This window comes from Momordica charantia (assembly GCF_013281855.1).
Source record: "Momordica charantia cultivar OHB3-1 chromosome 1 unlocalized genomic scaffold, Mcharantia_2.0 BLBB01000001.1, whole genome shotgun sequence".
Classification (NCBI taxonomy): Eukaryota; Viridiplantae; Streptophyta; class Magnoliopsida; order Cucurbitales; family Cucurbitaceae; genus Momordica; species Momordica charantia.
In genome coordinates, this window is record NW_028275157.1 from 5,931,271 (window position 1) to 6,003,359 (window position 72,089).

At 37.7% G+C, this 72,089-nt stretch overlaps 1 protein-coding gene, 1 long non-coding RNA gene and 2 other non-coding genes across 4 annotated transcripts in view; 1 reads left to right on the forward strand and 3 right to left on the reverse strand.

The window, feature by feature from the left end:
• The window catches only part of LOC111025218 (uncharacterized), a 3,203-nt gene extending 2,733 nt beyond the window's left edge, over positions 1-470 (forward strand). The window contains 1 exon segment of the mRNA XM_022303062.2: positions 1-470. This exon segment is cut by the window's left edge and continues 99 nt beyond it. Within this exon segment, the coding sequence (XP_022158754.2) occupies positions 1-105 (105 nt within the window). The 3' untranslated portion in view covers positions 106-470.
• A 10,831-nt stretch (positions 471-11,301) lies between these two features.
• Positions 11,302-11,408, reverse strand: LOC148213167 (small nucleolar RNA R71). The gene has a single exon (XR_015793026.1). It is a non-coding gene; the product is annotated as a small nucleolar RNA R71 (small nucleolar RNA).
• Positions 11,409-41,214: 29,806 nt separating this feature from the next.
• Positions 41,215-43,308, reverse strand: LOC148213168 (uncharacterized). The gene is made up of 3 exons (XR_015791975.1): positions 42,729-43,308; positions 42,603-42,647; positions 41,215-41,502 (listed from the first exon to the last, which is right to left on the reverse strand). It is a non-coding gene; the product is annotated as an uncharacterized LOC148213168 (long non-coding RNA).
• Positions 43,309-51,137: 7,829 nt separating this feature from the next.
• Positions 51,138-51,244, reverse strand: LOC148213169 (small nucleolar RNA R71). The gene has a single exon (XR_015793014.1). It is a non-coding gene; the product is annotated as a small nucleolar RNA R71 (small nucleolar RNA).
• Positions 51,245-72,089: the final 20,845 nt, after the last annotated feature.

The window sequence follows — 72,089 nt, forward strand, 5'->3', positions numbered from 1 at the left end:
AATGGCTTCAACAAGCCAATTCCGAACAGCCCGTTGCGTAATCTCGACGATCCTCCGATCTCGACAGCCGAAAGCATCAGAAATGCCCAAATTCCCATCCAATAAAAGCTAGCCCCTGTATATAAACACACTCATCGGGAGCTCACTATGGCCATTGCAGACTGAGGAGCCTCTTCTTCTGCAGAAACCAAAACAAAAAGAAAAATGGTAAATATTACAGAGTCTTGTTGAATATAGAAACTTTTGGAAATTGGGTTCACGAACTACGCGTGTGTGTGGGGACAAGTTTTAGTTGCGTTAATTGTTCAAGTTTGAGTACAACATGTGGGGGTGGGAGATCGAACTCACAACTTCTTGGTTGGAGACATATACCAATTACACCGCTGAGCCATGTTCGCTTTGACATTGTCAGTTCAAGTTGAAAGGCTTTGAAATTTTTTTTGTCATTATTTAGGATTTCTTTTTACTTTCATGAGGAATTGACCAATGGTAAAAGAGTTCGAGTGTGTTTCGGAATACTTCTTAACTATGATAAAAGCACACTCGAATAGTTAAAAATACTTTCGATCTCAAATGTCGATGTTTGACTGTAATTTAAAAGTACTCCTCGGGAGAGTCAAAAGTAAAGTACTTTAAGAAGAAACTTATAGCTATTTCTAGAGTATTTTTTTTTTTTTGGCTAAACGATCAATCATTCTTAACCTTTAGTTATACTCTTTTTTAATTACTTTATGCACGCACCACTGGCTAACTTCTCTCGTTACACATTTTCTCTTGGTAACTCTTCTGGCTGCCGTCTACGTATGTTTTCTCTACAATTCTCTCCATTCGCTTACATTCTCTACAACTAATCTTCACATGTAACTCCTTAATCTTTCCTCTTACTAATCTCTCTTTTACGGACATGAGATCTTCTATTATCAAATAGTTTATTTATTTCTCCAAAAAAAAAAAAAAGAAAAAGGAGATTGTAAGCCAGCACATTACGAGTCTTCTTAAATAATAGAGTTAAAAAATAAATAAAATCAGTTGAGTTACACTTTATTCATTGAAATCTTTAATTGTATGCTAATTAAATTGATTTAGAAAACTAAATTCGTGGGATGATAATTGGAAACAAATTACTCTTTTTCAGTTATGTCCCTTGATTGCTATTGGAGGGAAAGTAATTAACTTTCACACACATATGTTAGTTGCCATGAACACGATTAGTCCAACTGTGATCAGAATCCCCATGTGGGTTATATCTTTTAAAAATAGGTTTTTTTTTCCTTCTTCTTCTTGTTGACATTTAAAAGATTTATATATTCTTTAAAAATTTAAGTTCAAATTTTCTTTTGAATCTCCAACTTTTATAATTATTTAATTTTACTCTCTAAACTTTTTAAATATTTTGTTTTAGTCTTTAAATAATTATTCTTTAAAAAAATATAGGGATCAGATCAAAATGAACCTTTCGAGTTAAAGCGAAGTAATAAAATAGGTAATAAACCCGATTTATTGGTTTGTACTCTTTATCTTGTTGTACTTTCCTAACTAGTGATTAACTCCAAGTCAAAAAAAATATATTTTTTCTATTTTTATAAAACATCCTTGAAATCTTATCATATATATTTTTCTTTTTAACAAAAAGTTAAATGCTATGTTAATTTCTATGATGCATTAATATAAAATCTTACCTGTTGTACCAACAAAAAAATGTGTAGCCATCAAAATGAGCAAAAGTTAAAAGTACACAACCAAAACAAACCAAAACCGTAAGTAAATGAAATAAAAAATAGTATCTAAATGTCTATAATTTAATTCTGCAAATAAGAACCAAATTCATCTTTTTTTTTTAAGTAGAGAGACTAAAATAAACAAAAATTAAAAGTAGAGATACCAAAATGAAACAATATTATGAAAAATACAGTAACAAAAATAGTATTTAAAACAAAACGAAAAAATGAATATGTTTGTTTCATTGTGTTGCCTTTTGGAGGAGCGAAGAGGCAGACATCAAAACGGCAGCGTCCAGCTAAGATGAATCATCAAGAAGCATGAAAAGGCCATAGAAGCAAATTCGTATAGAATATGCATTTAGATGTGGACATAATTAATTTATAAGAAATAAAAATAAAACAATTTGCCATCTGTTTCTTATGAACAGCTTTAATTTGCAGAAAGAGATAAGAGTTGGAAGCCAACGATCAACTTTTTAGAGTGCCTCTGCCAAAGATTCTTGTCTTTTAGGACATTGGCTTTTCCATTTTGGTACAGATTCTGTTTGGTCTTCCAATTCCTTGCTCGAATATTAAACAATTAACCTATGATACAGACATTTATCGTTAAAATACCATTTTTCTTTGACTTATTCTATTTTAGCCCCTCGACTTTGATAACTGTTGCTATTTTTCTTTGCTCATTTTAGGAAACGTTATTAATCAAGTTTCTTCTTCCTATTTTTGGTTTTTCTTTTTTCAAACACATGGATAAAAGTGTTTTTTTTATCATTTTTAAATTATAAAATGCTTAATAAATATAAAAATAAATATAACATAAAATGTTTTAATATTTAATTATTTGAAAAATAATTTCATAGTTAGGCTTGTTTCTTATTCTTTCGTTTTTTATTAGAAAAAGAGAAAACAGAGAGAAAAAAAAGAAACAAGAAAAACTTACTCATTATTTCATAAGATTTCATATTTTGTTATTTAAATAATGTGAAGTTGCTTGTTGTTATAGAAAATTGACCGATTAAAATATTGGTAAATATATTAACTATTGACATCTCCATAAAAATTAGGATTTGAAAATTCGTATATCTTAATTTTTTCTAATATTCAGTCTGTAACGACTTAATTAAGAAAGATTATACAATAAATATTTATCATCTATTTATGTATGATATAATATTAAAACCAACAGGGGAAAAAACTTTAAAATTTATGGATTAAAATTTATGTTTCCAAAGTTCAAGAACTAACATAGAAGAACTCTAAAAGTTATGGAACAAGATTTAATTCAAGATTTATTATTGTCCTAATTAATAAAATGATTATTAAAAGAAATAAAAATTCAATCTTCTGTGTAAATGTAATGTTTATAGAGATAGTCCACACAATTTCTTAAATCTTTTGTGCTTGAAAAAAATACAATTTTGGTATTGACACTAATCTTCTATTTTTAAATTGAAAAAAAAACAATTTCATACCCAAAGAGAAAGATAATAATAAAGTTTGGGAACAAGAAGGAAATTTCATAATTAATCTCAAGCACTTTAATTGGTTCTATGGGTGTGATTATTAATTTTAGTAAAGTCATTGGAAGGTCCAATTAGCTTGACATTTTTCCTTGTTTATTTCTCCCATATAATTTAAGTGTCAAATTAATTAATGGCATGCGCAAAAAATAACTATTTTGGTTATACTTCTAATAGAAGTTGGAGTTCAATTCTCTATTTTCATATATTTTATACTTAAAAAAACTCAAAAACTAACTATTTTGGTTATCATTCATAGTTTATGGTCAGTTGTTTAAACAAATGAATTATGTAACTTCGAAATTGATGTGAACATTTGCGGCCGCATAAATTAGCTAAGATAGATATCAATTGGGTTGCTAATATTTGGTGTTCGATATATGTCAATTACTGCTGAACTATACTCGTTTTGACAAATATTATGATAGTTAAATGGACCAAAATGTTTATTTTTAAAAAGTACATGCATATAATAAAATAGACATTTTGAGGAGTTTTAAATTTATACTCTTCTTTTTGTTTTTTTTTTTCTCGACTTCAACAAGGTATTGATGGGTGAACTTCCAAAACTTTAGTAGAAAATAGATTCCGTAAACAGTTGAGCAATGCTGATGTTGACATCTTTTTTCCATTTAGGTATTGTAATTATCTAATTTTATTCAATAATAATGTGCTTTCAATGTTGAAGAGGGTAACAATAATCTGTCAATCTAGGCTGTTCTATAAATCGTCTAAATCAAATTTGGTCGGCTCAATGTTTCTAAATTAATTTTTTAGGCTTTTTTTTTTGGCAGTGTTCTAAAATAATGGATCATTCTTTTTAACTAGATCCAAAGATTTTTGATAAGATAAATTATTTTTATTTAATTCATTAACATTATCAATACTACTGATTATAATAATGCTTAGAGGAAAATAATATTATATGTTTTCTCTTAAAAATTACATTGTTCTGAACTAATACACCTACTCTCTCTCAATACAATTTGCCAATTACATTAGAAAAACAAAGCATATGAAAAAATATATATAATTTTTATTTTTAGAGATATTAAAGATAGATACAAATATAAATGCCATCTGACAATGATAAGAATTTTATTAATTCTATGCTAACTAGAATGAAAGAAGGAAACAAACAAATGCATAGAGTTGAAGACAAAAGTAGATGAAGACAAGGAACAATGTTCTCATCCCAAATTCAAAGTGAGTTTTTTACACAAGAAATGTGCAAACAACAAAAACCCTATCATCCAAACCTCACCAACTAGTTTGTGTAAAGCAAGATTTTCAGTTTTTATATATAACATTTTTTTGCTTATATATATTTAGTTCATATTTTCTTGTTGTTCTTTCTTTTTCTTGGACAATATTATAATCCTAATAAGGGACGGGAAATTCTGACCTATGTCCATTGGGGGACGTTACTAATGTCTTAGTTTGTTGAGTTATGCGTTCAATTTGACAGATTTAGTTCCTATTTTGATCAACTTATTTTTACACTTATACTTTTGGTCGTGAAGTTGTATTTTAGACAATCTTAATAATATTATATATTTATCTAACTAGTGCAATAATTATCCATCATGTCCATACACAGACCATCCAAAATAAAGGGTCATGGATTCATACAATACATCACAACATAAATGTGAAGCATCAGAGTTTTAGTCTCATACATAATGAAGAATAAAAAATTACCCTCCTCGTAGGCCTTTCGTGAGAGGATTTACTAAGTTCCTCCCTGGCCTCAAATACTCCAAGGCAAGATATGTTCGAGGCTCCGCTTAATAGCAAAAGAATAGAGTATAAATGCACACCCATCACAAGTAGTAACTTGAAAGAGTATTTCGAGTATCGATCCTCAAGAACAAAAGGTATCTTTTCAAAATGATGGTGATAAGTAAAGTCTAACTGATTTGAGGATAAAACAAGTTGAATGTTGTTGGCTTTGATTTAAACACTAAGTATGAAAGATCCAACCTTTCTACTTCAAATTAACTAAAAACAAGATGGAGGACAACACCTACATGGCAGGCGTCCCTCCTTAGATAATATACGATTTTGCTTCTCAATCTACTAATGTATAAAAGATTTACGAAGTACTAAGTCTCAAGTTAATACGTCCGTTAGGAAGAAGCCTTAGTTTGTTAAAAACCAATCGCAATCAATGGTCAAGGTCCTATGAGTGGAACCTTTATGTCTAAAGCCCTCCTCTCTTCGGTTAAAGAACTAAATTGTAAGAATATGTTCAACCTTTTCGGCATAGAATAAATTTGCAACTCATTAATTGGCCAAATTAATTCATTAACTCTTGTAAACAACTTAGTTGGTAAAAAGACTATGGATGTCCTTGACCTTTTGCTGCCCCTTTTTAAAAATTAGCTAACACTTAATTATAATGTAAAAAATATAAATGGAATGAAGTTATAAACATAAGACATGTTTATAGAATGAAAGAATGAGAGACAAGCTGTAATTTAGGAAAATTATTGTAATTTTAGGAAAATTATAGTCCAAACGAACTTTACCCTTCTCTTTGAAGCTAAGGTGAGTAAAAACTTGTTCAATTCCACAATTACGCGTGATTACAAAGAACTCAAAAAGAGATGAAGAGAAAATAATAATATGCTGGAATTTATAAATAATGTTGTGGTTTACCAGTAATAATTTTGATCGAAAATCATCCTCCCTATAAGGAAAAGGTCTATTTAAAATTTTCCTTGTCCTATTTAGTTTGAGATTTTTTATTTTCCCATTCCCTTTCAGTTTTTGTCATACCATATATTATAAATAGAGATAGATGAGTCATTTGATTGGGGTGCACAAATAGAGAGTTTGAAAGGCTTGTAGAGTGATTCGTGAGCTTTTTTCTGTGTGAGGGAAAACTGAGAGAAATCATTGTAAGGGGGTCTGTAAACTCTTGGGAGATTCTTCCTGACATTTTAGTAGAACCTGCAACAGTAGCAGAGAACTGGACGTAGCCCACACTGGGTGAACCAATAAAAATCCGACGTTTAATTTTCTTCTCCCTAATCTTTATTTATCATTCTTGTTACTTAGAAGTTTTAGATTATTTTATTTAGTCCTTTTAAGTGTAGGCTGCATTTGTCACAACATGATAGGTGAGGTAGAAAGCAATTCGTCAAAACGAGCTAAATGGTGCATTTCATTAAAGGGCATTTTTGGCAGATGGTAGAAGCACTTGGCTCCTGGTTTAATGAATATGCACAAAAATGTAAGGTTTGCTATTTTCAACTCCAATTGCCACCAAAAGTCGATATACAGATATTTATATCATGGTGTATCTCGCAACTAAATTTTTTAATTTCAAGTTGGATGAAGGTACATCTGTGGTTGCCCATATAAATGAATTTGATACGTTGGTTAACAAACTAGTTGTTGTCGATTTAACATTTACGGATGAATTAAATGCTATCTTGTTGTTGAGATCATTACCTGACAGTTAGGAGCCTATGAAAGCAGCTATTTTAATTTCTTTGTGGAAAAGAGAAATTAAAATTTGCAGATATCAGAGATGCAGCTCTTGGAGAGGAGATTCGCAGAAAGGATTCTGGTGTTGCGTCTACTTCTGGTACAACATTGAATATGAACAGAGGAAGAAATTATAACAGAGACTACGGAAAACGTGGAAAGTCAAGAAACAACAGAAGCAGGTCTAGAAATAGCATACTAGAATGTTGGAATTGTGGTAAGACAGGACATTTGAGAAGGAACTACAAAGCCCCAAAGAAAGCTAAGGGGAAAGAAGCTGGTACAAATGTTGTTGCTGAAGCAATACATGATGCTCTAGTTCTTGCAGTTGAAGGCGCTCATAACACATGGGCGGTGGATTCAGATGCGTCTTTTCACACTACAAGACAATGTGACATTCTTGAGAATTATGTTGCAAGAAATCATGGAAAGGTGTATCTTGCTGATTGAGAGCCTTTGGACATCATTGGGATTGGTGACGTTAATTTAAAAATGGCAAATAGTTCAGTCTGGAAGATTCGCAAGGTACGTCATGTTCCGAATATGATGAAGAACCTGATTTCCGTGGGGCAGCTGGATAATAAAGGATGTGAAATATCTTTCAGTCAAGGAAACTGGAAAGTTACAAAGGGTTCCATGGTGATCGCTCAAGGAAGAAAGTTAGGAACTTTGTATTTCAACGACAACCACAGAGATATGATAGCTATTGTAGATCATTCGAGTCATACCCAATTATGGCACAGTAGGCTGGGACGTATAAGTGAAAAAGGTATGAAAATTCTTCACTCTACAGGGAAGCTAGAAGGACTTAAGGCAATGGAACACAAGTTATGCGAAGGATGCAGATTTGGGAAACAAAGTCGTGTCAGTTTCTCAAAGACAGGTTCAACGCCAAAGTCTACAAAATTGGAGTTGGTTCACACCGATGTGTGGGGGCCTTCTAAAGTTTCTTCCATTAGAGGTTCCAGATACTATGTAACTTTCATAGACGACTCAAGCAGGAAGGTATGGACTTATTTTATTAAACATAAGTCTGATGTGTTTTCTGTTTTCAAAACATGGAAGGCTATGGTAGAGAATGAGACAGACCTGAAAATCAAAAGCTTGAGTTTAGATAATGGTGGTGAGGATGTTAGTAGGGAATTTAAGAAATATTGTGAAAACAGTGGAATTGTGATGGTAAAAGCTCTTCAAGGGACACCACAGCAAAATGGTGTGACAGAGAAAAATGAACAGGATGCTGAATGAGCGTGCTAGGAGCATGAGAATACATGCAGAATTGCCTAAGATATTTTGGGCAGAGGTAATCAATTGTGCAACCTATCTGATCAATAGGAGCCCGACCACATCATTAGACTTCAAACTGCCTGAAAAAATCTGGACTGGTAAACAGGTAAACCTTTCCCATCTAAAGGTTTTTGGCTGTGTATCTTACCTTCACATTTATGTTGCATACAGGAGTAAATTGGATTCCAAATCCAAGAAATGTTTCTTTATTGGGTATGGTGGAGCTGAGATAAGTTACAGATTTTGGGATGACCAAAACAAGAAGATTATCATAAGCAAGAATGTGATCTTCAATGAGAAAGTCTTATACAAAGACAAAAATAAAGTTGATTCAGGAAAGACAGAGTTAGATGGAAGCATAGAGAAGACTCAGTATATAAGTCCTCCTGAGGTTGAGACTAAAACAATAGAGATTGAAGATCAAAATATAATTACTCCTGAAAAAATAGCTGTGGGATCTGATGAACAGGTTGTGGAATCTGATGAACCAGTTGTGAAAACTGATCAGGTTCAGAGAAGACCACCACCAACAGTTAGAAGATCTAGCAGAACAATGAGACCACCACAGTGGTATTCCCTTACATTGAATTACATTTTACTGACTAACAGAGGTGAACCTGGATGTTATGAAGAGACGGTTCAGTTGGAAGACTCTGTTAAGTGGCAATTAGCTATGAAAGATGAAATGAATTCTCTAATAATCAATTAGACATGGCAACTTGCTAAGTTACCAAGAGGTAAGAAAGCTTTGCAGAATAAATGGGTATATAGAATTAAACAGAAGACCGACGGCAGCAAAAGGTACAAGGTAAGGCTTGTAGTCAAAGGCTTTGAACAAAAGGAAGGTCTTGACTTTAATGAGATTTTCTCTCCCGTAGTTAAACTAACTACCATTAGGACTATTTTATCGATAGTGGTGATTACGCTTGTTTACATGCGTAAAAAGAAGGTTTTAGATACTGTTTTTACTATGTTTTAACTTTGTTTCGGACTTTTTCTCGGTCGTTTGAGTTCCAATTCATGCAAAATTCATATATGATGGTTTGTGGTTGGCATATATTGTATTTATGACATTTTAGGACCATTTGGGAGTGCAAATTAATCAAAAGAAGCAAAAAGTCGGAAAAACCTACATGGGAGGAGTCAGGCGCCTGGGAAGGCTGCAGAAAATAGTTTTTCTTCCAACTTTGCCCTTAATGAAACGCGTCTTCCAATGCGTTTTAGTGGTTCCAACCGATGCATACGTGTAGAAGAAGTGTTCCACTATCAGTTTGAGCACGATTTAGTCAGTCAAAGGAGTTGGAAATGGGTGATTCACCATCGTTTTAGGACCTACCTAACCAATTTTGCACAGCTATAAATTCCAGAGCTTCTCCACCAAATTCATCAAGCCTTGCTTCCTTCTCTTGATCACTTTTAGTGTTTCTTTGTTACTTTCTAAGTACTTTTTAGTTGCTTTCATTAGTTGCTTTTGGTTTTTAAATCCCGAGCACTTTACATTCCTTTATTGAGCTTTGTTTTGTTTCCGTTTAAGTTATTTTCTACCTATTCAAATTTATAAAAATCCAGCACTTTGCTTATCTTCCCTTTGCCTTTACTTTATTTTTAGTTAAGAGAATTGTGTTTTTGGAAGAAAGAGCACGTGACACTCCCCCTTGCTTGAAAGAGAAGGGCGAAGCTCTCAATCCCGAGCAAAACTCTCATTTAGTTAACTTTTGTTTTTCACACATGCATTTCAATTTCAACCATTTTACTTGCTGTATTTTCTTCAATATGTCTTTCTAAATTCCCGTCTCTAGCCCGGTTATGGATAGTTAGCCTTTTATTTCTAACAAGGGTTGCTAAGAAGTAGTGTTTTTGCTTTCCATTCATTGCTCAACACGTTTTCCTAAAAAGTTAGGATTTAGAGAAGGCCACTGTAAGTCTTAACAAGTCAATACTGAAAAGGTTGCTTATTTGCATTGTTGAGTGGTTAAACCGAGGAGAGGAGCGCCTTAGACATAAGGGTTCCGCTTAAGTAGCCTAGACATAGGACCTTAACCCGAGGTTGCGACTATTTCCATCCTAAAACTAAGATATCTCTCGTAATAGACATATTAGGGAATGTCTTAGGACTTTGAACTTGCTTAGACATAAGTCAAGTGAAAAGCGTAGTCGTTGGTTCCTAAAGTAAAATGCATATCGTCCTTAGCATATCCTTCATTCTTTGTTGGCTAACTTGAAGTAATTCGGGCTAGGTTTTACCATTATAAGTCCAAATCCCAAATCCAAAACCATTATTTGTGACCACTTCCCATTTTACAAGAATCACTCATATCAACATTCACTATTCTTTAAAACTTTAGAGTTTGGAAATTATTTAGAAGTCCTTGAGGATCGATACTTGGATACTCCATCCATTTTATATTACTCTGACTGGTGTGCGCTTGCATCTATAGAATTGTTACCACGCTTAGTGCGTGCGTTCAGCATAAACCACCAGTCAAGTTTTTGGCGCCGTTGCTGGGGACTTTAGTTTTAAAATTATTTTCAAATTCTTTTAGTTTTTATTTTTGTGAATTGTTGTTGGGTGTAATATCCATCCACCGTTTTTGTTCTATATTTTTGGTCGTTTATCTCACAAGGGTAAGTTAAAGTGCATGAGCACAAGATCTTTTCTTCTACCCCTTGACCCTGAGATTGAGCGGACCCTTCGAAAAACTCGAAAAAAGCAAAGACTTCGAAAACAACTAGAAAAGCAAAAAGAGAGAGAAGGTGAAATCAGTCCTGAAAGTGAGGTAGAGAGTACGAGCACATCAATGGCAGATATTCCACCTCGTGATCCAGTTGATCCACCTGCTGTTAACGGTAATATGAGGGATCATGCAAGAAATGATGAATTCAACCATATCCAGATGGCGGACAACAGAGACGTGGCAATGCGAGAATATGCCGCCACGGCTTTTCAGAATTTTGATTCAGGGATAGTCAACCCTATTCCAGCCCACGCAAACTTTGAGCTTAAACCAATGATGTTCCAAATGTTGCAGACAATTGGACATTTTGGAGGGCAGGAACATGAGGATCCACATGATCATCTCAAATCATTCATTCAAATTGCAAATGCATTTCGATTACCTTGTATAACAGACGATGCTCTTAGACTAACACTTTTTCCATTTTCTTTGAAGGACCAAGCTAGAGCATGGCTCAATGCATTTCCACCGGGATCCATCACCACATGGGGGTCGTTAGTGGAAAAGTTCTTAACAAAATTCTTCTCACCTACTCGCCACGCTGATATCAGAGAGAAGATCATCTCCTTTAGACAGTATGATCGTGAACCTGTTCACGAGGCGTGGGAGAGATTTAAAGAACTAATCAGGAAATGTCCGAACCATGGCTTGCCGGCATGCATCCAGATAGAACATTTCTTTAGAGGTTTAGATCATCCTACTAAGATGATGCTAAACAATGCTGCCAACAGAGCCTTTACAAAGAAGACATTCAACGAGATAGTCGACATCCTAAATGACTTAGCTTCACACAACGAACTATGGTGTTCGCAAAGATCTAGGGCAGCACCAAAGAAGCAAGATCCAGTGGAGTTTTGGCTCTGGACATTGCGACCTTGATGCAAAAAGAGATGGTTACAATGAACCAGCGGCTGAAAGAGATGGCGTTGGGAATAAAAAATCCATTAGCCACGCCGACACAACCTGTGCAGTCGGATTATTGCACTCCTGCCCCTATTTGCCAAGTCAACGATCTCATTTGTTCATTTTGCAGTGAAAACCATATTTATGATAATTGTCCACATAACCCTGCTTCCGTTTTTTATGTAGGACATGGGAACAATAGGAACTTTAACCCATATTCGAACACCTACAACCCAGGTTGGAGGCACCACCCTAATTTCTCATGGGGAGGTCAAGGAGGTTCGAGCGGTTTTAATCAAAGGCAGAGCAAACAGAACAAGCAGCCCTATGTTCCACCTACACAACAATACATCCCGCCACCGCAACAGCAGTACAATCAGAGAACATAGATTCCACCAGTTCAAAATAACAACTCAAATCTTGAGAATATGATGAAGGAGTACATGGCCCAAACCGACGCAGTGATACAATCCCAAGCGGCATCAATGAGGAATTTCGAGACCCAATTGGGACAACTCGCCAATGAATTGAAGAATAGACCACAAGGTTCTTTTCCAGGCCATACTGAATTACCAAAACGAGAAGGGAAAGAACAGTGCAAAGCTGTCACGCTTAGGAGTGGACTGGCATATGATGGACCAACAATGCCAACAACAGATGTACAGATTCCGTCCACTGAACCAATTGTAAAGATACCAGAGAATCCAACAACACCAGAAAAAGAAAATATTAGAAAAGGTAATGAGGACACCCCGAGTGTTCCTCCACAGGTACAACCTTCTTTTACCCCTACTCCCCCGTTTCCACAAAGATTAGTTAAGAAAAATAATGATTCCCAGTTTAGAAAATTTTTAGATATTTTAAAACAATTGCATATAAATATACCATTAGTAGATGCTCTAGAACAGATGCCAAATTATGCTAAGTTTTTTAAAGATATAGTTTCTAGGAAGAAAAAGATAGGAGAGCATGAACTGGTAGCCATGACAAAATGTAGTTGTGAAGCTGTAGGCAGCCCGCTACCCATGAAATGTAACGATCCTGGCAGTTTTACCATTCCATGTTCCATAGGAGGAAAAAACTTAGGCAGAGCATTATGTGATCTAGGCGCTAGCATTAATCTTATGCCATTATCAGTTTTCAAATCTTTAGGCATAGGAAAAGCTAGACCTACTACGGTGACCCTCCAACTAGCAGATAGATCTATCATAAGACCTGAGGGAAAGATAGAAGATGTTCTAGTCCAGGTGGACAAATTCATTTTCCCTGCGGACTTTATCATTCTAGATTGCGAGGCGGACTTAGATGTTCCCATTATTTTGGGAAGACCATTTCTGGTATACAGTTTTTAATGTGAGGAAGGGAGAAATTACAATGAGGGTAAATAATGAAGAAGTTAAATTTAACGTTCTAGACGCCATGAAATTACCAGGAGACTTTGAAGAGTGCTCTGCTATAACTAGCTTGAATCCTGTTATGCTTGATGAGTTTTATGACTTGTTAGTTACAGAGATTGAAGAAGAGCTTGAAAAGATAGCAGAAGGACTGAAAGATGTGACTAATCCTGTTGAAAAAATACAAAAAGAAGAATGCAAGTCGTTACTTCCGTCCATAGTGGAACCACCTACTTTGGAGCAGAAGCCATTGCCGTCGCATTTGAAATATGCGTATCTAGGGGATAACGACACTTTACCAGTTATTATAGCTTCCAATTTATCACCTACTAATGAATGTTCTTTATTGCAGATTTTAGAGAAGCACAAAAAGGCCATTGGATGGACGATAGCAGATATTCGAGGGATAAGCCCGGCCTTTTGCATGCACAAAATTCTATTGGAAGAAGATGCTAAGAACTCTATTGAGAGTCAAAGGTGGTTGAACCCGAAGATGAAAGAGGTTGTAAGGAAAGAAATTCTTAAATGGCTTGACGCCGGTGTTATATACCCAATATCCGACAGCAGCTGGGTAAGCCCAGTACAGTGTGTACCAAAGAAAGGGGGGTATAACCGTGGTGGCCAACGAGGAGAATGAGCTCATCTCAACCCGAACTATGAGTGGGTGGAGAGTTTGCATTGACTATCGCAAACTCAACAAGGTAACGAAGAAAGACCATTTTCCTCTACCGTTTATTGACCAGATGCTCGACTGTCTGGCAGGTAAGGATTTCTATTGTTTCTTAGATGGATATTCGGGTTATAATCAAATTACTATTGCTCCAGAAGACCAGGAGAAGACAACATTTACGTGTCCGTATGGTACGTTCGCTTTCAGGCGAATGCCCTTTGGATTATGCAATGCACCCGCGACTTTTCAAAGGTGTATGATGGCCATCTTCTCTGACATGGTAGAAAATATTCTAGAAGTTTTTATGGATGACTTTTCTGTTTTTGGAAATTCTTTTGACGCATGTTTAGTTAATTTGGAGAGAGTATTGGAGAGATGTGAACAAACAAACCTAGTCCTAAATTGGGAGAAGTGTCATTTCATGGTACAAGAGGGTATTGTTTTGGGTCACAAAATTTCCAAGCAAGGAATAGAGGTAGACCACGCTAAGATAGACATCATTTCAAAGCTACCTCCTCCCACGAATGTTAAAGGGATTAAAAGTTTTTTAGGGCATGGGGGATTTTACCGCTGCTTTATAAAAGACTTTGCTAAAATTTCTAAACTCTTGTGTCAATTGTTAGAACATGATAGACCATTTGTTTTTGATGATGACTGTTTAAAATCATTTGAAATGTTGAAAGTTGCTTTAAGTTCAGCCCCTATAATTATCGAACCTAATTGGGATTTACCTTTCGAGCTCATGTGTGATGCTAGTGATTATGCAATAGGAGCTATGTTAGGACAACGTAAAAACAAGATCTTGCATCTTGTGTATTATGCTAGTAAGCTCTGACCGGTGCACAACTCAATTACACTACTACTGAAAAGGAACTGTTAGCAGTTGTGTTCGCCTTTGATAAGTTTAGGTCTTACTTAATAGGCACAAAAGTCATTGTTTTTACTGACCATTCTGCTTTAAAATATTTATTTGCTAAAAAAGATGCTAAACCACGTTTGATACGATGGATTTTGTTACTTCAAGAGTTTGATATTGAAGTTAGGGACAGGAAGGGTACTGAAAACCAAGTTGCTGATCACCTGTCTAGATTGGAATCCCCGCTCTGTGATGATGGAACTGTTATACGTGAACAATTTATTGACGAGCAACTCTTGCGAGTTGATTCAGTTCCGTGGTATGCCGATATAGCAAATTATTTGGTAAATCGAATAGTTCCTTATGAGTTCAACAAGCAACAGGTAAAGAAATTTCTAAATGAAGTTCGATTTTATCGTTGGGATGAGCCGTTTTTATATAAGCTAGAACCTGACAATATCTTATACAGGTGTGTAGCAGAAGAAGAGCACGAGGCGATATTAGACGCTTGTCATATGTCTTCATATGGAGGACATTTTGCAGGACACAAAACCGCAGCCAAAGTTTTGCAAAGTGGGTTCTTTTGGCCCACTCTGTTCAAAGATGCCCATAAGTTTGCCCAGGTTTGTGATAAATGCCAACGGACAGGTAATATATCTAAACGCCACGAAATGCCTCAAACCCCGATCCTTGAGATTGAAATATTTGATGTGTGGGGTATAGATTTTATGGGTCCATTTCCATCTTCTAATGGTAAGCTTTATATATTGTTAGCAGTAGATTATGTTTCGAAATGGATAGAAGCCATTGCAACTGCTACCAATGATTCTAAAGTTGTCATTTGTTTTCTGCAAAAACACATTTTTACGCGTTATGGAACCCCGCGTTGTCTGATAAGCGTTGGGGGGGCTCATTTTGTGAATAGGTCTATGCAAAAGTTGCTGGCTAAATACAATGTGCGTCATAGGGTTGCAACAACATATCATCCTCAGTCGAATGGGTTAGCCGAAATATCTAATAGGGAGATAAAAAACATTTTAGAAAAAACTGTAAATCTTAACCGTAAGGATTGGTCTTTGAAGCTTGATGATTCACTTTGGGCATATAGGACAGCATTTAAGACTCCCCTCGGTATGTCCCCCTATAGGCTAGTCTTTGGAAAAGCATGTCATTTGCCTTTTGAGCTAGAGTATAAAGCATTTTGGGCTACTAAGAAATTAAATTTTGATTTGTCGGCTGCAGGTAAAGCGAGGACGTTACAATTGTTGGAATTAGAAGAACACAGGCAATTTTCATATGAGAATGCTAAACTAGTTAAGGAAAAAACTAAACAGTGGCATGATAGGCATCTTCGACCGAACAATCTTCAAGAAGGTGACCTGGTTCTGTTATTCAATTCTAGGTTGAAACTTTTTCCTGGGAAACTTAAGTCTAGATGGTCTGGTCCCTTTAAAATTTTTAAAGTCTACCCATATGGGGCAGTGGATCTAGTTGATTCTAAGGGAAGTGTTTTTAAAGTAAATGGGCAGAGACTCAAGCCATATTTTGGAGAACCAGTGGATAGAGGAAAAACCTCTATTCAACTTTCAGGTCAATAAATGTTTGCGAAAAATGTTTTTCCTTCTTATCCGTTTTGAAAGAAGGTAGTGGCACCTGGGCCAGTTGATACAATCGAACTGGACTTGTCTGAGGGCGAGGAGGTCGAGACGCAATGGAACGCAGCAAATTTAGCCACTCGAACTTCATTAATGAAATCCCGTAAGATTATGACAGAATTGGGATTCGATCTCACTCTAGGAGATGTGCCTGATGATTGGAGGGAGACCGCTAGAGATAAAGAATGGAGACCACTCATTCAGCCCATACAATGTGAGGCTTTGGAGTTAGTCAGAGAGTTCTACGCTGCTGTCCATCCCCAGTCACATATAGCCACAGTGCGTGGGAAGGAAATCAGGTTTGATGCCACTCAGATCAACTACACCTTCAACATTAAGAATATCAGAGATGCTGTGGGAAATAAGATGTTAGTGACTCCGACTCTAGAACAGCTTGATGAGGCTCTAGAATGTGTTGGGAAGCCCTCTGCCACTTGGGATTTGACTACTCATGGCAAGGTACGACTTAAACCCGAGGATGTTTCCCTAGCTGCTGCAGGATGGTTATACATAGTCAAAAACAGAATTCTGCCAACGGAGCATGATGAGCATGTCACTCAGGATAGGGCACTGCTGGTTTATGCCATGCTAAAGGGCATAGATGTGAATTATGGAGAATTGATCAATACCAGTATCCATGAGTGTGCCCACCGGACACGTGGTAAGCTTTATCACCCACGCTTGGTCACTTCTTTATGCTTGCGCAAGGTGTACAGCTCCCTGAGGATCAAATTAAGAGAGATGCCCCAATTGTGGAAGAGAATAATATTCGGAGAATTATCGCACATGCGTTACAAAGAAGGGAAGGTACTGGGACGTCTCCTACATCGGAGATCCGTCGTCTTCGAGAGGAGAACCAACAGCTGCGAGATCAGGTTCGAGAAGTCGTGCAGCATATCTACAACTTGAGGGCTTCATTGGATTTTGCGGTTTTACCTTCATGGCCTCCAGCGCTAGCTGCTATCCTTGGTCATCCATCTTCCAGTACCGACACTGATCCTAGTCCACAACCTCTAACTTCATGAAAGGGAGGTTCCTTCTTTGCTATTTTTTGTGTTTTATTCTTTTGGTTAATGACGTCGTTTACATATTATAGCCTTACTATGCATGTTTTTTGTATTGATTATGTTTCGAGCTCAGTTGAAGCATGTATAAATTAGTATCGTTTATCTTCTGATCACTTAAAGTATGCCTTCACTTAACCTTAGTTTAGCTTTTCACATGCCTACTTTGAAGCATCTGTGCTGTGCATGTGATTTCATGTCGATGATGATTATAAGAGATTGTTGAGTTTTCTGTTCTATGCCTGACTAAGCTTTGAGCTATTTCCTTCGTTTATGTGATAAACTCATTTTCTTTTATGTCTTTTTGATCTTTACAGACTTTAAACTTTTTCTTTGCCCCTATATAGGAAGTCATTGTCCTTTTTACTGTTAAGCCTTTTTCATCAGATGCAAAAGTCTTTTCCCAGTGAGGACACTGTATCTCTTAAGTTTGGGGGGGACAGTCGTTGTGTCAGTCATTGTTTCAGAAGGATAAAGTGTTATTTATATTTGAAAAATCATGCTATTTTCTTATGAAAAAGAGTCAGTTGGAAAGAAAGAAAGTGTTGAAAAGCACTTTGCTTAAAAAAAAAAAAAGACAAAAGTTGCAAAAGAGTAAAAAGAGTCTTGTTAAGAGAAAATAAGAGTGGGGAAAAGACTTGCGTTAGAAAGAAAAGAGTGGTAAAAACAATGAGAGTTAAAGAAAATGTATTTATGATTTCTGAGTCCTACTGTAGACACCCATTTAGTTTTAGGTGTTGACTTTGAAAATAGCAGTAAGGATGGTGATAAGTGACTTCGTGTTTCTCATTGTCGTCGTCTTATGACCTAGCTGTTAGTTTCAAAGTCTTTCTACGAGTAGCTGTGGTTGAAACCGATGTTAGTGTGTGGAAACCTCAGGGGCTAGTAGCCGGTCTTTCAGATGTAAAAGTCTCAATGTAAAAAGGGAGTGTGCAGATTCTTTAGGGGTATTTGAAAACGTTTTCTGTTTTTGAAAGGAAAAATGATTTTGAAAGACAAAGCTTTTATCATTTCAAACTTGGTTTATAGTGACTAAGCTTACAAAGGCAATAGAATGGTAGGCTTTGACATCTTTTCCCTGAGACAATTTATGATTGAACATCTCGATTGCTTTTGCTTTACCTTGTCCATGTGTTAGGAAGCTGATTAAAGTTGCTAAGTTTTGCTTGAGGACAAGCAAAAATTTAAGTTTGGGGGTGTGATTACGCTTGTTTACATGCGTAAAAAGAAGGTTTTAGATACTGTTTTTACTATGTTTTAACTTTGTTCCAGACTTTTTCTCGGTCGTTTGAGTTCCAATTCATGCAAAATTCATATATGATGGTTTGTGGTTGGCTTATATTGTATTTATGACATCTTAGGACCATTTGGGAGTGCAAATTAATCAAAAGAAGCAAAAAGTCGGAAAAACCTATATGGGAGGCGCCAGACGCCTGGGAAGGCTGCAGAAAACAGTTTTTCTTCCAACTTTGCCCTTAATGAAACGCGTCTTCCAATGCGTTTTGGTGGTTCCAACCGATGCATACGTGTAGAAGAAGTGTTCCACTATCAGTTTGAGCACGATTTAGTCAGTCAAAGGAGTTGGAAATGGGTGATTCACCATCGTTTTAGGACCTACCTAACCAATTCTGCACAGCTATAAATTCCAGCAGCTTCTCCACCAAATTCATCAAGCCTTGCTTCCTTCTCTTGATCACTTTTAGTGTTTCTTTGTTGCTTTCTAAGTACTTTTTAGTTGCTTTTGGTTTTTAAATCCCGAGCACTTTACATTCCTTTATTGAGCTTTGTTTTGTTTCCGTTTATACTTAGTTATTTTCTACCTATTCAAATTTATAAAAATCCAGCACTTTGCTGATCTTCCCTTTGCCTTTACTTTATTTTTAGTTAAGAGAATTGTGTTTTTGGAAGAAAGAGCACGTGACACTCCCCCTTGCTTGAAAGAGAAGGGCGAAGCTCTCAATCCCGAGCAAAACTCTCATTTAGTTAACTTTTGTTTTTCACACATGCATTTCAATTTCAACCATTTTACTTGCTGTATTTTCTTCAATATGTCTTTCTAAATTTCCGTCTCTAGCCCGGTTATGGATAGTTAGCCTTTTATTTCTAATAAGGGTTGCTAAGAAGTAGTGTTTTTGCTTTCCATTCATTGCTCAACATGTTTTCCTAAAAAGTTAGGATTTAGAGAAGGCCACTGTAAGTCTTAACAAGTCAATACTGAAAAGGTTGCTTATTTGCATTGTTGAGTGGTTAAACCGAGGAGAGGAGCGCCTTAGACATAAGGGTTCCGCTTAAGTAGCCTAGACATAGGACCTTAACCCGAGGTTGCGACTATTTCCATCCTAAAATTAAGACATCTCTCGTAATAGACATATTAGGGAATGTCTTAGGACTTTGAACTTGCTTAGACATAAGTCAAGTGAAAAGCGTAGTCGTTGGTTCCTAAAGTAAAATGCATATCGTCCTTAGCATATCCTTCATTCTTTGTTGGCTAACTTGAAGTAATTCGGGCTAGGGTTTACCATTATAAGTCCAAATCCCAAATCCAAAACCATTATTTGTGACCACTTCCCATTTTACAAGAATCACTCATATCAACATTCACTATTCTTTAAAACTTTAGAGTTTGGAAATTATTTAGAAGTCCTTGAGGATCGATACTTGGATACTCCATCCATTTTATATTACTCTGACAGGTGTGCGCTTGCATCTATAGAATTGTTACCACGCTTAGTGCATGCGTTCAGTATAAACCACGAGTCAAGTGGCAGAAGAAGATTTGTTTTTCGAACAAATGGATGAAAAAAAACTTTTCTTCATGGTGATTTGGAGGAAAAAATTTATATGGTGTAGCCACAGGGATTTACAGTCTAGGGGCAAGAGAAAATGGTATGCAAACTTCAGAGAAGCTTGTATGGTCTCAAACAGGCACCCAGACAATGGTATAAGAAGTTTGACAGTTTTATGTGCAATAGTGGATTTCAGAGGTGTCAGGCAGATTATTGCTGTTGTATAAGAACTCAGGGAAACTCATTCATCATTTTATTGCTATATGTTGATGTCATGTTGATAGTAGGACCAAAAAAAGAAGAAATTCTGAAGATAAAGGCTGACTTATCTAAAGAGTTCGACATGAAAGATTTGGGTGCTGCCAAACAAATCCTAGGGATGAGGATAAAGAGAAAAGATGGTATTTTGACACTGTCACAGAAAGAGTATGTTAATAAAGTATTGAAATAGTTTAACATGAGAAATGAAAAACCTGTGAGTACTCCTTTAGCTAGTCATTTTAAATTAACTAAAGAGCATTCACCGACTACTGAGTAAGAAAAAGATTATATGGCTAGAGTGTCATATGCTTCAGCTATAGGAAGTTTGCTGTATGTCATGGTTTGTACAAGACCTGATATTGCACATGCAGTATGAGTTGTCAGCAGGTATATGAGTAACGCAGGAAAGCAACATTGGGAGGCTGTGAAGTGGATATTCAGATACTTGAGGAAGACGACTGATTATTCTCTGCACTTCAAAAGATCAGATTTTAAACTGCAGTGATATGTAGATGCAAATATGGCAGGGGATACAGATGGCAGAAAGAGTACTACCAGATATATTTTTATGTTGGGTAATACTGCGATTAGCTGGATCTCCAAACTGTAGAAGATATTAGCACTTTCTACTATAGAAGCTGAGTACGTTGCAGTTACTGAAGCAAGCAAAGAAACGATATGGCTTCAGCCTTTATTGGAAGAACTTGGCTTGAGATTGGGAAAAGAGACTTTGCATTCTGACAGTCAGAGCACTATTCATTTAGCAAAGAATCTAGTGTTTCATTCGAGAATGAAACACATATAGATAAGATACCATTTTATCAGATCAGCTTTGGAAGATGAAATGTAGTTGCTTGAAAAGATTCCAAGTTGTCAGAATCCAGTGGATATGTTTACCAAGATCGTCCCTGTTGATAAATTGAAGTTGTGTGCAACTTCAGTTGGACTCATCTACGATTAGAGACGAGTCGCTACCATTGCAGAGGAGACATATTGCTTGCTTTATCTTCAAGTGGGAGATTGTTGGGATTATGGAGCCAAACCAAGTAGAAATTTTTTTTCCTATAAGGAAAAATGTCTATTTAAATTTTTCCTTGTCATATTTAGGTTGGGCTTTTTTATTTTCCCATTCTCTTTTAGTTTTTGTCAATGCCATCTATTATAAATAGAGATAGATGAATCATTTGATTGGAGTGCACAAATAGGGAGTCGTGAGAAATTCTCCAAGAAGAGAGAGTTTGAGAGCTAAATACTTGTGTATCCGTTCGAGGGTTTGAAAGGCTTGTAGAGTGATTCGTGAGCGTTTTTATATGTGAGGGAAAGCTGAGAGAAATCATTTTAAGGGGCCTGTAAACTCTTGGGAGATTCTTCCTGACATTTTAGTAGAACCTACAACGGCAGTAGAGAATTTGACGTAGTCCACACTGGGTGAACCAGTAAAAATCCGGCGTTTAATTTTCTTCTCCCTAATCTTTATTTATCATTCTTGTTACTTAGATGTTTTAGATTATTTTATCTAATCGTTTTAAGTGTAGGCTGCATTTGTTACAACATGATAGGTGAGGTAGAAAGCAATTCGTCAAAACGAGCTAAATGGTGCATTTCATTAAAGGGCATTTTTGGCAGATGGTAGAAGCACCTGGCTCCTGGTTTAATGAATATGCACAAAAATGTAAGGTTTGCTATTTTCAACTCCAATTGCCACCAAAAGTCGATATACAGATATTTATATCATGATGTAATAATTAAATATGAATTGGATAATAAACTAAGCTTTTGTACTCAATTTCTAAGAAAAACAAAGTTGAAAAGTATATAATGCAACCTCTTTTTATCCATATAAACAAGGCAAAAGATAACTCCACATTTCAGCGATTGCTCCACAGCTCAATGTCTCAAACGTATATGTTTTCTCTTTCCATTGTATATACTATCTTTGGCAATTTCTATAGTAGTTTGTGACTCTCAATGTAGGGATACTGGTACATATTCCCCCACCATGGCACGTCTCCAAGAATACTTCTTAGTCATTCAGCTTCTTGCCCTACTAGCTTAACCGCTATGAACTCAAATTCCATGGTGGAACATGCTATACAGGTCTGCTTTTCTGATTTCAATGAAATAACTTACTCACCTAAACGAAACTCATATCCACTAGTGGAGCTCAATTCATCGTTATTTGTTATCCAATTTGCGTCACAATAACGTTCTTCTAACACAATATGAATTTTGTTAAAATGCAAATAGTAATTCATTGTATCATAACTTAATAAACGACGAAGGGCAGTCTAATGGTCTTTACTAACACTGTAAGTATACCTACTCAATCAACTCATATTATATACTATATCATGTCTAGGTCTAGTATAGTTCATCAAAGAGAGTAACTATAGTTTCTCAATATGGCTATTGAGTGGACAATGACTTTATATTAGTTACATTAATTTCTCAATTTGCATGCACAAAATATTGTAGAAAGAAAGTCGCAAAAATTCTACAGAACAACAAAAAAGACTAAATATCATTATAAAAGAAACGGTAAAGTTAGACATCATAAAGTGGCTAGATACATGGAGAATCTACTCAATTTCTAATAGCTCATGGTTGAACTTTAGGTTGTGTGTGCAAAGAAAGAGAGTAAGTATAGTTGCAAGTCGGAATAATGAATTCATTCCAAATAGAACTATAACTAGTTGGCATGTATGTATCAGCAATAGGAAACTATAAAAGGCAACTAGGAAGGACTATTTTTCTTTTACCTTTCATTGATCAAAATTTTGACAGACTTGAGCCTCTATCTTTATGGAACGTTTACCTTCAGAAGAATGTCATTTGGGCACTACAATGTCCTAACAATATTTCAAAGATGCATGATGGTCATTTTATTACATATGATGGAGAAAATGCCTAGAGCTACTTGTGGATCATTTTTAATTCATTGGTTAAACTTTTAATTTGTGTTTGCTAATTTTGAGCATGTATTTGGGAGATGTGAAACAACTAACCTGTCATAGAAAGAGAAATACAGAACGGATGAAGCGACAGAAGGGGAATCGTCGAAGACCGTTTGCCCGGGCCAACCTGGACCGACCTGAGGTCAGCGCCGAGCAAGCCTCGACACCGAGGTGTTCTCGGCCAAAAGGCCGAGAACCCTAACTCGACTCCCCTCGATCCTCGTGCAATCCAATCCGAAACCCCGCCTGATCTTGACCCTTGATTTGATGTTAGATCCACGATGAAGCACAGGGGCCCAGAAGTCCAGATCTCCTAAAGATACTAGGGTTCGACTCATGTAAACCCTAAGGAGATTAGGATTCAACTTCTATAAATAGGGAAGTAATCCAAACCCTAGACGTATGCTAAAACCCCCTACTCTCCGCCTATTCTCCTCACTCGACTTCTCCGATACTAACTTAAGCATTGGAGCCCGTGTGGGCAAAGCCACACTGGTCCAAGTGCTTTTTTGTTTTGCAGGTCTCGTCGATCCTTTCATACTTGGAAGATTGGTGCAAATTTAGCGAGATCTCAGGAGACCAAATTTTTGCATCAATATAACCTTATCTGAAACTGAGAAAATTTTGATTTCATGGTACAGGAAGGAATTGTTCTAGGTCACAGTAGAGCTAAAGCAAATATGATTGACAAAGTTCCTCCACCTACACTAGTCAAGGGATTCAAAAGTTTCATACGACATGTAGGGTTCTATTAAAAAAATTATAAAAGGTTCCTATAAAATCTCAAAACCCTATGCAATTTATTCAAGCAAAACAAATCCTTCTTGTTTGATAAGGAGTTGTAAAAAAGCATTCCAAGTTTGAAAGATGCACTCATCCCTGCCGAGTAATTGTAGCTTCAAAATGGAAAGTGATCTTCATCTCCTTTGATGTACTTCAGTAAACTATGCACTTGAATGGTAGTTAATATCTGAACTTTCCATGGGAAATAATCGATACCTATGAGTTTAACCACTAAGATATTATTACCCATATTCATTAATTAAGTTGCCTTGATTAGGAAGAGTTGTTTTTCCATTATTCACTAGTGTTGAACTCGAGGAATCCATCACTGTAAAGCTTTGTCTTTGATACCGTAATACTGTTAGGATTGATAGAGCCAAAACGACATCGGAACAAGCTAGAAATGAGTCGGGATCAAGTCAGGACGTGTTGGGATTGAAGCGCGGATGAAAATAGGGAAGTAGAGAGCTGCATGCCATACGGGTCGAGAAGGCATCACCGCTATAAGGCGTGCGCGTTTGCGCATTTGCGCTTTGGGCCACTGACATTCTAAAAATTATTGGTTTTTTGGTCCTTAATCTTGGTTATTTAATTTAATTAATTAATGTTTTGATGATAACAAATACACTTATTATTAATTATTTTTTGTAGGTAAGAATTATTGTTACAAAGCATAAATTTATTATGAGTTTCACTAATATTATATAATTTATTGATAATACATGTTTTATCTAACAAAGTGTTTTTATATTTTAAAGCTGTGTAGAGCTCCATACAACGACTCCAACACATCTTGAATCACCCAAATCGAAACTCAATCATAGAAGTTATAGTCGAAACAAGTTTGAACGAAAAAAATACCCGAGAGGATGATGTGGCGGCTGAGTCATCCCAGTGGATCAATAAGAAGTCGATAGGTGAAAAAATGTATTATTAAAAAAAAGGAAAAGAAAAAAGAAAAGAAAAGAGAAAAGAAAAATGAAAAAAATGAAAAAAAAAGAACTACAAAAGTTACCGTTGGATAACTTGATTAAAAAAAATTATTGTTGGAGGAAAAAATTGAGCACTACGCATGTCTGCTTCTAGAGCGGGGGACCCTTTTTGAGGTGGATAATTAAGTGTATTTAGGTTCCTAGCTCCCCACTCGGTCTCGTCCCCAAAATGGTAGGAATGTTGAGTCGGCGACTCGGGCCACTCTCACCCATACAGATCAAAGAACGAGCCCTCACGGGCAGGAGTCCATAACTCACTCAGGATTGAGAATGAGTTGCCTGGTCATCCTAAGCAATAGCAATCTATTAGTTAACGGTGTTACATCTAAAGATTGCCTATTTCGCGGTCCGGTCTTATACAAACTCATTGTACAGGATACCCCCACTCGCATGTCTCCACACAAACGACCTGGATCGAGTCGTCTGTAACCTTTACAGAGTGGGCCGTATCCATAGTGTTGCCAGGATAAGGTACCCAGCCTTATCCATATACTATAGACCCTTTAGGTTGTTCACGGGACATTATCCATTCATATATCAGGGGTATATCAAATATATACCCCTTATATCAACTATATACCCAGTATATATACTGTCCCGATTACATCACAAATAACCTTGGATGTTTAGTTTATTTGATTTTCGATAATGCAAAGCTATGATTCAACAACAAATTTATTGAATAAAACTTTATTAAAAAGACATTTGTTTTTACAAAATACAAACTACGAGTTTAGGGCAACACACCCAACAACTTCCCCATTAACTTCCACCCAACCATTTCACCAAACTTTTAAACTCATATTTTACTTATGTTTTGAATTTGAAACAATCCAAAATCCTCACACCATCCAAACTCCTCAAAGATCACGTTTTTTAAAATCATCTAAAGAAACATTGCCACGTGTTTGATCATTGTCCCCACACTATCCAAAATCGTTGTCCCACATTTTCACATTTCGAGAGTTAGAGGTACGTTACACTGTAAATTAAAATTTCTGAAATGATCTGAAATATTTTCCATTCATACATTTTCACTTGGCTTCTTGAAAAAAGAAAAAAAATTCAGTCGGTATCCCGGACCAAGTATTGATCTGAGATTGAAGTTTCGAGATTCGGAATTGAACATTCAATCCCGAACAAATCCAGGTTCAATCCCGGTTGATTTTGGTTTGTGAATGAACCGAGATACATCTCGGACCAATCCCGAACCACTGTGGTCCAGGATATGTCTCGGACAAAGACTGGTCCAAACGGTCCGGGATGGCATGTGTTTTGTTATTTTTTTATTACTTTTTTTGGACGATATTCTTATCTCACTTAATTTTATCTTTTTGCAGGATGCCTCGTGTTTTCATAACATTTCGTGGAGAATGGAACGATAGTGAAAAAGATTACGTTGGTGGTCGCACGAGACGATTAACAGTGGATAGTACAACCACGTACATATAATTTCTAGGTCACATGTATAGATTGAGTAATATAAACCCCCTTTAGTTCGATATTATAATTAGATGTGCATATCATTTTAAAACTAAAGTTTGTGTAATGGAGATAACTGATGACGATGACCTGAATTTTTTTTTTAACTGGTGAGGATGTATCTGAATTGCCTATATACATATCTACTACGCCAAAGCAGGTACATGGGAATGAAACGTACATGCCTTCTTTCCCATATCATGTAGGCCAAAACGTGTCCTTCACTTGTATGCCCACAGCTTGTATTCCCCCATTCCAGAGACCCACAAATCCGATACCTTCATTTCCTTCCTCATCATCAAAACCCCTATTCTTCTCAACAACCACACCCTTACTACGGGCATTTAGGTCATGATATAGCGGGTTTAACACCATTGGAATCAGATGTTGTTCCATGTAACCTAGGAGATGACAGGGTATGTGATTGGAATGTGCCGGGATAATGGAATGATGATGAAGATGAAAGTGATGAATCATATGACCCATTGAGAGAGTAAGAAGGAGACTATGAAGCAAAATTTGTGAATAATGACTATGACGATGCACATGATGAAGAGTCTGAGCCCGATATGGAACAGATACAAGCTGAGATTCGTAGGGATGAAGCAGCGGTCCGACAAATGGGGTGTGATGGTCTTACTGGACAGCCTAATGATGTGAAGTTGCAACTCATAGTACAGTCTTCTGAAACAAATGATGTTATGGATGGCGAAGTATTTGATACGAAGAAGGAGTTGAGTTTGAGAATGCATTTAGTTGCAATGCGGCTGAATTTTCAGTTTAAAGTAAAAAAGTCGACACCGGAACTATATATAGTGCGCGGCGTTGATACTAGTTGCACCTGAAGACTTCGAGCTACAAAGCTGAGGGACTGCAATCTGTTCAAGATAAAAAAAATACTATACCATCCATATATGCAATGGTGGAGTTTTGAAACAGGATCATAGGCAAGCCAAGATTTGGGTGGTCGGACATCTTATCCAAGCGAAGTTTACAGACGTCTCCAGCACGTATAGACAGAAGGATATAATATAAGACATGAGGAAGGAGTATGGTGTGAATTTAAGTTATGACAAAGCTTGGCGATCCAGTGAAAAAACACTTCGACTTATTAGAGGGGATCCAGCATCGTCATGCGGCCTACTACCAGCTTATGGTGAAGCATTAAAAATCATGAACCCAGGTACTATTTTCGAATTGGAACTCAAAGATGGAAAATATTTCAAATATGTCTTTATGGCTTTGGGTCAATTGATTAGAGGGTTTCTGGCTTGTATTCGACCAGTGTTGGTTGTCGACGGGGCCAACCTAAAAGGGAAGTTCAGAGGGGTATTGTTAACAGCTTCTGGTGCGGATGCGAATAACCAGATTTACCCAGTTGCATTTGCTATTATCGACGGTGAGACCGTAGCATCATGAGTATGGTTTATGACTCAATTAAAAGGTGCGCTCGGCAAAGTGAACAATTTGGTTTTCGTTTTCGATAGGCATCAAACCATTTGTAAGGCAATTGACAAGGTATTTCCAATTGCATTTCATTGCTTTTGTATACAACATATTAAGACAACCTTGATAGCAAAATTTAAAGTCGATGCGAAGGCACTCGAGGAACTATTTCTAAAAGCTGTGAAAGCATATCAACAGTCTTATTTCAACTCAATATGAGCTCAACTTGGTGCGTAACCTGGTGTGAGGGAGTATCTGGATGACATTGGGAAGGAGCGTTGGGCTCGTTGTTTCCAAACAGAGGTACACACAGATGACGAGTAATAATGCAAAGCCCGTAAATGCCCTCTTTAGACACGTGCGTAGGTTGCCAGTAACTACTTTATTGGACCACATCAGAGGTCTGTTACAGACTTGGTTCTACGATCTACAGATGCTTGCCTCTTTCCGATCAACCACATTGTCCGACTATGCATAAAATAAGTTTGCTGTATACTTGGACAGTGCTAGAAGACACGTTGTAGTGAACATCGACCAGTTTCATGTCCAGGTACGCGATGGCAACCTTGACGGGATTGTTGATTTCAACTTTAAGACATGTAGTTGGCGGGAGTTTGATTATTTTAAAATTTCATGCTCTCATGCTATTGCCGGGGCGATTATGTGAAACATAAACCCATACACTCTGTGTGACGAGGCATACACGACGAACTCCTTGATAATGGCTTATGGAGAACCAATATTTCCAATCGGTCACGTCTCAACATGGAACAGTTCGCCAGATTTTGTCGACACACCGGTGGAAGCACCATATATGGTTCCTAGAGTTGGCAGAAGGCGGACAGTTAGGATTCCTTCCACATGCGAGGTGCACCAAACACGTAAGTGCGATCGATGTGGTACGTCAGGACACAATCGCAAAACATGCAATGAACCCCTTAACACAGTGTGAATGTATGATGTATTGGTAACTTGTTTTTTCAAAAATTTGTAAGGTAACTTGTACCTCAAGCAACCAATCATGCATGCATGCATTGGAAACCCTATGTGTTATATTATTATTATTATTATTAATGCGGAGATTGTATTTTAATGTGTTTCATGTATTATGCTACAATAATGAATCATGACATAGAAACAGTATCGAAAATGCATATACTATTCAAAAAATTGGACGACGCGCCCACATCTGTACAGCGTACTAACGCCTAAAATATACAATATTATATTGGGTCAAAGTGTCCATATTTGACCTGGTGGCATCGTACTCGAAAAACCGGACACAGAAAATCCCACAATCAGTCGCGCTACTCTGCTGTGGTACGCGAACTCGACGCACCCTCCACAGCACCACTGGCAAGTTGGGTCGAACTGAAAATATCCCGCCATGATGCAGCACCGTAGGTAGGATTGTATACATGGGCTTCAGCTCCTTCTCAAGTTCATCAAGTGGAGTGACCGTTTGGAGTGAATCCCATACGGTTATGTTGCCCTCTACAAGGTCGATGCCGAGCATCGCCCAGTGGTTCCCACCTACGTTCGTGGAGGTGTACACGATGTCTACATCACTCCAGGACACGTTGTGGTCTGATTGCCTACCGTAGACATATCGAAAGATGGTATTCTCCTTGCTCCAAGGGTAGTTGATCCTAGTGGACAATACACCCGACTTCATGGCCGCATATGAACTGTCTCTTCGATTCAACAGAGTCTAATATAGCAGTTGAAAAAGTATTTCATTAGTTAAATAATTGATCAAAATAGCATTTATTAGTTCGAACCAAAAGAAGTAAAAAGTAATTACCGAAAGAAGTACGTAGCCTATCGCAAACTTCTTGTGACATAGATGGAGACACTTCTCCAACTTTTTCGCCGTAAACAGGACGAGACCATCAAGTACCTGTTACATTTAACCAATCCACATTGATGTAATCAAACGATTGACGAATATAGTACTACGAATATAGTAACATGTACTTACTCCGTCCTTCAATTCAACACTAGGGTCCAATAGATTGTGATACCATTCCTTCTTTTGGAAACCAGTTGCAGTGGACCGCAATCTCCCGTCCGTCTTCGGGTCATCCATCCATCTCTGGAAATTATCGTCCAACTACGGCGGAATGGGACATACTTGGTCGTAGCTATCCACGGTGATCCCATGCTGACCGGTTGGTGTGCATATATCCTTCAGCTTCCACGAGTAATGACTCTTGCGTAGCCCACGCCCAGTTGGGGCCTGCTGAAGGTCATATTCGTCTTGGTCAAGGTAACGTTCAACCTAAAACACAATACACACATGAGTTCGCGTAATGACAGTTGCCAATATGTATATGTATGACATTAAGTTTACCTTAATGATTGCGTCCGGTGCCTAGTCCTTATAGGGACGCCTAACGCGTCGGCCGACGGGTCGCATATCTGATGCAACATCCGGCTCTTGCATACCAACAGTGACATCCTAATATACAACCAATATTAATCATATTACAATATGGAAGCACAAACGTATACTAGTGTTATAGAAATAGGACTTACCTAAACAAACCGATAGGACGATCAGGGTAAGCATCTGATGCATTATCCCCATCTGTTATCGTACCTTGGTCTTCGTCTATAATCATCGGATCCTCATCCATATTCTTCGGATTCTCGTTTATATTCTTCGGACCATGCTCCATAGTTCGATCCTCGTCAGTCTTAGGGGCCTCTTCAGGCCTCCGGTCCTCGTCCATACTCTTTGGACCACCATCTGGCTTTGGGGCCTCATCAGGCCTTTGTTCCGATGGATCATCATCATCAGGCCCACTCCCATGTCCAAAATATTTGGTCGGATCAGGGAATTTACCCTGCACGAAAAGTACGGACCAATAAGCGTTATATAAGACCAAACTAATCATAATTAATAACTAAGCATAATTAATGTTATATACATATAAAATGCGTACCTTTGACAGTTTCTTTAGGTATCTCTAGATACCTTTCAGGGCGACCCTAAAGCCAGTTAGTATGGCCTCGATAGCACCAACTCGGTCATCGAGCCTCTTCAACTGTCTACTGATCTTATTTTTGAATTTTTTCCGTCTCAACCTTTTCTGTAGCGCTTAACTGTCATTTCCACTGGGCCCAGCATCGTCTAATGTAGGATCGTATAATGCATCATCGTCCAATGCCTCTGCCTCTTCTATTGGATCCTCTACGATATTCTTCCCTTTGTCCTTCACCCTTCTTTCCTGAGTACCCCTTTCCACATCTGCAGCGGGTCAGGTACAGCCGGCGGGACAGGTACAGTAGGCGGATCAGGTATAGCGCGGGCTTCCGGTGGACGCATGATACGGACCATGTGTTGTGCCTCAGTATTGGTCGAAACCAAGTATTCCTTAACCTTGGACTGGAAAAAACTTATGATTAGACCTAAATGAAAAAATAAATTTGAATCGTACGGCCACAAGATAATTACTTACCATCGTGCTATCAAACACGTCTCTCTCCAGAGTAATAAACCTGCGAGAATAAGTGCACGACCACCTAAGAAGTCGAGGAATGGCGTCGTCGCTCAGCCTCATAGCTATGCGCAGACTCAACGTCGAGATCGTCTCGTACGCCCATACCTGGAATCCAGTGAAGTCAAATAAATAACGCATTTAAATAATATATTAAATTTTATAGTTGACTTAAAGCTCGCTGACCTGAAAAGCGTACGAAAACCCATAGAGACTATAAGTCTCTTGGTGTGTGGGGTCCTTTCTCGCCTTCTGTTGGTACCCCGATAGTTTATCCTTCAGGGCGTTCTTCAGGCTCCAAATTGTTCTTTCGAAAATCAGCAAACTCCAGTCGTGATTGCAGAACAACTCCCACTTATCCACAACACCTAAAAGGGTCGTATCTATAAACTGCTTCCTCTCTTTCCCCATCATGGCAAACTCGATGAAGTAAACTATGCCAACCTTGACAGCATCCTCGTCGTCGTAAAAAACTGCCTCCATAAAAATCTTCTCCAACTCCCTACACTTAACCCTGACACTATCCTTAAAGTAACGTACTCTAAGTCGTCGGCCAGGAATATCGTTTTCTACCCTAAACATCCTATGATTGAGGTCAGTGATTAGGTCAAGAATTCGAGATTGATTTTTTCCCCAAATTTCTCAGTCCTGTAAGCACAACATGAAAATGACCCTAGATCTACATGGCTGCTTCGGATACCGCCGATAATGATATTAGAACAACAAATAATTAAAAATTTTGTTATACTTGACCCGACCACTAACCTTGCGATCGATGACTTCGTAGTGCGAAACAATGGAAGAGAAAGTCTTGGAAGTGATTGTCTAATGGTGTGGATGACTCGTCCAACGTCCAAGATAGCGTTCAATCCGGGATGGGGTTTAGGGTTTTAGGACCAAGGACACATCCGAGATGGGGTGGAAATTTTCGTTGGGACCAGGAAAGGTCCGAGATGGGGTGGAAATTATGGTTAAAAGAGATGAATTTTGCTTCCCCTTTTTTACTTGGAGGGAGTTGATTTTTTAAACATGAGGGTACTATGGTAACTTTGTTTGGAGAGAGGTTAAAATTAAGGGAAGTTGGGGTTAGATACAAGGTTTTTTAAAAAGGGGTTCATTTATCCAATTTGAACTATTGGTGGGGTTAAAAACCCCAATGTCGAAAGAGAAATAACATTTAGGGTTTCCTTTTTTTTATTTTCTTTGTTTTCTTTATTTCTCTTCTGTTTTCCAAACAAAACAACCCAAATTAATATAACAAATTATGGTTTATGGTTCTAAAAATAAAGAGAATTTTCCTAAATGGTTTCCAAAAATAAAACCAATTTTTAAAAGGTTTGGGAAATTTATTTAAGAGATTAACTTAAATTTAAAATGAAAAATGAAATTCAAATGGGAGAAAAATCAAATTTCCAAAACTTTGAATTAAGATTTGAATAAAATTTTTTTCCAAATTTATAAAACTTAATTTATCTGAAGCCAACAATAATAAACTTGATTCCTATTTACCCAAAATTAAAACTCCAAAATAATAAGTTCCAAGAATTTCACTTAACTAAAAAGGGGGAAATTCAAAGGCACAAATTAAATCTTAAAATAAAACTAACCCAAGAACGTGGGTGTTACAAAAAGTAGGCAAACAAGCTAAGCCAATCAATGAAACAAAGGGTATAGAAACCCAGAGGTGCTGAAACAGGCAAGCGAAGGAGTCAGGCTAGTTAAAACTGAAAACAAGTGAACAAACCAAGCCAGTCAGTGAAACGAAAGATATAGGAATCCAAAGGTGCTAAAAAAGAGAAGCTAAATGAGCTTAGCCAGTTAAAACAAAAAGGAGACGAACAAGTTAAGCAAGTTAGTAAACGAACGGTATAAAGACCCAAAGGTGCTGAAAAAGGCAAGAAAACAGGTCCAACCAGTTAAAACCCAAGGCATGTGAAACTAAATGTAACTCAACAAGTTCGTGGACCCAAAGAGACTTGATTAAAAACTTATTCCGACGGAGCAAGAGTTCAAAGGATGCTAGGATGCTATAAACTAGCAAGAGATCAAGTTGATCAAAGCAAATCCAAAAAGGTTCAAATAGACAACTGAAACAAGACCAATAAGCCTGACAAATAAAATCTCAGCCGACAATAGATTGGCTAACCAAATCTCAGCCGACCCGATCTCAGTCAACCTAGTATCGATCGAACCAATCTCACTTTGCTGCCACATCTAATTTGTGTAGCTCTTCTCTTGTTCTGTTTTACCATGGAATGCAGGCTTGGTCTCGGCCAACCAGATCTTAGTTGACCAAGTATCAGCCAACCAGAGCTTGGCTGAAAATGTAACGCCCCGCGTTCTCTGACTCGTTTATTTTGTGATTTAAAATTTTGCCTTTGGATTTCTTCTTTTTCCTCGTTAAGTGAAATTATTGGAACTTCTTATTTTGGAGTTTTAATTTTGAATAATTTCGAATCAAGTTATTTTCGTTTTTATATAGATAATTAAGTCCTAAAATTTTGAAAAGAGATTTTAATTAAAACTTAATTAAACTTTTGGAAATTTAATTTTTCCTCTTGGATTTCATTTTTGATTTCTAGAGTGTAATTTTTGGGCTTATTGGTTGGACCATTGTGGTTTTAGTTGGGCCTCCTTTAAAAAAAAAAAAAAAAAAAAACTAACAACATCTTGTTTTCTTTTTCCCCTTGCCAGCCCCCCCCCCCCCCGATTTCTTCTCCTTCTTCAACCCAGCCGCCCCTCTCTCAATAGCCACCCATTATTCGGCGGCACTTCTCCATCCAATGAGCAGACCCACGAACAATAGGCGTTTGCAGCGACGCACCCTCGGCGGCGACGCGATTTCCCGAAAGTAGTGGTGGCGCGACAAGTTCTGCAGCAGCCACAACTGCATAACGGAGTACCCACGACCCGATCCAGTGGCAGCGACGATTTGGGCATTCTCCGATGGCTCAGCATTGCGCGCGGCCAGTTCTCCGATGTGATCTGTAGCAAAAACAGTGCGGCGGCGCGTCTTGCAGCAGCTGAGGCTTGGGGTCGGCAGCATTAGGTGGTGGTGGCTCACGAACCGCGATAGTACTCGACGAACAGAAGTTACCCACGAGCGACCAGTGACGTTCCAACGGGAATTTACAATACAGTAGTGTTCTTAGGACGTTCGGCAGTGACCCACTCCTATTTGGACCCGAATCAACGTTACCAATAGCTTTTCGGCATCGAACCAGCAAGTCCGAGACCATTCGAACTCGGATTGGGAGCCCGAACCTCCTCGGCATTGACCCACTCCTAACCCAAGGGATTTCAATGGAATCCTTGGGCGAGCCTAGTAGCATGTTAGGGCTCCTGATTGTAAGTAGTTCTTACTTGGGGGAAGTTTGCTGATTGAATATGTATGAATAGTGTGGTGCTTTCAGTGTGTTGATTATTTATTAACATGTAAATTCATTGTGTCTTATGAATATTGGCTAATGATTGTAAGTAGTTCTTACTGGAGGGATTGGTTGTCGTGTGCTGATATGATATGGTTGTTTGCTCGTGTGCCCATGTGTGATATTTGCATGTTGCTTGTCGTTGTTATCATTTAGTAAACGTCATTGTTGATAAAACTGTTGATATATCTTGGGAAAATTATGTGGTTGTGTGAATCAATTGTAGCCAGGTAATTTTGGATGACCATAATTGAATTGTTGTTATGTTCTAATTGGTTTTCGTGATGAAATTTGTATACCGGTACTATAATCTGTTGTTTCGAAAGCATATTGAATATTTATGAGAAATCGGTTGTGTCTGATGTATGCTGGGTACTTATCAATTATATTTTGGTTAAGTTGTTGGTTGTGCCTTGCTGCGAACGATGCCAGTTGGAGCTGTTGGATCATGTTGGACTATTTTAGATTGATTGGAATTTGCATATGATCATTTTGGTGTATCGCATATTGGACTGTTATGAGATTGTTGATGCATGAGGCATGACGTAGTAGCAAGTAGGACTCTTGTGAGAGCTTTGGGACATAACAAAGTAAGTAGACAAGGGGCGAGTGTGTGCGTTAATGTATGCTAAATGGACTCTAATGTGCTGGTTTTGTGGCGTCTAATGCTAATTTGTTACGTCATTGTGCTAAATAATTCTCGTGGTGTTGGTCGAAATACCTCGAGTAGTGTTGGATGTTTGTCGATGAAAATGGTGAGATTTCTGCTTTGCTAAACTGTTGAGTATTGTTGCGGTAATGTTTGTTGCCTGGATATGCATGAATTGTTCGGCGGGTTTTGTGGGTTATTATACTTAGTAATGCTTGTTGAATAATGATGTTGGATATTAAGCATGATTGGGTTATTATCTCATTATTAGAAAGTTGTCTATGTTGTGGAAGCATGCTGGATTGTATTTGTGAGTTGAAAGATGCAGGGGTAGTGGCTTAAGAAAGTATATAGTAAGACTCTGGTAAGAGTTGGATTCTTGGAGAAAGTGAATGGGTGAGTGTCAGGGCCTCGGGTATAAATGGTCGGGGGCTGATACGTCACTAATTGGGTATCGAGGCCTCGGGTAAAAACGATCGAGGGTCGATACACCAATATTGGATAAGGATGACTGTCGAGGCCTCGGGTATAAATGGTCGAGGGTCGTTGCGAGGAATCTTTTGAAAGGAACACTATTGGGGCCTTGGGTATAAATGGTCAAGGTCCAATAGATGGTGAAGTCATCGGGGCCTCGGGTATAAATGGTCGAGGCCCGATGGAGCAGTGTCGGGGCTCTGGGTATAAATGGTCAGAGACCGACTCTACTCAAATGAGTTAACTGTGGAAGGTTAGGATAGTTGTGATAAGCGTAGAGGTACTTGAGATGTTAGGGAGACTAGAGGTTGGTAGTTAATGTGTAAGGATGAGTTTGACATGAACGGTACATGTACAGTTAAACATTTGCATGAACTGCTTCTTGTGATATGTTTCTATTTATTCAAAGCTTGAGAGTTGTGATAAGCATGATATGTTGATTCTTTAATAAGCATTACACGTTGTTACCTTGATAAGCATGCTGTTTGAGCGTGACCCTTCGAATAAGGGCTGCTTACTGAGTACTGTAGTTGTACTCATCCCTTTTTCCTCTCCAGTTTGCAGGTATCGAGCTAGCTCTTGGGATGGTGATGGCGAGGAGGAGGCTTGATCGGAAAGACCATGAGCTATGCTGCGTGCAATTAATTTCTTTTAGTTAGGATAGTTGTGGCCATTTAATCTTGTAGTTGAGTTGGTAGTGGTTGGTTTTGTTTAGTTTTATTGTCTAAAGGATGTTGTAAAGGTGCCGATTCATTATTCTTTTAGAGCATTAACTTTGTTAGCCTTTTGAACTACGAGATTGTAATCTACTTAGGATATTTATGAATACATTTGTTTAAGTTGTTCGTACTTGAATTTGTTTTTGCTTCATTGCCATTCGAGATGTTAAAATTCATTTAGTGGATGGTTTATAGTTAGTAAAGGTTTCCTTGAAGGGTTTGGTTAATGTGAAATCGGTATTAAATGGTTTATCTGTATAGGATTTGAGTTTCTCTTAAAACTTTAGTGTTGTTGTTCTAATTGTTCAAGCTCTCGTGAGTGTTGAAAATCAGAGTAGCGCAGGAGAAGCGTGGTAGTTTTATTGCTTAGAATTGTTGTGAAGAAAATTCTCTTGTTTATGTGAAAATTTTAGGTAGGCTTAGTAATGGTCCCTGTTTTATGACTTTACATTGAAGGTTACTGGTTCGACATTTGTAACCTCTAATACATTCTTCCATGAATTTTGTGGGACTCAATGACGTTTAATAGGTTGGAGCCTAAATTCAAATTATAGATTGTATACCATGGCTTCTAATACGTGAATAAAATTTGAATCACTTGACAAGATGAACAAAGCATTGTTTCTAGTTGTTGTGCATGATCCAAGATATAAATCCAGATTGTGTATCCTTTTGTTTCACAAAGTATCTATGAGGATAAAGTTTATAGAACAAGGACTAATAAGGTGAAAATTAGTTTGTTGCAGTTGTATGATTTTTACCAGGAAAGTGCTTCAAGTGCCAGGACTCTAAACAGTCATGTTATATTAATCATAGAGTTGAAATTAATGATGATTGTGATGACATGGAAATAGATTTACATTTAGAATATAAAAGGAGAAGAGAAGAGAAAATTTCGAATGAAATGAGAAATGATGTGGATCGATATTTGTCAAAAGCCTGAGGATCATCTTAACGATAGTTTTGTTTTTTTGAATTCGTAGAAATTAAACGCTTATAACTACACATTCCTATTACAAGTTGCACAAGATGTCTTACTTGTTCCAGTGTCAATGGTCGCTTTTGAATCAATATTTAGTACGAGGGGTAAAATATATATACTTAACTCTTTTATGAGCTTTTTAAATCCTAAGATGGTAGAGTCTTCACATAAGATTGAGTGAAGTCAATCTTGTTATATCATCCTCTAAAACATGAAGAATTTGAAACTTGTGATCACATTTTGTTAAGTAATGTTACTTATGATGTTTTTATTTTATATTGTATTTAAACTGTTGTAGTTTTTGCATGATTACTTTTTGCAATCTCTTTTAGGATTTAAGGGACAATGCTAAGTTTACATACATTCACACCAATTGTGGTAAGTAGTTAATGATTAAATATTTACAAATATTTGATAATATCTCAAATGATTTTCATACCTATAATACAAGATCATCAATGAGCATACAAGAATATGTTGTTCAACGTGATCTTTTGGAGACTTTATACTTTTTTTTAGGACTATATTTTTTGGATTTTGGACACTATGTTCTTGTGTGATGTTATGTATGAAGAGTGTGGATTTTGGAGACTAAGTTCTTGTGGTATCATATTTATGTTTTGTGTGCGGATTTTGGAGACTTTGTGTTCTTGTGGTCATGAGATCTAATTAATGTTTTATTGTTGAGATTGTTTGTGCAAAGATTTGCACAACAGTGTGTTCCTGGTTGTAGCTCGAACCCGGCCTCCGGACCGACCTGACCACTTGGGCGGACCTGCACAAAAAGGTGAGCACTCCGACGATCAAGTCAGTATAGGTCGGATTCCAAGTCTTGTTCGAAGCCAGAAATCATCGTACCTGATCGTGGGGTGAGGTCCTCTACTTATGGGTGGTAGTCCCGCTAATCTCGCGACGGTTACACCCGGTAATCTCAGGACCGTCGGTTACACCCGGTGATCTCGGGACCGACGGTTACGCCCGATAATCACGCCGCAGACAGTTGCTCACATCGGCCTCTACCGAGCTCCCCGGTAGGTCGGACCTGGGCCAGGTTCACCTCGGCCCTCATACTTAGCTTTCTTCGGTGTTGGTGGCAGCCGTCTCGGCTATCCGAGCTGGGATGGCTCATGAGCCATCTTGGAGCACCAATGGGGGTCCTCCACGTGTCCAGGGTATTCCCTTCCCCAAACAGAGATGAATGAATATAATTTTTTATTTGATTTTATATGTCTTCTTTTAATTCATGGAGGTTAAGAAGGTGCTTAATGTGATTTAAAGTAAGTATATGTTTCGTTTTTTCTTTTTATCTCATGGCAAGATAAAAAACCAGCGGAACCAAACTAAGTTTTTACGAATTGGCTAATTTAGTAACGGTTAGTTTGAGTTAGAGGAATCTACAACCTGAAGGACAAGGGTTGGCCCTAAACTAGCCATAAACCAAACTCAACAAAACAAACGAATACTCCTACTTGAGATCCTACTTAAGACAGACTTAAAATAATTGATTTTAACTATCTACACTAACAAGGTACACATTTCTTTTCGATTTGGCTCAATGATAAGAAATCCAAACTTAAGCGTACTTCACTTGGAGCAATATTAGATTGGATAACCTTCTAGGAGAGTTTCCTAGGAAGCATGTAAGTGGAGACACAGTATACTAAAAGGACTCATGTTCATCTGTAGGGACGATCTTCACTCTTATAATTAGTTGAGGTCAAGCCAGTGGCACATATAGGTTGTAGAAGATGTAGAGGAATGCTGGGGCCAACAAGTGCCGAATCTCGATTATTCCAAATTTTGGGCTTAACCGACAGCATATCTAAATGAGAGGGATCCTAAGATCATATAAGCATGATTAAGAAAAGCTTAAAGAATTGATACTAACTACCGAGACTAACAAGATGCACCTTCCTTTTTACAGTGGCCTAGTCATAAGAACTCCAAAGTTAAGCGTGCTTTTCTTTGAGCAATCTGGACTCGTGTTCGTATATACGAACAACCTCCAGCAGGTATCGAATCCATATTCCCAATCTTGGTTCAATCTTTGGCTTAAGACATTACACTAATTATTTATTATTAAAAATTACTAAATTAATTAATGATTCTTATGGCCGAGTTTAAAGAATTATTCAAATGAATAAGATCAAAACATATTTCATTATTTTATATTATAATATTAAATTACAGGGTGTTACAAGTTTGTCAATCTACATATACAAGAAACTTCATTCACTCTTAACAAACTTTGTCATGGTAGAAACTAAATCATTATACAACATTACACAACAATACTAAAGTATTACATAATAAAGTTAAAGGGTAAATTATTACAAGTTGTAAAGTATAGGGACTAAATCGTTACGTGCTAAGTGAGAGGAGGTACGTGAATGAATTAATGCCACATTCGAATGAGATAGATCTTAAGAACATGCAAGCATGGTTAAGAAAAACTTAAAAAATTGATAGTAATTACTTATACCAACAAGATGCACCTTCTTTTTCGGTGGCTCAATCATATGAATTCCAAAATTGAGTGTGTTTATCTTGGAGCTTAGCCTAGATTAGTCTTAGGTTGGATGACCTCTTAGGTAATTTTTCTTGAAGCATGTGAGTAGGAGAACACAACGTGTAGGAAACAACTCATGTCAAGCAGATGGCGTAGCCAAGTCACAAGGGACAATGTTAAGGGCACCAAAAGCCGTATTTAGATTCCAAATTCTAGTTTGAAGTTTAAGCTTGCAGCATTGCATAAATTGTTATTCTAATGAAAGCACAAAGGTTTAAGGGGCCGTTTGTTTTTTGAAAAGGTAGATGACAGACACCTTTAGATGTCCAGAATTTTAAATGTCCAGCATCTTCAGAAGGCCACATTTGTTTTGTATGAAAATTTATAAGGATGTTCGGGAATATTTGGATAACCACGTTTGTTTTGCAGAATTTATTCTTGGGAATGTTCCAAATTTATATAATGATCCAAAAATGCATTTATGAATATTCATATAATGTATAAATTAATTTAATATAATTTACGTTTATATAATATATTTGTTTATATTAATTTAATATTTTGTTCTTTTATATTCATTTTGTATATATTATTTTTTGTATGTTATTTTGTAGAATATATAATAATATAAGATTTTTTTAAAAAGATAATTTATATAAAATATAAATTTTATTTTCAACTTGAATATTTTTTTTTTCAAAAATACTAGTATATAATTAATGTTACGTGAGGTGAAATTTATTTATTATAATATCGACTTATATTTTTGTAAGAAGGAAAATATTAAATGTGTAACGCCCCAGAACTTTCCACACACTTATAGGTCACGTTAACTACTCACCTGTCTAAACTTAACTCCAAACACGAGATGACAACGCCGTGTGAAATAATCATATAACATAAAGCTTTAACTCTCATCAATTTACCGATGAATCAACTCTATAGCATATCAATCAAATATCATTCGTGGACAACCCCATGAGGCAACCTCATTATTTCAACTAGGCAAAATCAATGCATGGAAGAAAACCAAAATAAACACCTATCCCGAAATACAGTGGACAACGAGTGGGAACCTCCCAATTATTTAAATAAGAACAAGTAGTTTAATGACCCAACTAATAAAGTCTTAACCGTGTAAACCTAAGCTAAGTGAAAAGAACTACGTAGCCTATGGTCCTCGCTCGTCATGTCTCCTCTGTCTTATCACCATGGTTGCCAACGAATCCTTCACCTGAAACAATAATTGCAGAGGGGGGGGGGGGTGAGTATATAAAATATACTCCGTAAGTAGCCCTCACCACAACACACTAACATCATGCTCACACAAAATCATGAAACATTCATAGTCATGCTCTTCATCACATTATACCATCAAACATAGACAAATTCAGTAAGATTCGGCGACAACCACAACCATGAACAATTTACTTACCACCCTGGAGTCTCCCTAACATCTCAAGCACCTCTACGCTTATCTCAGCTATCTTAGCCTTCCACAGCTAACCCCTTCGAGTAGAGTCGGCCCCTGACCATTTTACCCAGAGCCCCGACACTACTGCATCGGTCCTCGACCATTTTTACCCAAGGCCCCGATGACTTCACCACCTATCGGCCCATGACCATTTTTACCAAAGGTCCCAATATTTTTCCTTCCACAAGACTCCTCGCATCGACCCTCGACCATTTTTACCCGAGGCCTCGATACTCAATTAGTATCGTATCAACCCCCGACCATTTATACCCGAGGCCCTGACACTCACCCATTCACTTTCCCCAAGAATCCAACTCTCACCAGAGTCTTACTATATGCTTTCTTAAGCCATGACCCATGCATCTTTTAACTCACAAACACAATTCAGCATGCTTCCACAACATAAAAAACATTCTAATAATGAAATAATAAACCAATCATGTTTTCACAATATAACATTTCTTATCAACAGCTCCACAATGAGTTTTGTCACAACAAACCAAAACCAAGCAAATTTTTAAACATTTAGAGCCCAACACAGTTCACCCAAAACACTTAATATCCAACATCAATATTCAATAAGCATTGCTAGATATAATAAAACACACGAAACACGCCGAACAATTCATGCATATTCAGACAACAAACATCCCCACAACAATTTTCAGCAGTTTAGCAAAACAGAAATTACACCATTATCACCGACAAACATTCAACACTACTCCAAGTATACAAATTAACACAAACGAGAGTTACCTAGCACACTAGTGTATCAAAATCAATATTAAACACCACAAAACCAGCACATTAGAAACCATCTAACACACATTAACGCACGCACACGCCCCTTGTCTACTTACCCACAACCGCGTCCTTAAGTTTTGCGTCTATCTCACACCTAGACACTAAAACATAAAAATACAGCAAGTTATGTATACTATTCAGCCTTCGAAATCAATTCTAAGAGGGTTCAAATGACTCATTACCACCAAAACCGACTTCGTATAGGTGTGGGTCGCCTAGATCTACCTCGCCAAGGTGTAGGTAGCCTCAATCGGGCTTCAACAACGATGGGTAAGCGTCAAACGTCGCTGAAAAATTGTGGGTCTGCTCCACCTGCCGTGCGCACCGCCGATGTGGTCGTGTAGGAGGGAGCGACGCCGTGGGACACCGGAACTAAGTCGCCGCTGCTGCTGGAGGTCACGCCACCGCACCGGAAGGGAGAACGCTACGGGTCTGTTGGAGTTCGTCGCAGCGCCGCCGTAGAGTTGCTGCTACACGCCGTTGGGATGCCGTCGCCATGGAGATGCTGGAACGCCGGGAAACTCTGCCACCGCCGCTAGTGGAGAAGACGTCGTCGTTCGGATAGTGAGCCGCCGCCGCAGACCGTGTACCCACGCCGGAATCGCGCCGCAGTTTGCTGCCGTCGGAGGATACCGACCACCGCTCGTGCTGCTTATTGTCGTCACCGGAGAAGACGCCGAAAAATTGAAGGGGAAGGGGGTGGCGGCTAGGGCAACAAGGGAGAAGGAGAAAAAGAAGATGAAGTCCTATTTTTTATTTTGTTTTCTCTTTTTTTTTTCCTCTCTTCCTTTGTTTTAAAACCAAACCAACCCAATAAAGGCCCAACATGACCAAGCCCAAGAGAAAAGAAACCCACCCCTACTTATAGAACCAATCCCGCGGAACCCGATATGTACAGATTTTAATTAAAGTTTAATTTAAAAAAAATTAAATTTAAATGAAAATCTGCTGATTCGAGCCTAACTAACATGAGGAACTCGGGGCGTTACAAAATGTATGTTCGTCGTTAAGAAAAATGTTACTTTAAAACTATACATTTAAAATAATAAATGTTATTTGTAATAATGCCTTCCAAATAATAAAAATAAATAGAGATATTATATAATTTAATTGAAGTTTATGTTTTATATATAAATATACTTAATTTCATGGAGTTGTTTATTAGTCAATAAGTACATTAATTTATTTAAATTATAAAATTAAAAAATAAGAACAAAGATAATTGATGAATGAAAATATATGAAAAAGAATCAAGGGCCAAAAACGTAAAGAGAGGATGCCCCCAACATGGGAATTTCGGAAACCCATATTTCAAAAGGGCATCTAAAACAACTCAAATTGATCTTGTATGGACATCTTAGGATACTCGAGTATCCTATATTACTGCAAAAAAAAAAAAAAAAACGTGGGAATCGTCGATACCTACGAAACAAACGACCCCTAACGGAAGAAGATTGGTAAAGGATTTATTTTTCCAAACTTATATATATGATGGGTGTGAAAAGAAAATGATAGTGAGGCACATACAAGTATCATTATTCTTTTTCACTTCAAAATAGTTTGAAAAGAAGCAAAATTCAATGGAAATTCAAAAGAACCTAATAAAGAGTGGTTAGCTAAATTGTAGCCTTTCTTTTTAGGGAATTTTTCTTCACCATAAAGCATGGAAAATTCCTTTTCTATTCTATTTGCTTTATCTTTTTGAAATTTCAAATGAAACCGAAATCTTTCTCTCAACATAAAAACGAAGAGAGACATAAAATTCGAATTATGTACATTTCTTGTCATATTTGATTGTCATAAACCATACCAATTTAAGAGAACGAGGGAATTACTTTGGATAGATGTCTTTTTTAATATAATAGTTATTTGAATGAAGCACGTGCACACAATCAAGTTGCTTCTTTTTTATGTTTCCAAAAATGTTATTGGAGTTGAAGTTGAAGAATTAAATTAGATTCCAATAACTTGATTATAGGTTTAGTATTTTATTTAGATCTCAATAGTTTTAGAAGATAAAAAAAAAAGAATAAAATCAATTGGTATCAGAGCGAGGTTGCTCTTCTTTGATAAACTTAATTGTTTTTGAGCTATGACAACTTTAGGTTTCATCCTTTTTACCGATAGTCAATCTATTACTAAGCCTCCTTTCTTTAATGGTAATAATTATAGTTATTGGAAAAATAGAATGAAAATTTTCTTGCTTTCTATTGACTATGATTTGTGGGATGTTGTTGAAGAAGGATTTAAAATTCCAATGAAAGATGTTGATGGTGTTAGAGTTGTAATGCCTAAAGAAGAATGGTCTATAATTGAAAAGAAAGCATGTTTTTTAAATGCTAAAGCTATTAATTGCTTGTTTTGTGCTTTGAATGAAGTTGAGTATAATAAGGTGTCGATTTGTAAAACTGCTAAGGTTATATGGGATAAATTAGAAATTACTCATGAAGGAACTAGTCAAGTAAAAGAAACAAAGATTAACATGTTAGTTCATCAATATGAAATGTTTAAAATTGATGAAAATGAAGCTATTTCCGATATATTTATTAGATTTACTAACATTGTCAATGCTTTAGAAGGACTTGGAAAAGAATATTCAAATCTTGATAAGGTAAAGAAGCTCTTATGTGCTGACGAGGTTTGGGAAGTTTCTTGAGCTCGTCTAGTTGGTCGTGAGGACTGATACCGCAAGAGAAGAGCTGGGAGTTCGAGACGAGAGCTTCACCCCACAGTGCGTACTTCAAACTTCAGCTCTGGGCACGCTTGATAATCTCCCAAGACTTGTTGTTGATCCTCGGAACGGGGGATGGCAGAGCTGCAAACAGGACTATGTCAGCAACGAGGATACGTAAGTTAAGACAAAAAAAAACCCTCTAGCTCGCAGCTAGGACACTCACCTACATCCCCGAACTCTACTGGGACTTGGCATGTCGGCTCACCCCATCCATCCTTCCGAAGCCACTCGCCAGAGACGAGGAACCAACACTCCTTCCAATTTTTGTTGGAGGAAGGGTTCCTAATCAGCTGACCTACATTCCGCCGAGCTGAGAATAGTACCGACCCTCTCCCTGGTTAGAGGCCTTGACGGTGTGGGCCACTAGGAGCTGATCTATCGAGAGTCTGTCCTCATCCTCGTCCCGTAGGACCCACCAAAGAACGTATGCTCCGAGCACGGAGGAGGGTCGTCGAGGTGCTCCTGGATGTTGGGTACCCTAAGCTCTATGGAATTGGGGATCAGGTAGGTTTTGCGGAGCTCCGCTAACCTACCTACCGAGCAAGTCGAGGGGGGGAGCTCAACTACCGGACAAGGGTTAGGGCTTTCCGAGGTGGAGGCTATATTAGGGTTTGCCGAGCTATCCTCGACACGAGGGTTACCTGAGGTAGAAGCTAAGCTCGGATCCCCTAAAACGTCGTTTGAACTAGAGGAACTAGACGACCCAGACGACGAATCCCTAGACAAGCTACTCATCGTCATACCTGAATGGGAAGGCTTAAAAGAACTACCTAAAGAAAGAAGGAGAGAGTACCTGACTTAGAAACGGCCGAGATACACGAAAACTCGAGAGTGAAAAAGTGAAAAGTGAAAATGAAAGATACCCCGCCATTTATAGAACAGCCTGGAAGCACGAGAGTCGTCCGATCGGGGGAGAATGAACGGATGCGATTTGCCAGCGAGAGATAATTCCCGTGGCGACGGTTGAGTTCTCTAGGCAGGAGTTAGGGCTAACGACATCGGTGACGTCACCCGCAGACGCGTGGATTCGGCCACCTTCGCTTAGCTCGAACTATTTCGCCGAGCCGACCTACGCCACGCCGAAGTGGGGGCCAATGTTGGATGCGAACTTGGACCTGCCACGTGTCATGATCAAAGAGGTAAGCCGAATTGATGTGTGGATGAAATTAGAATTTTTCCTAAGGTTGTTTAAGTCGGCGGTCATGGGCCGAGCTAAAAGAACGAGCCGACGTTAAACGAGGTCCGTAAACGTGTTTCTTCCGAACCCGACAACACGCCGTATTTTTAGGGTGTATCAGAGTTCCTGTCGGGTCCAATTCCTATAAATAGAAACCCTTGCCTTAAATGCAAGTTACACAATTCTAGATAGACTCGGCAAGTTAGCTCGGACTAGAACTGACTTGCTCGTCGGAGTGCTAACTTTGTTTTGCAGGTCTCAAGATTGTTCTGGGAAGGTGTTAGACCGTTGGCCGTGGTTCATCCTGCACATTCGACCTACATTACATCCGAGCTCAGCAATTTCGAGGCGCAACAACAATGTTGGTGTTTGAACTCTTTAAATTTAAAGTGAGAAAGAAAACATGTTGCAAGGGATCGCAGATAAAATATATGTTAAGGAGAGAAAATTATACAAAGAAAGAAGATAAATATTTTATAGAAAAAAGTTAAAACAAAAGCAATATAACGAAGAGGGAGAGAATAATTCACGAGGGACAGAGTTCAAAAGAGATAAATTCAAGAGAGAAAAGTTTGAGAAAGCTGCAACACCAAGATTTTTATTATTACAGGTAAAAAACACTCGCCTTCCACGTGTAATTTTGTAGTTTTAGTTTATATTTTGTCTTATATTAATTTTGAGGGTATGAATTTGAAAAGTGAAAACAAATTAACGAACGAATATTATTTTTGTTAGTTTAAAATATCCACTGGTGAACGAAGGACAAATTTGTCAAAATTGTTATTTCAAAAATTTATAAATATGGTTTAACAAAAATAATATATGAAATATGATCTATTGAAGGGGAGTTCTGATTAAAGATCGGTTTTGCAAAAAGAATATAATATTATAACGTCCCTATAATTTGTGTGTGTGTATATATAGCAATTGAAAATTTCTTTAAAAAAAATTTTGAAAATTTAATAATATGTGTTAAATTAAATATAATGGGATGAAAATGAATTTCTTGCTATAGTGCAGTTAAAAATGTATGGTTAAAATAAAATCAATATCCAGGTGGCGTAAATATAAAATATTTTGACGTAGATATGATAATCCAAATAGACTAAACTAAATATAAAATTAACCTAGATCGTTAATTAAAAGAAGAGAAAAACTGAGATATTGGTGTTAATGATAATTTAGAAGTTTGAAAAAATCAAACTAAACTAAATATTAAATTCTTTTAAATTTCCAAAATGGTTTTATATTGAAACCGAGATAAAATTTTGTTGGAATCTGTTTATGCAAAGATGTGCACAACAGTGTGTTCTAGATTGCAGCTCGAACTCGGCCTCCGGACCGACCTGAACACTTGGGCGGACCTGATCGGGGAGTGAGGTCCTCTACTTATGGGTGGTAGTCCCGCTAATCTCGCGACGGTTACATTCGGTAATCTTGGGACCGTCGGTTACACCCGGTAATCTCGGGACCGACGGTTACGCCCGATAATCACGCCGCAGAGAGTTGCTCACATCGGCCCCTACCGAGCTCCCCGGTAGGTCAGACCTGGGCCAGCTTCACCTTGGCCCTCATACTTAGCATTTGTCGACGTTAGTGGCGGCCATCTCGGCTATCCGAGCTGGGCATGACTCATGAGCCATCTTGGAGCACCAATAGGGGTTCTCCATGTGTCCAGGGTATTCCCTTCCCCAAACAGAATCAATTTTTTTCCCTAAAGAAGTAGAATCATTGCTAACATTATTAATTAAGTGTATGATAGGAGAGAACATTATTTGAGCAAATGAACGAAGACTAATTTTGTAAAATTTCCATTTTAAAAACCCTTTTAAATATGGAATTCACGTGGATCTTCATAAAAAACTTTTTTTTTAGGAATAAAAAAAATACATGGAGATGTATATATAATTAGCTCATATTTTAGAAGAGTTCAAAAATAGAATACGTCTACCAAAGCGAGCAGACTTAGCGATAATTGGCATATATATTGTTACGGGATAAGATTCGGTCAAATGAGAAGAAACGAACGTAAGCAAATCGAAGAGGCCCAAGTAAGCCAAACGGCGAAGCGAGGGCCAAATGGAGGGGCCAAGCCACATGGGCCGACCAGGGCTCGACCCCGACCCCTACTTGGCACCAAGCAAGGCTCGGCCAAATGGCCAAACCCTCTTCCTAGCTCTCCCGTCAGTGGAAGCGGCCCAGCTCGTAAACTCCCACAGTCCAACGACCTCATCAACGGAGGGGTTAGGTTAACCTAATTTAAGGGATTTCGCGAACCCTATAAATGAAGCAACATGGTAATCCTAAAGTTCTGCTGATTACTCTTGTTTACATGCGTAAAAAGAAGGTTTTAGATGCTGTTTTTACTATGTTTCAGCTTTGTTTCGGATTTTTCTCGGTCGTTTGAGTTCCAATTCATGCAAAATTCATATATTATGGTTTGTGGTTGGCTTATATTGTATTTATGACATTTTAGGACCATTTGGGAGTGCAAATTAATCAAAAGAAGCAAAAAGACGGAAAAACCTTCATGGGAGGCGCCAGGCGCCTGCGTGCCTGCAGAAAAACTGGTTTTCTTCCAACTTTGCCCTTAATGAAACGCGTCTTCCAATGCGTTTTGGTGGTTCCAACCGATGCATACGTGTAGAAGAAGTGTTCCACTATCAGTTTGAGCACGATTTGGTCAGTCAAAAGAGTTGGAAATGGGTGATTCACCATTGTTTTAGGACCTACCTAACCAAGTCTGCACAGCTATAAATTCCAGCAACTTCTCCACCAAATTCATCAAGCCTTGCTTCCTTCTCTTGATCATTTTTAGTGTTTCTTTGTTGCTTTCTAAGTACTTTTGAGTTGCTTTCATTAGTTGCTTTTCGTTTTTAAATCCCGAGCACTTTACATTCCTTTATTGAGCTTTGTTTTGTTTCCATTTGTACTTAGTTATTTTCTACTTATTCAAATATATAAAAATCCAGCACTTTGCTTACCTTCCCTTTGCCTTTAATTTATTTTTAGTTAAGAGAGTTGTGTTTTTGGAGGAAAGAGCACGTGACACTCCCCCTTGCTTAAAAGAGAAGGGCGAAGCTCTCAATCCCGATAAAAACTCTCCGTTAGTTAACTTTTGTTTTTCACACATGCATTCCACATTCAACCATTTTACTTGTTGTATTTTCTTCAATATGTCTTTCTAAATTCCCGTCTCTAGCCCGGTTATGGATAGTTAGCCTTTTATGTCTAAAAAAGTTGCTAAGAAGTAGTGTTTTTGCTTTCCATTCATTGCTCAACATGTTTTCCCAAAAAGTTAGGATTTAGAGAAGGCCACTGTAAGTCTTAACAAGTCAATACTGAAAAGGTTGCTTATTTGCATTGTTGAGTGGTTAAACCGAGGAGAGGAGCGCCTTAGACATAAGGGTTCCGCTTAAGTAGCCTAGACATAGGACCTTAACCCGAGGTTGCGACTATTTCCATCCTAAGACTAAGATATATCTCATAATAGACATATTAGGGAATGTCTTAAGACTTTGAACTTGCTTAGACATAAGTCAAGTGAGAAGCGTAGTCGTTGGTTTCTAAAGTAAAATGCATATTGTCCTTAGCATGTCCTTGATTCTTTGTTGGCTAACTTGAAGTAATTCGGGCTAGGTTTTATTATTATAAGTCCAAATCCCAAATCCAAAACCATTATTTGTGACCACTTCCCACTTTACAAGAATCACTCATTTCAACATTCACTATTCTTTAAAACTTTAGAGTTTGGAAATTATTTAGAAGTCCTTGAGGATCGATACTTGGATACTCCATCCATTTTATATTACTCTGACAGGTGTGCGCTTGCATATATATAATTGTTACCACGCTTAGTGCGTGCGTTCAGCATAAACGCCCAGTCAAGTTTTTGGAGCCGTTGCCGGGGACTTTAGTTTTAAAATTATTTTCAAATTCTTTTAGTTTTTATTTTTGTGAATTGTTGTTGGGTGTAATTTCCATCCACCGTTTTTGTTCTATATTTTTGGTCGTTTATCTCACAAGGGTAAGTTAAAGTGCATGAGCACAAGATCTTTTCTTCTACCCCTTGACCCTGAGATTGAGCGGACCCTTCGAAAAACTCGAAAGGAGCGAAGACTTCGAAAACAACTAGAAAAGCAAAAAGAGAGAGAAGGTGAAATCAGTCCTGAAAGTGAGGTAGAAAGTACGAGCACATCAATGGCAGATATTCCACCTCGTGATCCGGTTGATCCACCTGCTGTTAACGGTAATATGAGGGATCATGCACGAAATGATGAATTCAACCATATCCAGATGGCGGACAACAGAGACGTGGCAATGCGAGAATATGCCGCCACGGCTTTTCAGAACTTTGATTCAGGGATAGTCAACCCTATTCCAGCCCACGCAAACTTTGAGCTTAAACCAATGATGTTCCAAATGTTGCAGACAATTGGACATTTTGGAGGGCAGGAACACGAGGATCCACATGATCATCTGAAATCATTCATTCAAATTGCAAATGCATTTCGATTACCTGGTATAACCGACGATGCTCTGAGACTAACACTTTTTCCATTTTCTTTGAAGGACCAAGCTAGAGCATGGCTCAATGCATTTCCGCCGAGATCCATCACCATGTAGGGGTCGTTAGTGGAGAAGTTCTTAATAAAATTCTTCCCACCTACTCGCCACGCTGATATCAGAGAGGAGATCATCTCCTTTAGACAGTATGATCGTGAACCTGTTCACGAGGCGTGGGAAAGATTTAAAGAACTCATCAGGAAATGTCCGAACCATGGCTTGCCGGCATGCATCCAGATAGAACATTTCTTTAGAGGTTTAGATCATCCTACTAAGATGATGCTAAACAATGCTGCCAATGGGGCCTTTACAAAGAAGACATTCAACGAGATAGTTGACATCCTAAATGACTTAGCTTCACACAACGAACTATGGTGTTCGCAAAGATCTAGGGCAGCACCAAAGAAGCAAGATCCAGCTGGAGTTTTGGCTCTGGACATTGCGACCTCGATGCAAAAAGAGATGGTTACAATGAACCAGAGGCTAAAAGAGATGGCAGTGGGAATAAAAAATCCATTAGCCACGCCGATACAACCTGTGCAGTCGGATTATTGCACTCCTGCCCCTGTTTGCCAAGTAAACGATCTCATTTGTTCATTTTGCAGTGAAAACCATATTTATGATAATTGTCCACATAACCCTGCTTCCATTTTTTATGTAGGACATGGGAACAATAGGACCTTTAACCCATATTCGAACACCTACAACCCAGGTTGGAGGCACCACCCTAATTTCTAATGGGGAGGTCAAGGAGGTTCGAGCGGTTTTAATCAAGGGCAGAGCCAGTAGAACAAGTAGCCCTATGTTCCACCTACACAGCAGTACATCTCACCACCGCAACAGCAGTACAATCAGAGAACACAGACTCCACCAGTTCAAAATAACAACTCAAATCTTGAGAATATGATGAAGGAGAACATGGCCCGAACAGACGCAGTGATACAATCCCAAGCGGCATCAATGAGGAATTTCGAGACCCAATTGGGACAGCTCGCCAATGAATTGAAGAATAGACCACAAGGTTCTTTTCCAGGCCATACTGAATTACCAAGACGAAAAGGGAAAGAACAGTGCAAAGCTGTCACCCTTAGGAGTGGACTGGCATATGATGGACCAACAATGCCAACAACAGATGTACAGATTCCGTCCACTGAACCAATTGTAAAGATAACAGAAAATCCAACAACACCAGAAAAAGAAAATATTATAAAAGGTAATGAGGACACCCCGAGTGTTCCTCCACAGGTACAACCTTCTTTTACCCCTACTCCCCCGTCTCCACAAAGATTAGTTAAGAAAAATAATGATTCCCAGTTTAGAAAATTTTTAGATATTTTAAAACAATTGCATATAAATATACCATTAGTAGATGCTCTAGAACAGATGCCAAATTATGCTAAGTTTTTGAAAGATATAGTTTCTAGGAAGAAAAAAATAGGAAAGCATGAACTGGTAGCCATGACAAAATGTAGTAGTGAAGCTGTAGGCAGCCCGCTACTCATGAAATGTAACGATCCTGGCAGTTTTACCATTCCATGTTCCATAGGAGGAACAAACTTAGGCAGGGCATTATGTGATCTAGGCGCTAGCATTAATCTTATGCCATTATCAGTTTTCAAATCTTTAGGCATAGGAGAAGCTAGACCTACTACGGTTACCCTCCAACTAGCAGATAGATCTATCATAAGACCTGAGGGAAAGATAGAAGATGTTTTAGTCCAGGTGGACAAATTCATTTTCCCTGCGGACTTTATCATTCTAGATTGCGAGGCGGACTTAGACGTTCCCATTATTTTGGGAAGACCATTTCTAGCCACTGGGGATACAGTTTTTAATGTGAGGAAGGGAGAAATTACAATGAGGGTAAATAATGAAGAAGTTAAATTTAACGTTCTAGACGCCATGAAATTACCAGGAGACTTTGAAGAGTGCTCTGCTATAACTAGCTTGAATCCTGTTATGCTTGATGAGTTTTATGACTTGTTAGTTACAGAGATTGAAGAAGAGCTTGAAAAGATAGCAGAAGGACCGGAAGATGTGACTAATCCTGTTGAAAAACTCAACAAGGTAACGAAGAAAGACCATTTTCCTCTCCCGTTTATTGACCAGATGCTCGACCATCTGGCACGTAAGGATTTCTATTGTTTTTTAGATGGATATTCGGGCTATAATCAAATTACTATTGCTCCAGAAGACCAGAAGAAGACAACATTTACGTGTCCGTATGGTACGTTCGCTTTTAGGCGAATGCCCTTTGGACTATGCAATGCACCCGCGACTTTTCAGAGGTGTATGATGGCCATCTTCTCTGACATGGTAGAAAATATTCTAGAAGTTTTTATGGATGACTTTTCTATTTTTGGAAATTCTTTCGACGCATGTTTAGTTAATTTGGAGAGAGTATTGGAGAGATGTGAACAAACAAACCTAGTCCTGAATTGGGAGAAGTGTCATTTCATGGTACAAGAGGGTATTGTTTTGGGTCACAAAATTTCCAAGCAAGGAATAGAGGTAGACCACGCTAAGATAGACATCATTTCAAAGCTACCTCCTCCTACAAATGTCAAAGGGATTAGAAGTTTTTTAGAGCATGGGGGATTTTACCGCCGCTTTATAAAAGACTTTGCTAAAATTTCTAAACCCTTGTGTCAATTGTTAGAACATGATAGACCATTTGTTTTTTATGATGACTGTTTAAAATCATTTGAAATGTTGAAAGTTGCTCTAAGTTAAGCTCCTACAATTATCGAACCTAATTGGGATTTACCTTTTGAGCTCATGTGTGATGCCAGTGATTATGCAATAGGAGCTATGTTAGGACAACGTAAAAACAAGATCTTGCATCCTGTATATTATGCTAGTAAGACTCTGACCGGTGCACAACTCAATTACACTACTACTGAAAAGGAACTGTTAGCAGTTGTGTTCGCCTTTGATAAGTTTAGGTCTTACTTGATAGGCACAAAAGTCATTGTTTTTACTGACCATTCTGCTTTAAAATATTTATTTGCTAAAAAAGATGCTAAACCACGTTTGATACGGTGGATTTTGTTACTTCAAGAGTTTGATATTGAAGTTAGGGACAGGAAGGGTACTGAAAACCAAGTTGCTGATCACCTGTCTAGATTGGAATCCCCGCTCTGTGATGATGGAACTGTTATACGTGAACAGTTTATTGACGAGCAACTCTTGCGAGTTGATTCAGTTCCGTGGTATGCCGATATAGCAAATTATTTGTAAGTCGAATAGTTCCTTATGAGTTCAACAAGCAACAGGTAAAGAAATTTCTAAATGAAGTTCGATGTTATCGTTGGGATGAGCCTTTTTTATATAAGATATGACCTGACAATATCTTACGCAGGTGTGTCGCAGAAGAAAAGCACGAGGCGATATTAGACGCTTGTCATATGTCTCCAAATGGAGGACATTTTGTAGGACACAAAACCGCAGCCAAAGTTTTGCAAAGTCGGTTCTTTTGGCCCACTCTGTTCAAAAATGCACATAAGTTGCCCAGGTTTGTGACAAATGCCAACGGACAGGTAATATATCTAAACGCCACGAAATGCCTCAAACCCCGATCCTGGAGATTGAAATATTTGATGTGTGGGGTATAGATTTTATGGGTCCATTTCCATCTTCTAATGGTAAGCTTTATATATTGTTAGCAGTAGATTATGTTTCGAAATGGATAGAAGCCATTGCAACTGCTACCAATGATTCCAAAGTTGTCATTCGTTTTCTGCAAAAGCACATTTTTACGCGTTATGGAACCCCGCGTTGTCTGATAAGCGATGAGGGGGCTCATTTTGTGAATAGGTCTATGCAAAAGTTACTGACTAAATACAATGTGCGTCATAGGGTTGCAACAGCATATCATCTTCAGTCGAATGGGTTAGCCGAAATATCTAATAGGGAGATAAAAAACATTTTAGAAAAAACTGTAAATCTTAACCGTAGGGATTGGTCTTTTAAGCTTGATGATTCACTTTGGGCATATAGGACAACATTTAAGACTCCCCTCGGCATGTCCCCCTATAGGCTAGTTTTTGGAAAAGCATGTCATTTGCCTCTTGAGCTAGAATATAAAGCATTTTGGGCTACTAAGAAATTAAATTTTGATTTGTTGGCTGCAGGTGAAGCGAGGAAGTTACAATTGTTGGAATTAGAAGAACACAGGCACTTTTCTTATGAGAATGCTAAGTTGTTTAAGGAAAAAACTAAACAGTGGCACGATAGGCATCTTCGGCCGAACAATCTTCAAGAAGGTGATCTGGTTCTGTTATTCAACTCTAGGTTGAAACTTTTCCCCTGGAAAACTTAAGTCTAGATGGTCTGGTCCCTTTCAAATTTTTAAAGTCTACCCATATGGGGCAGTGGATCTAGTTGACTCTAAGGGAAATGTTTTTAAAGTAAATGGGCAGAGACATAAGCCGTATTTTGGAGAACCAGTGGATAGAGGAAAAACCTCTATTCAACTTTCACGTCAATAAATTTTTGCGAAAAATGTTTTTTCCTTCTTATCCGTTTTTGAAAGAACAAAACTAAAGGAAGGAAGTCTTTGTATCTTGCATTTTCTTGTTGTTTAATTATAAAGTTTTTCTTATTAAGAGAATGTTTTTGAAAACGTTGAAAAAAACAAAAAGAAAGAAAAAAAAAACGTTGAAAAAAAAAAAGAAAAAAAAGAGAATTACGCAGGCGCCTGGCGCCTGCCCTTTGCGAAAATAAATCACGCATGCGCCTGGCGCCTGCCCTGTTTTTCCAGCAATTCGAAAATATTTTCCTTCACGGTTTGGGTTTTAATTTTCGATAATATGGGCTTTATCTTGGGTCAAACATTAATCCTCTATGATTTAGCTTTAAAAACTTCTCTTCAAATTTTGTTTCCCTAATCCTATTTTGTATTCAAATTTGTTTTCTTTTCCTTTTAGGTTTAAGAAACTTAGTTGAACTTAAATGTCAATCCCTTTCCATTTAGGATTTAGTTTGGGGAAAGTTTTAAATAGACCCATTGCCTAAGCTTTACAACTCCACCAAAACCCCCACAACTCTCTTCTTCCCCCTTGTTTTTTCGGCAAAACCCACTCCCTTCATCACCCTTGTTTTCGATTTTCAGCCACCACCAAAGAAGAAGAAATTTCCAGCATTTGCTTACATCTATGGCTTCCTCTTCTCAACATACTTCACTTCCTACCTCTTCTACTCAAGCTCCAAATGCCACAAGCATTCCTTTTCCACCATTGGAGAACTTCCAACACCACATAGGTTCAGATTCTAGGCTAGCTGCTGTTAGGGGAGGAAACCCGCTTCAAACATTTGAATGTCCTCCATCCCAAGCTCCTACACAACATCCTATAATAAGCCCACATGGTTATGTTAATTTTCAGCAACTACCCACCTTTAATATACCTCAAAACAGTGAGTTTAGGGCTGAAAATCCTCAACAACTTCCTCCAATGATCAATCCGGGTATGTACCAACCGTTTATGTTTAACCCGGTTCCTTCCTATCATTTTCCCTTGTCCCAAATGCAAATTCCAGCTAGTGTTCATCGTTATGGAATGCCAAACCCATCTACTCTATTTCCTAGCCTTCCACCTTATTATGGAATGGGTCATTGGGTACCTCCACATAATTATGGTATGATTTCACCTAGAGTTTCCCCCCCACCTCAACTTTCATTCCTAGAAAGAAGAGCTCAAGCACCCCAATTGAACCCTAACATATTGAGTACCTTCAACATGGGACAACTAAAACCCTTAGAGCCTCCTAGGATGCCAACCCCAACCAATATGCCAATGGATGCAGGAGATGAGCGTGGAGGAGAGCAAGACAAGAGCCATAGCCATATGCTAGAGCCCGGGGTGTTGATAGGGCAAAAGAGGAAGGGCAAGGAGGTGATGATAGACCCAGAAATTGAGGAAGATGGGAGTAGTAGGCGTCTGACGCCTAAGGATTCGACTATGGAGAACAGGGACAAGGAGCAGTTTTATTCATCTCCATTGATTATTACACCGGAAGATGGTAATGATGATTTTCTACTGGTTTCACGAGGCAATTGTTCAAATATGCCGGAAACAGAGGATACCGACAACGAAGTGGTGAGAACAGATACTCAGGAACCTTCCCCATTGGATACACCTACAGAATGAGCGTTTTGTAGTCACCAAGAGTTGCCTACTGGGGCAACTGGATCTACTCCGTTGGCAACGGATGAGTATGTCACACCGATAGCCACTCTACCAGGGGTAAGGGATGCTCACACTATTCCTTCTAATACAGTTAACCCGCTTGGGGGTGATACAGGTAGATCCAAGGTTGGGGAGAATAGTACTCAAGAACCTATCAGCGAAGAAGATCTTGAGGACACGCAGACGATAAGGGAAATGTTCCAATACAAGAGGCGGGAGAGAAAGAGTTCAAAACGTCGTGCAGTTCAGGCTAAGAAGCCAACAGTGCCCGTGAATGAACCTAAAACGAGAGCTGCGAAAGCTAAAGCAGCTGAAGCTAAGAAGAAGGTAGTGGCACCTGGGCCAGTTGATACAATTGAACTGGACTTGTCTGAGGGAGAGGAGGTCGAGACGAAATGGAACGTGGCAAATTTAGCCACTCGAACTTCATTAATGAAATCCTGTAAGATTATGACAGAATTGGGATTCGATCTCACTCTAGGAGATGTGCCTGATGATTGGAGGGAGACCGCTAGAGACAAAGAGTGGAGACCACTCATTCAGCCCATACAATGTGAGGCTTTGGAGTTAGTTAGAGAGTTCTATGCTGCTGTCCATCCCCAGTCACATATAGCCATAGTGCGTGGGAAGGAAATACGGTTTGATGCCACTCAGATCAACTACACCTTCAACATTGAGAATATCAGAGATGCTGTGGGCAATAAGATGTTAGTGACTCCGACTCTAGCACAGCTTGATGAGGCTCTAGCATGTATTGGGAAGCCCTCTGCTACTTGGGATTTGACTACTCATGGCAAGGTACGACTTAAACCCGAGGATGTTTCCCTAGCTGCTGCAGGATGGTTATACATAGTCAATAACAGAATTTTGCCAACGGAGCATGATGAGCATGTCACTCATGATAGGGCACTGCTGGTTTATGCCATGCTAAAGGGCATAGATGTGAATTATGGAGAATTGATCAATACTAGTATCCATGAGTGTTGCCACCAGACACGTGGTAAGCTTTATCACCCACGTCTGGTCACTTCTTTATGCTTGCGACAAAGTGTACAGCTCCCTGAGGATCAAATTAAGAGAGATGCCCCAATTGTGGAAGAGAAGAATATTCGGTGTATTATCGCCCATACGTTACAAAGAAGGGAAGGTACTGGGATGTCTCCTACATCGGAGATCCGTCGTCTTCGAGAGAAGAACCAATAGCTGCGAGATCAGGTTCGAGAAGTCGTGCAACATATCTACAACTTAAGGGCTTCATTGGATTTTGTGGTTTTACCTTCATGGCCTCCAGCGCTAGCTGCTATCCTTGGTCATCCATCTCCCAGTACTGACACTGATCCTAGTCCACAACCTCCGACTTCATGAACGGGAGGTTCCTTCTTTGCTATTTTTTGTGTTTTATTCTTTTGGTTAATGACGTAGTTTGCATATTCTAGCATTACTACGCATGTTTTTTTGTATTGATTATGTTTCGAGCTCAGTTGAAGCATGAATAAATTAGTATCGTTTATGTTCTGATCACTTAAAGTATGCCTTCACTTAACCTTAGTTTAGCTTTTCACATGCCTATTTTGAAGCATCTGTGCTGTGCATGTGATTTCATGTCGATGATGATTATAAGAGATTGTTGAGTTTTCTGTTCTATGCCTGACTAAGCTTTGAGCTATTTCCTTTGTTTATGTGATAAACTCATTTTCTTTTATGTTTTTTTTTTATCTTTACAGACTTTAAGCTTTTTCTTTGCCCCTATATAGGAAGTCCTTGTCCTTTTTACTGTTAAGCCTTTTTTTCATCCGATGCAAAAGTCTTTTCCCAGTGAGGACACTGTCTCTCTTAAGTTTAGGGGGGACAGTCGTTGTGTCAGTCGTTGTTTCAGAAAGATAAGGTGTTATTTATATTTGAAAAATCATGCTATTTTCTTTTGAAAAGAGTCAATTGGAAAGAAAGAAAATGTTGAAAAGCACTTAGCTAAAAAAATAAAAACGAAAGAAAGAAAGAAAAAAAAGTTGCAAAAGAGTAAAAAAAAAAAAAAAAGTATTGTTGAGAGAAAATAAGAGTGGGGAAAAGACTTGTGTTAGAAAGAAAAGAGTGGTAAAAACAATGAGAGTTAAAGAAAATGTATTTATGATTCCCGAGTCCTACTGTAAACACCCATTTAGTTTTAGGTTGGGTGTTGGCTTTGAAAATAGCAGTAAGGATGGTGATAAGTGACTTCGTGTTTCTCATTGTCGTCGTCTTATGACCTAGCTGTAGTTTCAAAGTCTTTCTACGAGTAGCTGTGGTTGAAACCGATGTTAGTGTGTGGAAACCTCAGGGGCTAGTAGCCGGTCTTTCAGATGTAAAAGTCTTAGTGTAAGGAGAGAGTGTGCAGATTCCTTAGGGGTATTTGAAAACGTTTTCTGTTTTTGAAAGAAAAAAAAGATTTTGAAAGAGAAAGTTTTTATCATTTCAAACTTGGTTTATAGTGACTAAGCTTACAAAGGCAATAGAATGGTAGGCTTTGACATCTTTTCCCTGAGACAATTTATGATTGAACATCTCGGTTGCTTTTGCTTTTCCTTGTCCATGTGTTAGGAAGCTGATTAAAGTTGCTAAGTTTTGCTTGAGAACAAGCAAAAAGTTAAGTTTAGGGGTGTGATTACGCTTGTTTACATGCGTAAAAAGAAGGTTTTAGATGTTGTTTTTACTATGTTTCAGCTTTGTTTCAGATTTTTCTCGGTCGTTTGAGTTCCAATTCATGCAAAATTCATATATTATGGTTTGTGGTTGGCTTATATTGTATTTATGACATTTTAGGACCATTTGGGAGTTCAAATTAATCAAAAGAAGCAAAAAGACGGAAAAATCTTCATGGGAGGCGCTAGGCGCCTGCCTGCCTGCAGAAAAACTGGTTTTCTTCCAACTTTGCCCTTAATGAAACGCGTCTTCCAATGCGTTTTGGTGGTTCCAACCGATGCATACGTGTAGAAGAAGTGTTCCACTATCAGTTTGAGCATGATTTGGTCAATCAAAAGAGTTGGAAATGGGTGATTCACCATCGTTTTAGGACCTACCTAACCAAGTCTGCACAGCTATAAATTCCAGCAACTTCTCCACCAAATTCATCAAGCCTTGCTTCCTTCTCTTGATCATTTTTAGTGTTTCTTTGTTGCTTTCTAAGTACTTTTGAGTTGCTTTCATTAGTTGCTTTTCGTTTTTAAATCCCGAGCACTTTACATTCCTTTATTGAGCTTTGTTTTGTTTCCATTTGTACTTAGTTATTTTCTACTTATTCAAATATATAAAAATCCAGCACTTTGCTTATCTTCCCTTTGCCTTTACTTTATTTTTAGTTAAGAGAGTTGTGTTTTTTGAGGAAAGAGCACGTGACACTCCCCCTTGCTTGAAAGAGAAGGGCGAAGCTCTCAATCCCGATAAAAACTCTCCGTTAGTTAACTTTTGTTATTCACACATGCATTCCACATTCAACCATTTTACTTGCTGTATTTTCTTCAAATGTCTTTCTAAAATCCCGTCTCTAGCCCGGTTATGGATAGTTAGCCTTTTATGTCTAAAAAGGGTTGCTAAGAAGTAGTGTTTTTGCTCTCCATTCACTGCTCAACATGTTTTCCCAAAAAGTTAGGATTTAGAGAAGGCCACTGTAAGTCTTAACAAGTCAATACTGAAAAGGTTGCTTATTTGCATTGTTGAGTGGTTAAACCGAGGAGAGGAGCGCCTTAGACATAAGGGTTCCGCTTAAGTAGCCTAGACATAGGACCTTAACCCGAGGTTGCGACTATTTCCATCCTAAAACTAAGATATATCTCATAATAGACATATTAGGGAATTTCTTAGGACTTTGAACTTGCTTAAACATAAGTCAAGTGAGAAGCGTAGTCGTTGGTTTCTAAAGTAAAATGCATATTGTCCTTAGCATGTCCTTGATTCTTTGTTGGCTAACTTGAAGTAATTCGGGCTAGGTTTTATTATTATAAGTCAAAATCCCAAATCCAAAACCATTATTTGTGACCACTTCCCACTTTACAAGAATCACTCATTTCAACATTCACTATTCTTTAAAACTTTAGAGTTTGGAAATTATTTAGAAGTCCTTGAAGATCGATACTTGGATACTCCATCCATTTTATATTACTCTGACAGGTGTGCGCTTGCATCTATATAATTGTTACCACGCTTAGTGCGTGCGTTCAGCATAAACGCCCAGTCATCTGCCTAACCTCCTTGCCTTAATACTTGACAAACTTGTTTCCTCGTTCTAATTTAAGCATTGGAGCCCATGTGACAGAGGTCACACCGGTTTAGCTCGACTTGATTTTGCAGGTAACTGTCCCGTGATCATCAAGTTTGGTGCTAGTTTGGCGAGAATCCAGGAGGCCAAATTCTTACATCAACATATATCTTCAACAAGAGGTTTTGAGTTCAATCCCCAATGCCCACTTGTTGTACTAAAAAAATAAAATAAAATACAATTGGGCACAAAATGAAATAAAATAACATGTTAGAGTCTAGCACTAAACTAATTAATACATTAGCAAATTTCAATTCAAAATATCTTAATATTAATTTTTTTCAAAACATAGATTTAATCGAAACTTCTAATTTTTTTTCAAATATTTTGGCATAGCTCAACAGTAATTGACAATTTCTCTGACTAAGAGATCATGAGTTTGAATCCCCTGTCCCTAAACCTACGTTTAATTTTGTTGCCATATATATTTTTTATAACAATTACGATATGAGGGATCAAACCTCCGACATTGAGGGAAAGATTAGGTACCTTAACTGTTGAGCTAATCGATGTTGTCATATCTAAGAACCAACATTTTTCAATAAATTAGACTCACATTGTTAAAATATGTAGTATTTAAGAAAGAGTAGTTTTGTATAATTTCCGTATGAAACACACATTTCATCAGAAACCCTAATTACATCATTCTTAGTTGGTCTAACGAATTTTTTAAACCTATATTTAATTTTTGTTTTTCTCCCTATCTAAGAAGTAAAATTTTCAAAAATTGAATGGACATATTATTAAAATATGTGGTAATTGAAGAATACAAAATCTGTAAAATTTCCATAATCAAACAAATTTAATCCCTAAACCATAATCACAACATTCTTAGTTGTTTCTATAAGGTTGGCCACACACGTACATTTAGAAGACAATGACAATGTAAAATGGTTGTACATGTATGGGTTTGTTCGCCATTGGATAGTTGTTTGTAACCTTAGAGAGTTATTGTGTATGTATTTCCATCTACCAAATATGAGGCCAAAATGAGGAGAAATTTATTTCAGCTAAGTTTTTTTTTTAATTTATCGTTCTATTTTATATTTATTAATGTTTTGGTGTTTGATATGATCTTGCTCACCACATAATAAGTTAAACTTGAACATGTGTCAAATTTGAAATCGGAACCAAAGAAGAAGATGCTTTTTCCAATCGAAGAAGTTACTTTCTTTGTCAAAATAAAAGTAATGAAATGGAATTTAAAGACTTATTTGGCTGTTTTTAAAGTTGAAGGATGTATTAAACATAAAATTGAATGTTGGGTACTTATTAAGAAAAACTTCAAACTTGGTAGACTCAGTAGACACAACATAGCGTTGCTGCCAACGGGGGAGTCCTTTGATGGAAAATCTGTGGCGTTGAATACAAAACCCAAATAACTCAGACTATATTCATAAGTGGCAACCAACACCTCTAACAGATCCACCTTTAATGGATGCTAAGCCATAGGCTAACATACATAAAATAAAGTGGAAGCACCAACTAATGAACTATTAGAAGATAAAAGAAAAACAAAAAAGTTGTCCAACAGACCGAAGTTCCAACAGCAAAGAGGAAATCACTAGAATTGGAAGAACAAGTCAGTAAGAAAAAAATGCTGCAACTAATGCTACAGTATTACCTAAGACGACTTGCAAGGAGATCATATTTGATGGTCAGCACGAATGAGAATGACAAATGATGAAGCTTAGTTCAAGAAGTTTTTCGATGTAAGAAAACAGATTCATATAATAACCCATTGGTAGGGGTCTTTGTGTACTCGTAGTTTGTATTTATGTAAAAACAAATTTATATTCAATACAGTTATATTCAATCAATTTGTTGTTGAATTCATAACATCGCATTGTCAAATCCAATAAAATAAACATCCAATGTTATTATCATGAAACCAGGACAGTATATATATTGGGAATATATTTGATATACCCTTGATATACAAATGGTTAACGTCCGGGGAATAACCTAAAGGGTCTATAGTATATGGATAAGGCTAGGTACCTTATCTTAGAAACATGATGGATATGACCCACTTTGTAAATGTTACAGATGACCCGATCCAGGTCGTTCGTGTTGATACATTCGAGTGGGGGTACCCTATACAATGAGTTTGTATAAGATCAAACCGCGAAATAGTCAATCTTTAGATGTAACGTCGTTTACTAACAGCTTGCTATTTATAGGATGACCAGACAGCTTATTTTCAATCTTGAGTGAGTTATGGACTCATACCTGTGAGGGCTCGTCCTTTGATCTGAATAGGTAAGAGTGGCCTGAGTCACCGACTCAACATTCCTACCATTTTGGGGATGAGACCGAGTGGGGAGCTGGGAACATAACTTCATAAGATGGAATTCACTCCTCCTCGACTTTCGGGGAGTAGATGAGTATTATCTTAAATCCTGACTCTAGGACTTGAACAAGGGGCCCTACCCTCTCACTGGCTCGAGAGGGACTTTCGGTTACTGGTCGGACCATAATCGAGTTGTTCATTAGAGTAACAGTGTTATTTAAGGAGTAAGATGTAACTCAGGGGTAAAACGGTAATTTGATCCAGCTTGAGTTACGAGCACTCGTGAAGGATTGAATTGCCAGTAATGGTTGTATGTTCATGAACACGAAAATATTCTGCATTGAGAAGAGTGCAACTGCTAGTCTTTAGTGGAGTGACCCGTAGTTAACGAATGTTGTTTAACTCGGTCAATGAATTTGACCAATTAATCTCGTATCGTTGGAGCTTCTGATCTGTAGGTCCATTAGATCCCCTTGATAGCTTACAACGGTTAAACGAGGATCAAGAATTATGAAATAATTTGAAATGTTCCAATTATATGAGGGAATATATATAATGTATATTGATACATTATATATAAGTATATATTAATTTTGGATAAAGATTCAGAATTAATAGTATATATTACGAGAGAAATGTTTGAATATGATTAAAATAATGAATTGGATTCATAAAACTATAGGTTATACAAGAGAGAGTTTTTTTTTAATATGATTCAAATGTATAGTTTTAATTAAATATGTGATATTTAATTAAATGATAAATAATTAATTATTAATTAGATTAATAATTATGAATCAAATTTATTAATTAGATTAATAATTAATAATTATTAATTTGATTAATAATTAATAATTATTAATTTGATTAATAATTAATTTATTTTAACTATAACTAAATAAATTAATTTGCTAATTTTCATTAATTGTTTTTAATTAAATAAATGAAAAAAAACCCACACCCCAGTAACGGGGAGTGGTGATGTGGGCAGTTATCCCACATCACCCTTTGGTTAAACTGCAGATATGATTTTGCAGTAGTTGTCCTTCTTCAACCTGCAAAAGAAACAGAGGAAGTTCATCTCCAAAAATTCACTCTCTCAATTTCCCTTCAGTTGCTCCCACAAGCAAAATTCTCGTTCCCAGAGGATAGCCAGGAAGATTAGTGGTGGTGTTGAACGGAATCATTGGAGATTTTTTGAAGGAAGTCTTCAAAAGTAAGTTATGGTTCCCCCTTTATTTTCCTTTTCGTTTCTATTTTTTTGTTCCTAAAAATTCAAGAACAAGTTCGTCGTTTCCGCTACGGAATTGATATCCCGTCAATTGGTATAAGAGCAACGTTTATGTTTTAAATTTTTTAGGATCAAAATCACACAAAATGGTGGGTAACTGTGCATTTTCGAAATATGGGTTTTGCGGGTTCGATGTTTGCGAATTTTGGCATGTAGATAGCATTCTTCTTCTTGATTCGATGATGTAAGGGCCTGTTGCTTTGGGCATTATGTTTATGTATCGAGTCTGTATGTCCGGGTTGGTTGAAAGCTGTTTGTGGCATCGGATTGGGTGGAATTTTGCATAAAACAGCGAATAAGACGAAGCAGGCCGCGTCGATAGCGTCATGGCGCTTTGCAGCAGCACCATGACGCTTCAAAGGACAACAGACAACACTATAGCGCTGCACTGTAGCACTACGGCTGTAACGCCCCGAGTCTCTAATGTGCTGGTTTTGTGGCGTTTAATATTAATTTTGTTACGTCATTGTGCTAAATAACTCTCGTTGTGTTAATCGGTATACTTGGAGTAGTGTTAGATGAAGGGATGTGAATCCCGGACCGGAAGCGGACTTTCGTTGCTGATTTTAGGGATACAAAATCGAAGTTGGAGAAGAAAAATACAGGGGAAACCATTACCTTTGAAGAACTTTTCTTCTACGGTTTCCCACGAACACCACCACTACGTCTTCCTCGCTATTCTCTTGGATCTCGGGATCGTGCTGGTGGGAGCAATCCTTTGGAACGAGAGGGAGAGCTTGAGAGATATCTTCTTGATTGAGAGAAAAAAGTTGGGAGTTCTTGTTCTTGTGTTCTGTGTTTTTGCAAAACTGAAAAAACAAAACAGGAGAAGTGACGTGGGGTAACTCCCCACGTCACACTAACCTCCCACTCCCCTACAATTTTGTAGGGGAGTTTAATATTATTAATATTAATTATATTAATAATATATATATATATATATTTATATAATATATAATAATAATTATAATATATATATATAATATATATATAAAATTAATTAATCAAATTAATTAATATAATTAATTATTAATCCAATTAATAATTAATAAATATATATATACATAAATAATTAACACTTAATTATTTATTATAAAATTAGAATCATATTCTAAGACATTTCTCTCGTATAACCTATAGTTTTAATGTACATCTTATGCACATTATTTTTAACCTATAGATTTAATATGAATCTCATTCATATTAATTTTATTTGAATCTCATTCAAATAATATCTCTCATAATATATAGTTTTAATTTACAATTAACTGTATATTATAATGTTTCAATATACATATAATCCCTTAAGTAATTTAAACAATTCAAATTCTTCCAAAAATTTGATCCTCGTTTTACCCGTTATGAGCTAGCAAGGGGACCTAATGGACCTACAGATCCGAAGCTCCAACGATGCAAAATTTAATCGGTCAAACTCATTGACCGAGTTAATCTAGATTCGTTAACTACGGGTCATTCCACTAAAGACCCGCAGTTGCACTCTTCTCACTGCAGAATGTTTTCGTGTCCATGGATATACGACCATTAATGACGAGTCAATCCTTCACGAGTGCTCGTAACTCAAGTTGGGTCAAATTACTGTTTTACCCCTGAGTTACATTTTACTCCTTAAACACCACTGCTCCTCTAATGAACAACCCGGTTATAGTCCAACCAATAACCAGAAGTCCCTCTCGGCCAATGAGAGGGTGGGGCCCCTTGTTCAAGTCCCGGAGTCAGCATTTAAGGGAACACTCATCTACTCCCCTAAAGTCGGGGAGGAGTGAATTCCATCTTGTGAAGTTATGTTCCCAGCTCCCCACTCGGTCTCGTCCCCAAAATGGTAGGAATGTTGAGTCGGCGACTCGGGCCACTCTCACCCATACAGATCAAAGAACGAGCCCTCACGGGTAGGAGTCCATAACTCACTCAGGATTGAGAATGAGTTGTCTGGTCATCCTAAGAAATGTCAATCTATTAGTTAACGGTGTTACACCTAAACATTGCCTCTTTCGTGGTCCGGTCTTATACAAACTCATTGTATAGGATGCCCCCACTCGCATGTCTCCACACGAACGACCTGGATCGAGTCGTTTGTAACCTTTACAGAGCGGGCCGTATGCATAGTGTTGCCAGGATAAGGTACCCAGCCTTATCCATATACTATAGACCCTTTAGGTTATTCACGGGACATTATCCATTCATATATCAGGGGTATATCAAATATATACCCCGTATATCAACTATATACACAGTATATATACTGTCCCGATTACATCAAGAATAACCTTGGATATTTAGTTTATTGGATTTTGGACAATGCAAAGCTATGATTCAACAACAAATTTATTGAATAAAACTTTATTAAATAGACATTTGTTTTTACAAAATAAAAACTACGAGTTTAGGGCAACACACCCAACATTAGATATATGCCGGTGAAAATGGTGAGGTTTCTGCTTTACTAAACTGCTGGGTATTGCTGTGGAAATGTTTGTTGTCTAAGTATGCATGAGTTGTTCGGCGTGTCTTGTGTGTTATTATACTTAGTAATTCTTATTGAATATTGATGCTGGATATTAAGTGTTTTGGGTGAACTGTGTCGGACTCCAATGGTTTAAAATTTGTTTGGTTATGCTTTGTTGCGATGCAACTCATTGTGGAGCTGTTGTTAAGAAAAGTTATATTGCGAGAGCATGATTGGTTTATTATTTCATTATTAGAACGTTGTTTATGTTGTGGAAGCATGCCGAATTGTATTTGTGAGTTGAAAGATGCAGGGGTAATGGCTTAAGAAAGTATATAGTAAGACTCTGGTGAGTGTTGGATTCTTGGAGGAAATGAATGAGTGAGTGTCAGGGCCTCAGGTATAAATGGTCGGGGGCTGATACGTCACTAATTGAGTATCGAGGCCTCGGGTAAAAACGGTCGAGGGTCGATACGAGGAGTCCTTTGGAAGGAAGGCTATTGGGGCCTTGGGTAAAAATGGTCGAGGGTCGATGCAGCAGTGTCGGGGCTCTGGGTATAAATGGTCAGGGGCCGACTCTACTCGAAGGAGTTAACTGTGGAAGGCTAGGATAGCTGTGATAAGCGTAGAGGTACCTGAGATGTTAGGGAGACTAGAGGTTGGTATGAATGTTTCATGATTTAGTTGAGCATGATGTGTGTGTGTTGTTGGTGAGGGCTACTTACGGAGTATATTTTATATACTCACCCCACTCTACAATGATTGTTTCAGGTGGAGGACTCGTGGGCGACCATGGTGATGAGACGGAGGAGACATGACGAGCGAGGACCATAGGCTGCTTAGTCACTCTTGCTTAGCTTAAGTTATTAGTTAAGACATTATGTTATGGTCAATAAACTAATTGTTCGTATTTTAGGTTCCCACTTGTTATTGATTTTATTTCAGGATAGGTGTCTATCTTAGTTCTCCACCATTCATAGAGTTTTGCCTAGTTTGAATAATAAAATTGCCCCGTGAGGTTGTCCACATATGTTGTTGATTGATATTCTATGAAATTGACTTATTGTTGAATTGACCAGAGGTGGAACTTGATTTTATATAATTGTTGCATAGGGAGTCGGCATCATGCGTTTGGGGTTAAGTTTAATCAGCTGGGTAGTTAACGTGACCTAGAAGTGTGGGGGAAATTCTGGGTCGTTACAGCGGCACTGCAGTGGCGGGTGTTTGCTGCAACAGCGTCACAGTTTTGCCCTTTGGCGTCGTGGCGCTATCCCAGGTATTTCTGTTGTTCTTGTTCGCGGTTCGAGTGATGTGTATAGCATTTTCTTCGTTTTTCTAATTATTTATTTATTTTTCTTTCTTAGGATTCAAAAAATTGGTCCAACTTTGCTATTTAATTATTTTATGCATTTTGAATGTATTTTAATCAAATGTATATTGCATAATGTATGCCATATAGTTTTAAAATCCCACCATAAGATACATGCATCATATGTATATTTGATATATAGTATGAATGTATATTCATGCATCATATAGTTATAATTGTTATAATGTATGGATGCGTGTTTTAATTTTCATAATTGATGAAAATAAGTGTTGCATTGAGCATGACATTACTTTAGTTAGTATGATTGTTATATTAATGTATGTCGTCAATGCATGTTTATAGGTTTAATTTCTTAAATTTTATAAGAGTTATAAATTTTTGGTAGATAGAAATTAAAATCTATAATAAAGAGTTGCATGCAACCATAGGGTGTAAGTTAATTAAGTTTAAAGGGGTTTAAAATTAATTAGACATTAGATTATATATTCTAATATGATTAGGGGTAGTCTTTTATTTTGTTTTAACTAGGTTTAAAATGAAATAATAAAAGACTAAATATAAAATATTGTCTATAAGGGAACCTTGTCTAAGAAAGGTTATGTCTAGGTTGAGGTATTTAAGCTAACTGTAAGGGAACACCTCTATCTGGGAGCCGACTTAAGGGTTGAATTAGTCAATATTTTATATGCAAGCAATAATATCATTAGTTTATTAAAACATTTGATAAACTAAAACATTAATGTACTACTTCTAATATCAATAGTTATATTGGACCGACTAACAACTCACTTAGTTATTTTCACTTAGCCGGGATTTACCTAAGTAATATACCATGGTCTTAGAATACCAAGTGGGAGCATAAGAGAATGTGTAATATACCACGTATATTTTTTATATACAAGGTCATAATTTTTTCATTCACGCTTCTCCTTAACATTCACACTGTGAGTTCCATGCTCGGTCTCATGTCGCCCTGAGCACGGCCTCCCTACGGAAGGTGTTTGCATGGTTAAATATCGAGGTGAATGGAGATAGTCATAGTAACTAGGAGAAGGACGTGTGACAACACATCCTACGGTCTCCACCATTGGTTTGCACCGTGAGATTTCATACATGACCTGCGTGTCGTCCTAGAACGATCATCCCTACGGAGGATCCATTGTATGGAACCGACACCAAGACAAACTCCATAAATGGATAATGAGTTTCTTAGGTTCTGCTCGTGTATTTTCCTTCCCTACGCTGGGATTATTAGAGTGGATGTCTGAGGTCTAAAAATGGTGGGTCACACTTACGGAGAGTTGTTAAGCTAGTTAGCAATTTCCTGAACGAATAAACGGTGACTAAAGATTATAGGAATAAGAGTTATTCTAGTGTAAGATTTAGTTGAGAACATCTCAATTCAGTGAAGGAGTAGCTCTCTGCCCTATGATGGATGTTGCTATAAATCACTGAAGCATCATTGCAAAAGAATTTTGTTAGGGTGCTTAATTACTTTTACTAAAATTTGATTGGGTTTAAAGGATATATGCATGAATTTAATATAGGTTTGATTTTATTTTAAACATGTCTACTTCTATAATTGAACTTTCAATCGCGGAAAAACTTAACGTCGAGAACTACATACAATGGAAATCAAACCTAAACACTATACTAGTGATAGATGATCTTAGGTTCGTCTTGCAAGAGAATTGTCCTCAAGATCCTGCCCTTAACGCCACTGTGGCGGTGTGTAACGCCTATGACTGGTAGATCAAGGCCAATGATAAGACCAAGATCTACATCTTGGCGAACATATCTGATGTGCTTGCTAAAAAGCACGAGGACACGGTTATTGCTAAGGAGATCATGGACTCACTTTAGAGCATGTTTGGACAACCGTCCTCACAGGCTCGACATGAAACCTTTAAGTTCATTTACAACTCCCGCATGAAGAAGGGCTCCTCAGTGAGAGAACACGTTCTCGACTTGATGGTCCATTTCAACGTGGCGGAGTTGAACGAAACCGTCATAGATGAGCAGAGTCAGGTCAGCTTTATTCTAGAATCTCTTTCATAGAGTTTCCTGCAATTTCGCAGCAATGGGGTTATGAATAAGCTGGAGTACAATTACCAACGAAAGTAAATATTTTTTACTTGTTTTGGAAACATGTTTAGTGGAGAATGATTTCTCTATCTGGATACTTGATTCAGGAGCCACTAACCATGTTTGTTCTTCATTTCAAGGAATTAGTTCCTGGAGGCAGCTTGAAGCCAGAGAGATGACTCTCAAGGTCGGAATGGGAAAATTCGTCTCAGCTGTGGCAGTAGGAGAGCTTAAGTTGTTTTTAGTAGAAATCATATATTTTATTAGATAATGTATATGTTGTTTCTAAAATTAAGAGGAACTTGATTTCTATTTCATGTCTAATAGAACAATTGTACTCTGTTTCATTTTCTATGAATGAAGTGTTCATTTCTAGAAATGGTGTTAACATTTGTTCGACCAAGTTAGGAAACAACTTGTATGTGCTAAGACCAACCGTAACTAAAACAATTTTAAATACTGAGTTATTTAAAAATGCTAAAACTCAAGCTAAAAAGCAAAAAGTTTCTCCCCAAAGAAAATACCTATCTTTGGCACTTAAAATTAGGTCACATTAATCTCAAAAGGATTGGGAGGTTGGTTAAGAGTGACCTTCTAAACGAGTTAGAAGATGATTCTTTACCATCATGTGAATCTTGTCTTGAAGGCAATATGACTAAAAGACCTTTTACTAGAAATGGTTACAGAGCCAGATAGCCCTTAGAACTTATACAACATTCGTTAACTCATTGACTGAGTTAATTAACATTCGTTAACTACGGGTCACTCCACTAAAGACCCGCATTTGCACTCTTCTCACTATATGTTTTCGTGTCCATGGATATATAACCATTAACTGCAAGTAGAGGTATGATCGGATCCTTGCTTTACTTAACTGCAAATAGACCGGATATTATGTTCAGTGTATCCATGTGTGCTAGATTTCAATCATGTCCTAAAGAATCACATTTTCATGCTATTAAAAGAATTTTTAAATACTTGCTTTGAACTGTTGACTTGGGCTTATGGTATCCTAAGAATGCATCTCTTGATTTAATTGCTTATTCCGATGCTGATTTTGCTGGTAGTTTAACCGATAGGAAGAGTACTAGTGGAACTTGCCAGTTTTTAGGTAGCTCTTTAGTGTC